Genomic DNA, 72089 nt, shown 5'->3' with positions numbered 1-72089 from the left:
CAAGAGGCCTTTCAGAAGAAGTCACTATGACTGCCTTATCAATGGGAACCTGCTCAGGAAGATCTTTAAGGGGATCCGTCTCAGCATTAGCAGATGTTGCATCTCCTGCATTCCTCCAGATGTCCACTTCACTATGAATGTTGATTTCCGTTACGGCCTCGTCTACAAGCTCACTAAGGTTACCACTTGGGGTGGCATTTCTTTCAATCGAGCTTGCACCATCTTTGTCATTATCTTGAAGAGGATCAGTATCACCAGACCTCTCCTTAAAAGCATCGTCAGATTTCTCATGAAGACCAGCATCGCCAGATTTCTCATGAAGACCAATATCGCCATACCTCTCGTTATGACTACGAGCCAGTCTTGCGAAAGCATTTTCTTTCGAGATTCCCTGATCGCCAACAAAGGATTACCTTTAGTGAAAGTTGCTCAGGAAGAACGAAACTAAGGGATCAAATATAAAGAAATTTAAATACCTGCATATTGGAGAAATTGAGGATCACCTAACCACATGCCTGCTTCTTAGACCTCACTCCTGCTTGGGGACTGAAATCATCGTCTCTGGTTCGTTTACCTGGGAGCGGTTTTTCAACCGAGGATGCTCCTTCAAAGTGTCAGGAGATGGTTCGCCGCGTGAATCTGTTACAATCTCCTCCGAAAACTCTTTGAAATCCAGCAAATGTGTCCTACAAAATTCCTTATACCTGTCGGTTACCACTGGTTTTCTTCCGATAGGAAAGAAAGGAAGGCTCTGCACTGATGAAAAGGTGTCAGCATTAAGAATATCCGGGAAAAGTTCTTTTGGAGCCTCCAACGGACGAAGGAATGGAACACCCTGGTCAAATCCCATTTGTCGAGCATCCCTGTCAATATTGTACGGAGTCACAGTAAATACTTCGTCAAATAAAGACGGGACATATCCCGGAGTGCAGCTTCGCAAGTAAATGAGTTCTCCAAGACTTGCGGTTTCAACATCAGTACGCAAAACGGCATCAGGAACAGTAGCAAAAGTCTTTGGCTGAACAATTGAAGGATGTTACGGCCCCCATGGACGAAAATCTATGGAGGACACATTGTCGAAGACATCCACGAGCTTCACACCGGTTTTGGGACGTCTCTTATGCCAACGGAGTATTCTCGAACCACCATACAAACTGCTGAGAGAAGTTGCAGGAACAGGAGCATAACTTTTGAAATGTTCCCACAAAAACGCCTGAAGAAAAGCGATGTGGATATGCGACTCTACCTTCTTGTACCCGTTGGAAACATGCATGTCTTTTGATAAGGCGTCCAGATGAGAATACAGTGATCCAAGGAACAAGGCGCCTAGGGGAAGCACCTCAACTTTTGCCACCTTATGGCAAACCTAACAAGGTCACCTCTTATGGTCTTCTTTCCCGAACCATCGCCAATATGTCTCTGGATATCCACAAAGACAGGAATGCAATTACGCTAAGCTCGTCTTCCAACTCCTGACCTGGTTTCGGATCTGCAGGAGACCACTACGACACCCACCAAGTGTAAAAGCATCTCGAATCTTTCTTCTCCTCCTTATCCAGATCATCGAATTCTGCCGCCTTTCGAAGTATAGCATCATAATTAAGACGTTCTGCATCAGAAAACTTGTAAAAGAAGCTTCCGGCGATAGGCAAGTTCATCAACACGGCTACGCTCTCCAAAGTACTAGTCAACTCTCCCCACCGACATATGGTTGTATGAGTAGAAGGGCGCCACCTAGAAATGAAAGTGATCAAGCCTGCAACATCTTTCTTAACTTCAAGAGTAACAGATGCCATGACTGCATTGAGGATTTGCGCTTTGATCAAATTAGCTTTAATACTCTTATTATTCAGCATGCGTCTCATCTATCCTTCGTAAGAACCCAGTGGAGTATGACAAATCTTAAAGTCAATAGGTGAAGGCGGATATTTATTTCTTCGAAGACAGATTCTCATCACAAGTGCTGAAGAAGAGGATGGATCAACTTCCATATTTTCTGAACCATAGAGCAGGACTATCTTGTGACTAGGATGTTTCCTAATGTTCGGAAAAGGCACAGTGAACAACTCATCATCTATGTTCGACATATATTTGAAGCTGTTAACACTCCCTGACTTGGCACCAGCGTTATCTTCAGAAGGCGTTTCAACAGAAGTCTTTTTGTTCATCCTACGAAAAGCAAACGTGGAGGTCAACACCTATACAAAACGCATGGGATATATAGTCACACATGACAGGACACACATTCGCGTTAAAGCACACAAAGCAGGGAAAGCAAGCAGGCTGGTATAAAGTCATAATAGCCAATTCAAGGTCACGAGACTAGTATGGGTTCACGTGAAGACAAGACTAATCACGCCAGTCCGGTATTGGTCAACGTCAAAGTCAGGCATCGGGCCACGTCAGCAAAGGAGGCTGGTATTCATCAAGTCACAAGTCTGGTATTGATCAATTTACAAGTCCGGCATTCAATAAGTCACAAGGATGGTATTGGATTCAAACGAGGCTGGCATTAAGCCATGACAATATACAAGACTGGTATTGCTCAAATCACAAAACCGGTGTTGGTCGAGGAAGCAAGGATGGTATAAGGTCGACTTTCGGTCAGGCATATGCGGTGGGACCCGCGTTCATTCAAACACACGATGGGACGCATTCATGTGCATGTATTATAGTACGGTTTTCTTACATTCATGGGAATCGTGTTTACGAAATTCAAGCCAAACTTCTTTCCAAGCTACAACCTAAAAAGCTAGGTTTTCATACAACGATGAAAATGAAGCAAAAACAACATATTCATGGATTCACAATTACTAAGCAATCCTAGCAAATATTGGCGGTTTTTATTATCAATTTCGGTGGAAAAACTAAGCATGATATGTCTTGCAAAAGGGTTTTACCTAAGAAATTAAGGTTTTTTCAAAAAAAAAAAAAACAAACTAGAAAGCTTACCTTGCTGCGGACGGACGGACGACGGCGGCGACGAGCTCCGACAGCGGCGACGGGCGGTGTGATCGGCGGCAGAAGCTGCGGACAGAGAAGGGAGCTCCAAAAAAAAAATCGTGAGAAAAGAAAAAAAAATGGGTCGGCTTTTTATAGACAAAAATTGGAAGAATCCAAATAGAAAAAGGATTCCTCTTTTTGGATTTTTCTTTTGGTTCAAACACCCAAGGAAGGAAACCGGTCCCACCAAAGGATTCCATGTTTGCACGGCGATGTTTACATGAACAATTGCTAGCGGTCGGTCAAAATTCTTCCGGGTAAGCTTCCTTTATCCTGTCTTTCTCACATATGTATGTCACCATCTCATACCTACCCCACAATAGTGTAACCATTATGTGCTCGGCAGGGGACTTAATGTTGATGGTGGATTTTCATTTAAGGATAAAATTTTAAAAGCCCAAAAACTATACGCTAACATCCTGCAAAGGATAAAGCCACTGATAAAGTGGAGAATACTTCTTCACTATAAACTTATAGCATTACCAATTAATGCATGACCAACCTTGTATTTCTTGTACTGCTCCACTCTTATTATTGGTGCGGCATGACGACTGAGTGTTGCTCTCAGCAGAACAACACGAATCTCCAAGCATTAAATAAGGAGGCACATACGAAATACCCGTACAGGCTATAACTCTCGGAGTGTTATACTAGCCCGATTGAGCATCTGGACTGTCCATATCAGTCTCAGAAACAATCACGACCATCCAACTTCACCAGCATGATTGGATGGCATAGATCGAATCCATAACCCTCAAGCAGGTATTGGAATGTTCAACACCGGACCAATGCGGACCCCGCATGGTCAGCCTCCCCAAAAGGGTAGCATGGCTTGCCAATTCGTCCAGCCAAAGCAGCGTGGACGAGAACCCCTAAATTAGGGTTTGCAGCACATTACATGTGTCGTAAATCAGTCTCAACCATCCATCTTCGCAGGCATAGATGGAGGGTGTAGATATAGATTCACAGGGTCCAGAGCATGTCAACACAAACACCGTGGGCCCGCCTACATACATGACCGATCGATCAGGACCAAACATGGATGGTCGTCCCAATTCGTGCGCCCAAACAAGGCATGACGCACGGCTGGCAAAACCCTAATTAGGGTTTTCGATCACGAGCGTCCATTTTCACCTGATCGAACGAAGGGTCAAGGATCGATTAAGCAGGTCCAGTGAGTATCAACATGATCACTGTGGGCCCACATATCTCCACACCCGATCGGCCAAGGCATATCATGACTGGTCGTCTCGATTCGCACGCCCAAACTAGGCGTGGTCACACCTCCCAATGCAAACTAATCTCGACCACTCAACTTTGCCGGACAAATTGAGTGGCTCAGATCACGTTTCTATGGGGTATTAAGGTATGGACGCGTACACCAGCCCGCCATCTGTATACCGGACTAATCGGCCAAGATCGACCAAGCTTGGTCGTCTCGAAACACGCGCCCGAAATAAGCTTGATGCGCGGCTTTTGCGGCACCGGATTTCTGTCGCAAATCGATCTCAACCACTCAACTTCGCCGAAAAAATTGAATGGCTTAGATCACACTTTCACGAGAAAATGAGGTATGGGCGCCTACACCGGCATGCCGTCTACACGCATGCACGATCGGCCCAGCCAAAATTGCGTCCCAAGCTTGGTTTCGACCAAGCTGAAGAGTGATGCTTACGGTCGCAGATGAGTGTCTCAAAGATCATCTCGTCCGTTCAACTTCACCTGCTTGGTTATACAACCCTGGTCAGGAGTAACTGGTCAATGAGGTGTCGTGGTGATTATCATCCGCCACTCTACCACACCATGTGGTCGGACAAGTCAGGACTTGCTTGTGCAGCCTCCAAACCATCACATGAAGTAGGCTGGACATGAAGCTATTTTAAGACGCTCAAACAACGATGCTTCATACATGCTGAGTATATTCGATGCATTAATTGCATAGAATACACACGATACTTCACAAGTATCGACTTCCTAAATAACTTAGTTATTTAATCTAGCATCACATGCTACCTTATGTGGGTCCCATGATCCACACACTCGAGACATCAATCATGTCATAAACTGGGGGATACATACTGGGGTATTGGTCTGGCGGTTTACAGCGTGCATCGCACAACGCGCCATCACAAGAACGTGTCAGGAAGTCATGGACGGTTAGTGATGATGGGAGAAGTGGGCAAGACTGATCGTGTAACACTAACACCCGCAACTCCACTAATCCATCACTCCACTTTCTCCACTTCCCACGAGATACGTGAGTAAGGCTCAATGACTTGTATAAATAGGTTCTCCTCCCTATTTCGACAAGACAAGACAACATAAGCAAGTGTTTATACAACCGTATTCAAACACCGGAACTGATAGCTTACATTCTGCAAGCCAGTTCATCTTTCTTGGCTCTATGCCTTCAAACTGTTTTTGAAAAATAAAAGCATGGACTTTTTCAATCAACAAAGTGTTCTTTCCAAACAATCTTTTTGGAAGATGTTTTATGGACCCCCTTCTTACGGGTACACGTACGGATTTTGGGTTCTCTCACAAACCAATCCTGTAAACCCTAAGTCTCTCGAAACTTGTTTATATACCTATCCTATTGAGTTGAATATTCTCACTCTAGGCTTCCTGTTATCAACGGCTTCTCCTTCCTGCTCTTGGGATTTACCTGAAGACTTTGTTGATAATGCGGTATATTTCGAATTCGATAAAGAGAAGGGAACCTTTGTTGAAGTTGAAGGATCTTTTCCTAAATCTCCTGATCCCTATTCGGATATTGAGGAGGTTGAAGAGATTTCGTCTGAAGTAGTTCTTGATTTCCTCAAAAAATTTGAGCATGCAAAGCAGTAACTTGTTGATACAATGAAGTATCTTGATGTGGTAAGAACTGAGTTGAAAAAGGTTAACCCTGAACTTGTTCTCATGAAGACCCGTGTTAAATAACTTTCCAATAAGGATATTCTATCCAAAGTTGCAGAGGATGTTGTCAATCACAAGCTCAAAGACCTCAAGACTCATGAGGAACCTGAACCGTCTATTTGACTTCAGTTCGTGTTCGGCTGTGGCATGGTTTTGTTTAGCTTGTTGATGCTTTTTGTCTAGTGAATCTTCTATTTTCTTGTTTTGTTTAAGAAGAATAACTAGAGTTTGGAATAGCCATTATTGTGATTACACATAGCTATGTCCAACGTTTTCATCTTCATGTTTTTAGATTTATTGGTTTAAATTCTAAAATTGTTTGGAAGATGATTTTTGCAGTATTAATCTTTATGGTTTTATATATTGCAATTTGTTATGGGATATGTGTGTTTGCGTCCGAACTGTGATTGTCCCATACCTTGTCGAAAGTTAAGTCCTTTATATGTCGATATGCATGTGTTGATAAAAGAAGGAATGAACTTTTGACAAATACAAAAGTTAAGCCTATTATGTCAATTATTGATGGAAGATAGGTTAAAATATTTTGTTCGCAAGGATTATGTCTATTGTATGTCATTGTGCAGATGGTGATGAAAAATAGAATGAATCCTTGATTATTCCACAGTATTTGGTCGACCTCCAGTCTACAATTTTTTGTGCATATACTGTGTTGTTCCATAACGTGTCTTATGTCGAGCACAATCAACTGAGTTATTCATAGCTTAGTTGTTGCTCCGTGAGGTACTTTATGTCGAGCATGACCAATTAAATTGATTACTCTTTGTGGTTAATTTGGTTGTGTATTCCAATTAGATTAATTATGGGTTCTCTTGTGATTAATCTAATTGAGTATTTTTGAGTCTCCATAAGTTTACTTATGTTGAGAATTTCCGATTAAATTGATCATGGGTTCTCTTATGGTTAATTTAATTGAGTATTTTGGATTCAAATTCATACTTGTATGTGATTTTTTATGTCCAAAGAAATCATTCTTTTCTTTTGAAATTAAGGTCGCTCTTGTTGTTCCTTTGGGAATGACATATTATGGGGGAGAGTTCTTAATTGAACTTGTGCTTAATTGCCAAATATTTGTGGGGAGTGCGGTTATGGAAATAATAGGGGTTATCTTGTATCTTTATAAACTCCATGATGAATGCATTTATCTTCGGCTATATGATTGCGTCTAAATATGATATGTGCTTTCTTTTGGTCATGAAGTGTCTCTTTTGGAAATTTCATTAGGATCCCGTTTTCGTACCTTTGCCAATTTTATTGAAAAAAAGGGGGAGAATTAATATGTAGTTTACACTACAAATACATATGGTTTTCGGATCATTATGTAAGGGGGAGTGGTTTCCATGTGAGATGGAGTATTGACTAAGGGGGAGTGATACATATCACCATAGTATTGTTGTAGAAGTTGTGATACAATTGAACTTTGATATTCTATAATGATACTATGACACTGTATAACAATGATTGAGAACTCTTGTTTTCTCGTTGTTATAGCTACGGATTTTCAACAACGATGATGCTGAACTTACAACCTTTGGGATCATTGGAGTACTTGGAAGTGACGAAGATTTCGAGTAATGTTGAAGATTAGGCATGTGGAATAGGAGCTACAAAATTTAATTCATTTATTTTTTGTATTTCATATGTATTGATAGTTTTGTCACTAAAATTGACAAAGGGGGAGATTGTTAGAGCATTGCTCGGTCGAACTCGCATGCGTTGCTATCTCAAGCATGTTTGTCAATATTAGTGATCAAAACTATAAGTCTTGATTTCTAGTATACTATAGCTAAGTCTCGGACTAGGATAGAAAGTGTAGTTGAGCTCAAGAACTCCATGGCAATCATCATACAAGACGAAGGACTACTCAAGGAACTGGTGGAACTTCATCGACTAAAAGGTATGTGGAGACTTGAACTTACCTATCACTCAAAAGTATATCTACTCTATCTCCTATCTTGAGACAAAAGTCGTTTTTCTAAATAGACTTTGATTATGCACATTTGCTATTTCGAGCCGAGTTTATCTCGCCTATTTATTTCTCGGAATATGTGTTGGTAAGCTTTCGCTTTGGCCAAGTTCATCTTTACCTAGTGACGAAAGTCATGTTATGTTTCAGTCACTTTGAAAATGGCTTTGACGAAAAATGGTTTGTGAATAACAACTATATAACGTCCTCTAAGAATGTTTCAATGATTGAAATGAGAGTTTAGATCATATAACCAATGATGGATATAAGCATTGTGTGGCAACACATATATGTATAAGTCCTTTTTTCCTTGAACCGAAGTTTGCGAACTTTGTTGGTCAAGAGAACCGGAACAAGAGCCGTGAACTCAATCCGCGAACCCAGTCCGCGAACTGGCGGAAGTTCTCGACCCGAGAAAATCTGCTGGAGTTTGAGAACTCCTTCCGGGAACTTAAGTCCGCGAACTAAGTCTGCGAACTTAAGCTGGTTATATCTAAAGACGATTGTTAGTGAACTCATCTATATTAACTAAGGAATGCAAATTGCAAACCGTGGCTATAAAGTTCATGAACCGATTCGAGTGAATCAAATCGTTTTTGCTTCGATTGTGTCTTGCGTAGTTACATAAGATTTCCTTGCAATTGAACAACTCTCTAACTAGTTCATTTGAGTCATTTGAACTAGTTATGGTGAAGAAGAATATGGTTGATATGAAAGTGCTCATATGGCTAACCATTTGGTTAACTATTGTTGAACCAACAAATGTACATGGTTGGGTACGGTTACCCAAACCTAAAATTATGCATTTCATTTGTGTATAACAAGATAAGTTTTCGATCTAACGGTTGAAAGATATTAGCTTGAATCTAATCAGGTTTTCATCTAACGGTGAATATTTAATGCTTTGTTACCAAGCTAACATTGATTGCAAACCATGATTTGAAAGACTATATAAAGGAGAACTCTAGAAACTGGGAAACCTAATCCCCACACCTCCTGTGTGATACTAGTTGTATTAGCTAGAGTCGATTCTCCTTTAACCTTTGGTTTCTTCTTAAAAACCAGGTTAACGACTTAAAGACTTCATTGGGATTATGAAGCCAGACCGATACTACTTTCTCATAGTTGGGTGATCTGATTTTGCTGATTTTATCGTTTTGAGTACAATCGTAATGATTGGCTTGATATTTATATCTCCGATAGGCAAGATAGAAAAGTAGTCACAAACATCTTCGTCTCATCGTTTATGATTCCACAATATGTTCTTTCGCCGCGTCAATTAAGATTATTGTGAGGTGATTGATAATACTAGGTTGTTCTTCGGGAATATAATTCCGGTTTATCAATTGGTTCCTGTTCACCTTGATTTATCAAAATACAGAACAAAACTTGTAGGTTTATCTGTGGGAGCCAGATTTATCTATTCTAGAGACTTTTTTGTGTGATACAGATTTGTTTATTAAAGTCTTCGACTTTGGGTCGTAGCAACTCTTAGTTGTGGGTGAGATCAACTAAGGGAATCAAGTGCGTAGTATCCTGCTGGGATCAGAGACGTAAGGAGCGTAACTGTACCTTGAATCGGTGTGAGATTAATTGTGGTTCAACTACAGTCCAGACTGAAGTTAGTTTGTAGTAGTCTAGTGTCTATAGCGGCTTAATACAGTGTGGTGTTCAATCTGGACTAGGTCCCGGGGTTTTTCTGCATTTGCGGTTTCCTCATTAACAAAATTTTGGTGTCTGTGTTATTTCTATTCCGCATTATATTTTGTTATATATTTGAAATATCACAGGTTATGCGTTTGAATCAATCAATTGGAAATCCGACCTTTGGTTGTTGATTGAAATTGATTGATCCTTGAACATTGGTATTTGGTACCGTTCAAGTGATTTCTCTTGTATTCAATTAGACTCGCAGATTTATATTTGCTTGAGAAAGAATTGAATCAAGAAAGAGAGATATAACTCTTTGATATACTTTATTAAGATTGAGTCTAGTTGATTCTCTTGAAAATATATTGGAGTTTTTCCATAGAGATTGATAATCGAAATATTGGGTGAGACCCCCGCTTTTTCAATATGGATAAACAAATTACAAGAATTCATTACACAGACGCTTGATTCCCGAATTTAACAGCACAATAACCTGTATACATTCAATCCTTAAATGTCGTTGTTGACATTATAATAATAAAGCTAATACTCCCCCTAAAGGTGACATAGGTAGATTTTATCAATCCACACGTCTTTGTTATACCAATTAATATGATATGCTACCCCCCCCCCCTAGTCTATGCTTTAACTCTTTCGTTAGATAAACGTTTAAGCACAATTTCCTTTCCCTTAGTGATACCAATCAATATAAAATCAATGCCAGTATCACTTATTTACTCCATATATTTCTCCCCCTTTTTGTCACAAAGTGACAAAGAAACGAAAAATAAAGGACAAACCGAAAAGAATCTTACAAATCTCAAAATAGACATGCAGACCTATAGAGTTAAGCACGAGGGTTCCACACACCATTTTTTATAACCAATATCAAAACCGAAACTACAAAGTAATTTGTTTTGATATGTTATCAAGGAAATAATTGCCCGAAGCAATTTTCCCAATTTAGTTTAGAAAACCAAAAATCAACTACGCACCTTAGTCCCTTTGTTAAACCGATTGTACAAATACAACCGCTTCGTTCGATAAGACCAAAATAAAGATAACTCTATTTTTCTCATCAGTCTCTAATTATCCATATAACTTAGACCTTTCACTTTTAAACAAGACAAGTGAAAAAGTGGGGGTCTAACAACCTCACCCAATATTTCGATTAGCAATCTGTATGGACTAACTCCAATATACTTTCTAGAGAATCAACTAGACAGTCAGACTCAATCTAGATAAAAGTATATCAAAGAGTTAATATCTCAATCTCTCGATTTGATCTATACTCAAGCAAATGGAAATCTGCGAGTCTTTATCAAATACTAGTGAGATAAACTTGGATGGTACCAAGGACCAATATCCAAGTGTCAATCAATTTAAATAAACAACCAAAGGTTGGATATTCTAATTGATTGATCTTAACGTACAGCCTGTGATATTTCAATTATATAACAAAATATAATGCGGAATAGAAATAACACAGACACCAGAAATTTTGTTAACGAGGAAACCGCAAATGCAGAAAAACCCCGGGACCTAGTCCAGATTGAACACAACACTGTATTAAGCCGCTACATACACTAGCCTACTACAAACTAACTTCAGTCTGTACTGTAGTTGAACCCTAATCAATATCACACTGATTCAAGGTACAATTGCGCTCCTTACGTCTCTGATCCCAGCATGATACTACGCACTTGATTCCCTTAGCTGATCTCACCCACAACCAAGAGTTGCTACGACCCAAAGTCGAAGACTTTAATAAACAAATCTGTATCACACAGAAAAGTCTACGATGATAGATAAGTCTGCCTCCCATAGATAAACCTACAAGTTTTGTTTCGTCTTTTGATAAAATCAAGTTGAACATAAACCAATTGATAACCCGGACTTATATTCCCGAAGAACATCCTAGAATTATCAATCACCTCACAATAATCTAAATCGTATGGTAGCGAAACTAGATATTGTGGAATCACAAACGATGAGACGAAGATGTTTGTGATTTGTTTTTATCTTGCCCTATCGGAGATATAATCTCAAGTCAATTATCCAATTGAAATCGTACGATAGAAAATGGCAAGATCAGATCGCTCAACTACAAGAGAAGTAGTTTCGTCTGGCTTCACAATCCCAATGAAGTCTTTCAGTCGTTAACCTACAGGTTCTCGATAAGAAACCTAAGGTTAAAGGAGAATCGACTCTAGCAAAACCAACTAGTATCACACATGAGGTGTGGGAATTAGTTTTTCCAGTTGCTAGATGTCTCCTTTATATAGTTTTCGAATCAGGGTTTGCAATCCAAGTTACCTTGGTAACAAAGCATTCAATATTCACCGTTAGATGAAAAACCTGATTTAACCAAGCTAATATCTTTCAACCGTTAGATCGAAACTTAGCTTGTCACACACAAATGAAATGTATTTCATTTAGGTTGAGTAACCGTACCTAAACGTGTATACTTAGTTGGTTCACAAATAGTTGACCAATGGTTAGCCATATGAGCACTTCCATATTAACCGTATTCATCTTCTTCACATAACTAGTTCAAATGACTCATAAGAACTAGTTGAAGAGTTGTTTAATTGCTTAGGTCTTTATGAATAGACACAATTGAAAAAAAATCGGTTTGATTAACTTGAATAAATTCATGAACAATATAGCCACGGTTTGCAAAGATTGCATTCCTTATTGATTTATTGTTTAAGTTCATGAACTTCCGATTTGAGAAATACAACCAGCTTGGGTACGCGTACGGGTACGTGTACCATAGCTACCGGATTTGAGTTTAGAAACTCAGCAGAAATTTTCGGTCGAAAACTTCCGTGGGTACGCGTACTTAAGGTGACTGGTTTAACAGTTTGCAAACTTACAAACTCAGCAGAAATTTTCGGTTCGAAAACTTCCGCTGGTACCCGTACCCAACCTGCCTCTTTCACCAATACCGTATGCACACATATGCACACACTTGGTTTCCGGCTGTTGATGGTGGATTTTATTTCATGGCTAAAATTGTAAAACCAAATTTATGCGCTGACATCCTGCAAAGGATAAAGCCACTGATAAGTAATGAATACTTCTTCACTTTACTAATTCACCTAGAATGGAGCATGTAGCAACAATCCCAGTATTCTGTGAATTAAATACACAAAAGTCATCCAGGTTGGAGCATGTAGCAATAATCCCATATACCCTGTGAATTTACAACATTATTAATTAATGCATGAATAGCCTTGTATTTCCTGTGTTGTTCCCGAAGAACTCTCATTATTAGTGCGGCATGACGACTGAGTGTTGCTCTCAGCAGAGTAACACGAATCTCCAAGTGTTAATAGTGAGTCATGCACGAAATACCCGTACAAGCCTCATCTCTAGGTGTGTTATACTAGCCCGATTGATCCCACATCTCTCGGTGTGCTATACTAGCCCGATTGATCCCACCTCTCTCGGTGTGTTATACTAGCCCGATTGAGCATACATCTCGCGGTGTGTTATACTATCCCGATTGAGCATATTTGAATCTGGACTGACAGTCTCAGAAACAATCACGACCACGCAAGTTGGCCGCATGATTTAACCAGCCTAGACGATCCTCAGCAAGAGCAGGCTACCATCTTAATGACCACCAGCGGGCCCGTTTATGCCCTGGTCGGTCGAATACATTCCACGCCTCCCAAACAACCACTGATCACCAACCTAGAGTAGGATGGTTGGGCTGGTATGGAGCAGCTTGGAAAACATGTACGCACAAGACTGCCAATGTCGGTCTCAAACAGATCGCGTCCGTCCAACTTCACCGGCATGGTTGGACGACATAGATCATCCCATGGCCGGTTGGACAAGCGTTGTCATGCACACCGGCGGGCCCCCTTCACGCCTGCATAATCGACCACCTCACGACCTAGCCAGGGAGAAGCAAACGCTCGCCCAAAGTTCGGCCGACGTGATGCTTTAAGGGTCGCAGGAAATTCCACTAAAGGTCTTAAATTGATCACGACCATCCAACCTCACCAGCATGTTTGGATGGCTTAGATCAGACCCATAGCCGTCAGGAAGGTATTGGCATGTTCACCACCGGCCCAATGTGGGCCCCACATGGTCGGCCTCCCCAAAAGAGGAGCGTAGCTTGCCAATTCTTCCAGCCAAAGTAGCGTGGACATGAAACCCTAATTAGGGTTTGCGGCATATCACATGTGTCGCAAATCAGTCGCGACCATCCATCTTCGCAGGCATAGATGGAGGGTGTAGATGTAGACTCAAAGGGTTCCAAGCATGTCAACACAATCGTTGTGGGCCCGTCTACATGCGTGACCAATCGACTAAGGCCGACCATGGCTAGATGCCTCGATTCGTGCGCCCTAACTAGGCATGGTCGCGCGGTTCCAACGATCTCGACCACTCAACTTTGCCGGACAAATCGACTGGCTTAGATCACATCTCCATGGGACAGTGAGGTACGGACGTGTACACTGGCAAGCCGTCTACACGCATTCCCGGTCGGTCTTGCCAAAAACATCTCCCATGCATTGGATTCGACCAAGCTAAAAGAAGGTACTTGCGCATCTCCTAAACCCTAATCTGACGGTCGCAGATGTGGGTCGCAAGTCATCTCGTCCGTCCAAATTCGCCAACTTGGACGGACAGCCTAAGACAGGAGTTAGGCAACCAGTGAGGCATCACCATGATCACCGTCCACCACTCTTCCACATGGGGTGATCGGCCAAATCAGGGCTTTCCTGTATATCCTTCAAACGATCACTCGAAGATGGCTGGACGTGATGCTATTTTAAGACGCTTAAATTCGTGACTTACTCCGTTAAGCCTTAAAACAACGATGCTTCATACATGCTGAATATATTCGATGCATTACCTGCATAGAATACACACGATATTTCATAAATATCGACTTCCTAAATAACTTAGTTATTTAATCTAGCATCACATGCTACTTTCTGTGGGTCCCACATCCATACATTCGAGACATCAAGCATGTCACAAACTGGGGGATACATACTGGGGTATTGGTCTGGCGGTTTACAGCGTGCAGCATGTAACGGGCCATCACAAGAACGTGTCAGGAAGACATGGACGGCTAGTGATGATGGGAGAAGTGGGCAAGACTGGTCGTGTGACACTAACACACAACTCCACTACTACATCACTCCACTTCCTCCACTTCCCATGAGAGACGTGGGTTAGGCTCAATGACTTGTATAAATAGGTTCTCCTCCTTATTTCCAAAAGACAGATAAGATAGAAAACAAGTGTTGGTACAATTGTATTCAAACATCAGAACTGATAGCTTACATCCTGCAAGCCAGTTCAGCTTTCTGATACAAGTCATAAAACAACCAACACCTTCACAATCTCAACACCTTCTTCGCTTCCCTCCCTAAGATCAACCCCATATCCTTCACTTTGTGACTGAAGCAAGTCTGGAACGACCATTTCTTGGTTTAGGCCAGAATTGTACAGATTGATTTCTCGAATCACAAGCACTCCCGTGCAGTGCATTTGTTTAAGGTTTAGATTCATTTCTCATTCACACACACCAAATTACCAAAACTGGCAGAAATAGTTTTCACCCATAAAAACCGGCACATGGATTTATACACTAATGTGCGAACACACTATATATGATTATATCCATAGTTGGTTACATAATCTCAACTCTACATTTCAATCATTGAAACATTCTTTTATAATGTTATAACAGTCGTTATTTACAACTATCGTCATCAAAGCTATTTTCAAGATGGAAACATCATCATGACTTTCATCATGGGTTAAGATGAAAAGTGGTTAAATCTAAAGCTTACCAACACATATTTCGAGAAAAATATAGGCGAGTGAACTCGGCTCGAAATAGAAAATGTGTATGTATGAAAACTATCATACTTATACGACTTTGTCTCAATATTAGGAGATAGAGTAGATAAACTTTTGAGTCATAGATAAGTTCAAGTCTCCACATACCTTTTGGTCGGATGAAGTTCCACTGGTTCCTTGAGTAGTTCTTCGTCTTCGTAAGATGATCTCCATGGAGTCTGGAGCTCAACTACACTAAACTTTCCTAAACCGAGACTTAGATATAAGTAGTCTACAAATCAAGACATATAGTTTTGACAACTAAACTTGACAAACATGCTTGAGATAGCAACGCATGCGAGTTCGACCGAGCAATGCTATAACAATCTCCCCCTTTGTCAATTTTAGTGGCAAAACTATCAATACGTATGGATTACAAAATAAATAAAACTTTGTAGCTTCTCGTCCACATGCTTGATCTCCTTGATGCTTCAACATTACTCGAAAACTTCATCTTTTCCAAGTACTCCCATGATTCCATAGAGATTCAATTCAACATCATAGTTGTTGAAGATCTGTAGCCATAACAATGACAAAACAAAAGCTCTCGATCATTGTTATACAATGTCATAGTATTATTACACAGTATCAAAGTTCTTATATCACAACTTCGACAATAATACTATGGTGATATGTATCTCTCCCCCTTAGTCAATACTTTCATCTCAACATGAAAACCACCCCCCTTACATAATGATCCATAAAACACGTAAATCATATGTATTTGTAGTGTGAACTACATATTCATTCTCCCCCTTTTTGTCAATAAAATTGGCAAATGTACGAAAATGGGATCCTAATGTTATTTCCACGGAGATGCTTCAATACCAAAGAAAAGTATATATCAACTTGTTTAGATGCAATCATAAAGCCGAAGCTAAATGCATTCATCAAGGAGTTTATAAAGATACAAGATAACCCCTAAAATATTCCACACCCGTACTCCCCACAAAGATATGGAAATTAAGCGCAAGTTCAAAAGAACTCTCCCCAATTTGATGTCATTCCCGAAAGAACAACAAGAGCGACCTTACTTTTACAAAAAAAGAAGGATTTCTTTGGACACCAAAAACCACAAAATGATTTTGTATCCAAAAATTCTCAATTAAACTAATCACAAGAGAACCCATGATTAATTTAATCGGAATACACAACCAAATTAATCACAAACAAATCTATGATTTGTTTAGTTGAAAATACTCACATAAGAAAACTTATGGAGACACACAGTATATACATAAAATATGGATCAGAGAAGATTAATAATGCGGAATATACAAAGATTCATTCTATCTTCATCACTATTTGCACAATGACATACACTAGACATAATCTTTGTAAACAAAAGATTTTAACCTATCTTCCATCAAAGAATTGACATAATAGGCTTAACTTTTGTTTGTCAAAACTTCATCGATCTTGTATCAATACATGCATATCGACATATGAAAGAGATAACTTTTGACATTGTATGGTACAATAATAGTTCACGGATGCAAACATACATATCCCATAACATATTGCAATATATAAAACCATAAAGATTAATACTGCACACATCATCTTCCAAATCACTTTAGAATTTAAATAAATAAATCTAAAAACATTGTAAGATGAAGACGTTGGACATAGCTATGTGTACTCACAATAATGGCTATTCCAAATCCTAGTTATCCTTCTTAAACAAAAACAAAGAAGTTTCCTAGAAAAATAAAAATAAAAATAAAAACAATGTCTTCTAGAAAACTGATCATAAGCTGCATTAAAGTTCACGTTCGACAACTTCATGGGTTTCGAGACCTTTGAGCTTGCGATTCATATTATCAACTGCATCTTCAGAGAAAATATCCTCATTGAGAATTCCTTTAACATGTGACTTTATGAGACCAAGGTCAGTGGTAACCTTTTTCAACTCAGTTCTAATCACATCAAGATCCTTCATAGTATCAACAAGTTGCAGCTTTGCTTTCTCAAAATATTTAAGAAAATCATGAACCACTTCAGCAGAAACCATATCCTCAGTCTCAACATCTTGATGTGAGCATGCATAGTAGCATGAGACATTAGGTGCACCATATTCTACCAGAGTTCTTTTCTTCCTCCCTTTTGATTCGAAATTGAAACCTTTCTCAAGAAATCCCTTTGCAAAATCACCATAGTGAGATGAAGAAGAAGACATTCTTGACAACCAAACCTATAGTGAGTACTTAAAGGTTTCTTAGGGAAGGAGTTTTTTAAGGTTTCCTTAATTGATTCGTGCCAGACACATGGGTAGCCCATACGAGATCAATCTAGACTTAAACGAATGACAAGAGTCGTTTGCACACGACCTTGCAGAAAACTCTTTGCACAAGAGGAAATCATAAAGACTCCAAAAAAATGTCTCATAAGAGAAGCAATTTTAGAATACAAGAGTAACACCAAGTTTAACCAAAAAAAAAAAAACTGATCACAGTAAAAACAAACACTTGTGCAAGCATTTTCGCAAAGATAATCATGCTAAAGACGATAAGAAAATAGCTTGAGAAACTGAAAATACTATTGCTAGCAAGTATACCTGAGTATATCTCTCAACCATGATTTTTTGCATGAGAGATTTCAACCTTGTGATTAAGTGGCACAAGTATGAGCTTTTAGCTCATTAAATGAATATTTGGTTAAATCTCTTCCTTATGTACTTTGGAGGAAGGATGTCATGATGTGAAAAATTATTATAAAACTTACTATCATCATAATACGATACATAGTGAGGATTCTTACTTGATGAGTGTTGTCTAGATGGAGCAGTCAGCATGTTGATGATTTCCTTATATCCTTCAATAATCAATTTAAGGTTGTCATCCGTCTTCTCATATCTGCATTCTTCACTTGATGCAAGTTTCACATCAGGGTTATCATTATCTCCATTTCTGATAGGAGAGAGAACATGAGTTCTTCTTGGACGATATTTGTCAATAGGTCTATTCTGTTTTTGTGCATTTGAGGAACTCATTGAACTGACTTTCCTAGTAGGAAACACATGACGTGTACAAAAACCAATTGGTTTAGACATCCGAATGTCAGTTACGCCTTTAAGAATCAAATCTAAGGTGTGTTGAAGTTGAATTAACGATTTGTTTTTCAACTTGGGTTTCCTCGTTTGCACTCTATCCCCTTTTGATTCACAAAAGAGACATACTTTCTGATCACATAAGTGATTAGAGATTGTAGACCTAACATTATCGTTTGGAGATTTAATTTCTCTCTTCCAATTGATGTGTGAATCCCTTGTGCATCAGTTTGAATGGGAAGAGAATCTGAAGTTACTTCTGAAACTTGAGCTCTTTCAGTTTGTGTAGAAGTAGATGGTATAGAGGACCTTTTTGAACATCCTTGAATGGAGAGTTTACTCAAGAGATGTTTAATTTCTAAACTATCCTTTTTAAGTTTTTCCTCAAGTAAGATACGAGTTGATCGAACTTCAGGTTTTTCCTTATAAGAAGCCTTTTCATGGGAGACACAGTCTTTTACTACACCAAGAAGGACATTGACATGTTTTTTTAACTGTTCGAATCTATCAGCTTGAATTCTAACAAGATTTAGAATTAGTTTACTCTCTCTAGTTGTTTCCTCTTGAGCAACAGAGTCAGATTCATCAGGATAACACATGTCAATACTGGTCTGTTTCATTTGAACACTAGGTTCGTCTATAATCGAGACTGATGAACGTTGTCGTATGCGTCAAAAATAATTTCACTTTCTCACTCTACTAATATAAATGAAGTACGTGGTAAGAAATATTTCGTTTCCGCAGAGAGGCAATTGTTGTTATGCAATTTTCAGATTCTTAAGTAACCAAAGGGGATTTTTTTTATCAAAGCAATAAAAATAAATGAAAGCAAAGTAAATAATTGGAATAATCAATAGAAGAAGATATTGGTCACGGGATAGTAGCATTCACAAACATGTATTTTCATCAATGACTAGAATTGATATTTTAATCTCTCATTTACTAAAAGTCCTAGGATACGATGATCGCAAGAATATCCCGCTAATTCCCTGATTTCATCACAACCACATTAAAAGATGTATATGTGAATTCTTCCTAGAAAGCAACCTAACGTGTAAAATCACAATCAAGTTTAACTCCCTAAGAGCAATAAGTTATATGGAATAAGACTAATCAATGCAAACGAATGTGTAAAAGCACAAATCCGTTTTAACAAAAGCTATGATTCACTTGTGACTAGTAGGATATATCACTACAAGCACTACCCACAATTATGCTACTTAGACTCAGGAATAAACAACTTTTTCGTATTGAAAACCCTAATCTAGCAATAAGGATGAAGGCAAACTCAATCGATTCCGGACTCGACTAAACAAGCATTCAAACTATATAACACTATTAATTGTGAACCATAAACAATAATTATTGAGACAAAACTAATTCATAGATGCAAATATCATTTGTGAAATCCACTTTATCCCATAACCAATAATATGAGTTTAGCTACTCATAGCTTTTGAGTTCATCATAATCAATAATAAAAATGAAGAAGATGAAACATAAACGAAAGCGAACCCTCGTTGCCGCTCTCCAAAACTCCAAGTAGAAAATACGTGATACTAAGAAAGTAGAAAACTTTCCTTTTTGTAGCTCTTCTTAGGTCAAGTCTTCAAAAGCCCATCACCAAGAAGTCCACCAAGCCCATGTGTGTGAAGAATCCATGTAAAAATCTTGCCAAAAGTGGTCGCCAGAAAACTGGTGAAAGTGCCGGAAGTTGGTCGGAAAAGAGCTCAGGTGACCGGCAAAGTCAAAACCGGTCAACGAGCAACTCGGTCAAAGTACCGAGTCAAGAGGAGTCAACTGAGTCAAGACCGAGTCAGCTACCTGACACGGCTGAATGATCTGACTTGCAATGGCCTAGGCCACTTGCAATGGCTGTGACCAGTGTTGCACAATGATTGTGCTTCACCAGCCTACACATGCAACTACACCTCCACTGCCAATCCAATATCTTTCTTTGTTGCTCAAACATGAACTCCAGCTGCTCCATAACATCACAAATACCAGCTGTGACCTACATTTCATACCAACTGCAACAATACAGCACTTCCTCCATGCAATGGTAACAACAACAACAACAACAACAACTGAATCTCCACCTTCACCATCTCAGTATCACCATTTACAATCCACTCTTGCATCATTCAACCCTTCACAGTTCACAAATTACCAGCATCTCAGGTCCTTGTTCTTGACAGAACTGATGGCAACAGTTAACACCACCAGCTCCAGTTCCGGATCTTCTTTAACAGAACCCTTGTACTCTTCAAACCATCAAACCCATCTTTCTTCTCGCCATCGATTTCAACAACACAACATCTCGCATGTAAACATAAACAGCTTCAATACACCATGAGTCCAACACCACAAATCCCATTTCAGTCCAACGACATTCACCAAATCCACCTACAAGTTATATCTCAGCTGCTCAGCACACACACATCACCTCCATTGCAGATCAACACCAATTGCACACAGTCACAGGCCACCTGACACATGGTTTAGCTGTTTTAGGACTTCAACTCAGCTTCAGTGACCGCAACCACCTATTACCACCTGCAACAACTTGAACTGCAGGTCAATAACTCCAGAGTACAACCTGTAGCTTCCTATTCTTCTTCTACTGCTCACAACAAGCACCAAAATCACCAGCTTGCAACTGTTCTTCACAGCAACTCAAATTCATTGAAGAACCATCATGTACTATGCTACTCAAATTCCTTCAGTTCTCTTTTCTTTGTCACCGAGCCAGTTCTCAGCTTATCCCATTTAACACCACACAACAACATCAGTTCCATTGCAGCTTCCCTTGCAGCTTCTTTCCTGAACCCATTACTCCATTTACAGCTTCTCTGCTTATGCAAACACCACCAGAACTGCATATTTACCAGCCTCCAATCTCTGAATCAAACCCCTCTCAAATTATCTGAGCTTCATTGCTTTGACCTCCAGCTCACACCTCAAGCAGCAATACCAATTCCCATTCTCTGTAGCTCTATTTCAAGCCATATCAGTACCACCTGCTGTTGCAGTCATACATTCATCTCCATTCTGCAACTCAAGCTTGAGCTAACACCACCAGACCTTCTCATATATCATCACAGCTCCAATTTCAACCACTTCGCAGCTTCAGTTCTGTACCACAAACAACTCATTTTTTCATCCTTGCTCTGAACCACCAACAACTGCTCCAATCAGAGCCACTGCCGCCTGCAATCTGTACCTGTCCTAGACATTCATCTATTTCAGCACTTGAGCAACATCAATTCCACCTGACCCATGAAAATCACCCAGCTTCTACCATCATTTTCAGTACCCACTGAGCAACAACATCTCAAATTCTCGATTATACCTTGTTTCTCCGTCTGCAGTTCCATTCAACCAACCCCATTCTTCAGATTCGAACACTTTCAGTCAATTTCAACCCAGATTCAAAACCCTGGTTCCATTAACACAACAACAACAATGGCAGCAGTTTCAACTTATCATCTTCAATTATCAATCCAAACTCAATCTGAGTTTAACCCCTTTGTAATTCATCCGCAATTAGTCTTTGAAACTCTGAATCAACTACCAAATCTTCATCTCCATGAAACCCTAAATATCAACAGCAGCAACTCATGTTCTCGCCTGATTTCTCTTCCATTTAAACTGAACATCAACAGATCCATCTTCTCCTCTCTCTGGTTCCTCAATTCTTCACAGTCATCAGCTGTAACAGCACACTCAAAACCCATACCAATTTCGTCTCTGAATCTCACATGGTGCCGCCCTCACATACAGGGTCGATAAAGAAGAAGACCTAATGATTTTCTTATCTGAAATTTAGGTATTTTATAGGAATTTGGAATTATCCACCCCAGCTGATAGGATAAGGGCAACCTGTTCAGAAATGGCTAGTCGGTTTCAGGAAACCGACGGCCTATTCGCTTCTTTGCTCAACTGTCAATTGCGAGGAATTGGCAGTTCATTCTTCACCTCCTTCTCGTGCACTTTAGCCCGCTCCAAAAAGCAATTGCTCATAAAACAATGCTTTCACCCTTTTACGCTCCAAATGGACGTTTTCTCCTTATTTTGCTCAAAATGACTCAATAACACCTAATAAACTCAAACTCACACATAAGATACATAATTTATATGAAAACTCGCAAATAAAGCATAAATACCAGATATAAAATTAGGTGTTTACAACACCTATCAAATTCCCCCACACTTAGACTTTGCTAGTTCTCGAGCAAATGAAACAAAACTTATTCTAAAATATACATACAACTCTCGTGAGGGTTTACTAGAGATATACCCACAAAACCTACATTTCCAACTTACTAGTTCTCCGTAAGGATAGCATCCAACGCGCGAAGAAGACATAGAGATTCTGCACACTAGTCATAAGAAGTTAGACACATATATGAACACAATCTCATCCTTAAAAGTTGAGAGAGAAATAACCATCCCTTCTCGAAAGAAATTCGGGTTCGGAGTGATCGAAAGTCTCGACTCTGCCTCACAAGAAAGGGTTTTATGAAGTTTCTCTCAATAATAAATAACTCTTTATGGGTCACACATGTGTCCAGGTAGGAGTGAAGAGAGAATCCTGCGACACCTTGAATGGTAGGAAGGCAAAAACCATCTGAATTGTTTTGAAACCCCACATCTTTTATTCATCTTGAAAAACCTTTTTTCTGACGATCTCTAAGAAAGGAAATCAACCACTTAACGAAGGTGGGAATATGCTTACTTACATCGTTATCCGTTCGGCGTGCAGTTAGCACCACTCTCACAACATCTGTAGAAGCGTCTTCGGTCTTCAATCCTTGTCTTCATCTTCGTCTTCGGTCTTCAACTAGTGATGATAAAATCTTGAACTTCGTAGAATCTTGACAATGTGATTCTTTCCTCTAATTCCTTGTTGTTTGAAACTTCATTACGTATATTTATTCTTCCGTTGGCTTTATTGAAAGAATACAAAACTAAAAATGAACTAAACAAACCAAAATATGATGCAATGAATTTTTATTTTTTCACTTTCACTTTATTTTTTCTCTTTCATAAGATGTAAAATAAATAAAGTAAATACAAAATGAAAACAAACAAAATATTAAAACTAATGATGAACCTAAAATTTTTTTCTTGTCTTTCTTTTTTTTTTCTTTTTTTTTAGACAAGAGAAAATAATACAAATACAAAATAAAGATAAAATAAAAATGCAAGTACAAAGGCCATGGTGTAAGTACTTTACCGCTCGATTCTTCACAACTTGTATGTCTCGATATCATAGACTTCTTGAACTCTCATCTTGATAATCTTCACTCTTGTACAATAGTCTTCAACTTGTAAAAAATTCTGTTCATATTGTCTTGTTGCTTTAGTTGAATATGAAATCTGCTCATTCTTGTACCGTTGCTTGTAAACCTTGAACGTCTTCAACTTTCCTTCGAATTTGTGATGCTCCTCTTGTTGATGATGATGGTGTTTCTATGTACCTGTTGGTGTAGAGAGAGATAAAGTGGATGGTGCTAACTGCGAACAAGATTACAAGTGGTATGTAAGTTAGCAATTCGATGTCACCACCATGATTGATAAAATAGCACTCAAGAGATCAAAATAGTGCTTCTATTGGTGGGAGGTTGGGTAGCTCACCATTCTACCCGGAGTTTACGTACGGTGACACACACTCTAAAAGCACATATTTAGACAGGTAAAAAGAAGTGAAGGTCGGTGCCTCTCATGATGTAACATGGGTAGTCTCCACTATAAGGGACCACTATTCTAATACCAAATTCAGTCTGCACCTCATTTGCCACTGGGATGGTTAAATCCAACTTTAACTCTCATACAAGTAAGAAATCCGATCATGTTCTCTGTCATCTCTAAGTTCAGTCACTCTTATGAGAATCTCTATGTAATCTTAGCGACATGTATACTATGTGACTCTAAACTAACCACAAGTTGGAGTTTTTTTATTCACTATTTTACACAAAAGTCGAAAAATTTGAAAATTTTACAACGCAAATGCTTAACCACTCCCCCACACTTAAACTTTACATTGTCCTCAATGTAAATTAAGTCATCCAAAGTAAGTCAAGGTGGGAAATTCTAACATGATAATGTGACAAGAAATCAGAAAAAATAAAAACAAAACAAGACAAGAAAAACTAAAAACAAGACAAGAAATAAATACAAAACAAGAAATACTCATCCTTTGGGTTGCCTCCCATTTAGCGCTTGGTTTAAAGTCGTCAGCCCGACTATCTCATTTCTTTCTGCGCCTTAGCCGGCATCCAACACATTATGGAAATCTGATTGAATGGTACTTGGGTGTTTCCTCGCCTCAAAGATGTTGAAGTGTATGACTTCTTCATCAAACTCCATAGTCAAGGTGTCATTGTGGACATCAATCTTCGTTCTAGCGGTACTTAAAAATGGTCTACCCAACAGTAAAGGTGTAGACGATGATGAATTCACATCACTCATGTCTAAAACATAGAAATACACTGGAAATATTAGTCATTTTACCTGCACCAAAACATCCTCAACAATCCCTTTCGGGTAAATATTAGATCTATAGGCAAGTTGAATAACTATGCCGGTTTTCTTAAGAGGGCCAAGGTTTAAAGCATCATAAATAGAAGTAGGCATAACATTATAGAAGCTACTAAATCTAACATAGCTTTTGTAAACCTTGTTTTACCAATAGTGCATGGAATAGTGAAACTACCGGGATCTTTCAATTTAGGTGGGAGTTTCTTTCGAAGATACGCCGAAGCATTCTCCCCCACACTCATTACCTCATTACCCGTTAGCTTGTGTTTGTTAGTGCACAATTCCTTTACACACTTTGCATAGCGAGGAGATTTCCTAATTACTTCAATGAGTGGTATATTCACTTGGACCTTCTTAAAAACATCTCAAATATCCCTATCTTGTTCCACCTTCCTATTAGATTTAGCGAACCTGCCAGGAAAAGGTAAAGGAGGAACGTAAGTAGAAACAAGAGATTTAGAGTTGGATTTAGTTACCTCGGGAGTTTGAGGGAAATCAGCATCCTTTTCCTCCAAAACTGGTTACTTTGGGGTTTCTTCTTTACCCGAATCAGTAATTTCATGTTGCACAAGTTGTGTACCACTTCTCAACGTAATAGCATTGGTACCCTCTTTTGGGTTGATAGGTTGTGAAGGGAGTTTCCCACTATTTTGTGCCTTCAACTTGTTTATATCAATCGCCATGGAGCCCATTTGTGTCTGCAACTCCTTGATAGCACTCTTAGTCTCCTGCTGACTTTCTTTAAACATAGTAGAAATGTCTTGCATAAAAGTTTGAAGCTTTGCATCGATATCGGAACCTTGATTTTGCATTGATTTTTGTGGTTGTGGTTGACCAACTTGTGCTTGCAACTCTCTAATTACATTATCCGTTTTATGTTGATTTAAGTTCGCTAGTTGTTGATTTTGTTGTACCACGGACATTAGAGCCTCCACCAAAGTAGTCATCTTTGCCAATTCTGTATTTTGGGCTTGTTCCGGTTGTTGCACTTGTTGTTGGAATCCACTTGAATGGTTGTAAACAGAACTTGTACTTGCAACTTGCTCGTAAATGTTGCAGTAGGTACCATATGGTTGAGTTGAGAAAATATCATTGACTTGCTCCACATTCTCATAAGCTTGGCATGACGGTTTTACAACCACGGCTGCAATTTGTTGCATCATTGCTGCCATATTGCTCATTTGTTGACGTAATTCAATAATCTCGTCAACTTGATTAACTCCCTTGGTAGGTCGCTCCGATCCATGACTTGAAAATTGTTAAGAATTTGCTGCCATACTCTCAATCAACTCTCTAGCTTGTGTCACCGTCTTGTTCATAAGTGCACCACCACTTGCAGCGTCAATAAGATTCCTATCACTTGCTTGGAGACCTTGATAGAAGTATTGGATAATCATTGCATCACTAAATTGGTGGTCAGGGCAGCTTGCTACCAATCTCTTGTATCGTTTCCAACATTCATACAATGATTCCCCCACACTTTGTTTCATCCCACAAATCTCCTTGCGAATTTGAGTCGCTTTCGACGCAGGAAAATATCTCTCCAAGAAAAGTCTCTTCAACCAATTCCATGTTGTAATACTACCAGGCGGTAAGTAATATAACCAATCTTTAGCTGCATCGAGTAAAGAGAAAGGAAAAGCACACAACATTCCTTCATCTGCATTAGCTCCATTAGGTATCATGTTTGTCATCAACCATTGAAACTCCATAAGATGCTTGTTCGGATCTTCCCATACACATACATGAAACTTTGGTATTTGACTGATCAACCCTGACTTCATATCAAAAGTGGAAGTTGCTTCAATACACCATTGTTGTTGATCCAACTTCTAAGAAGCTAGCTCCTTGAGTGTGCGGTTTGCATCACCCATTGCTTCTACCAATTTGTATTTCAGTAAGGTACCTGAAACACAATTCTCAAAAACAAGTGAGAAACAAGACAAGAAACAAAAAGCAAATATGAAAGCAGAAATGATGATAAGAAACTAAAAACTTAATAACAAGCTGTATGCCTCCCCGGCAGCGGCGACAAAATTTGATCGTTGTCGTATGCGTCAAAAATAATTTCACTTTCTCACTCTACTAATATAAATGAAGTACGTGGTAAGAAAGAGTTCGTTTCCACAGAGAGGCAATTGTTCTTATGCAATTTTCAGATTCTTAAGTAACCAAGGGGGATTTTGTTTATCAAAGCAATAAAAATAAATGAAAGCAAAGTAAATAATTTGAATAATCAATAGAAGAAGATATTGGTCACGGGATAGTATCATTCACAAACATGTATTTTCATCAATGATTAGAATTGATATTTTAATCTCTCATTTACTAAAAGTCCTAGGATACCTTGATCGCAAGAATATCCCGCTAATTCCCTGATTTCATCACAACCACAATAAAAGATGTATATGTGAATTCTTCTTAGAAAGCAACCTAACGTGTAAAAGCACAATCAAGTTTAACTCCCTAAGAGCAATAAGTTATATGGAATAAGACTAATCAATGTAAACGAACGTGTAAAAGCACTAATCTGTTTTAACAAAAGTTATGATTCACTTGTGACTAGTAGGATATATCACTACAAGCACTACCCACAACTATGCTACTTAGAATCAGGAATAAACAACCTTTATGTATTGAAAACCTTAATCTAACAATAAGGATGAAGGCAAACTCAATCAATTCCGGACTCGACTAAACAAGCATTCAAACTATACAACACTATTAATTGTGAACCATAAATAATAAATTATTGAGACAAAACTAATTCATAGATGCAAATATCATTTGTGAAATCCACTTTATCCCATAACCAATAATATGAGTTTAGCTACTCATATCTTTTGAGTTCATCATAATCAATAATAAAAATGGAGAAGATGAAAAATAAACGAAAGAAAACCCTCGTTGCCGCTCTTCAAAACTCCAAGTAGAAAATACGTGATACTAAGAAAGTAGAAAACTTTCCTTTTTGTAGCTCTTCTTAGGTCAAGTCTTCAAAATCCCATCACCAAGAAGTCCACCAAGCCCATGTGTGTGAAGAACCCATGTAAAAATCTTGCCAAAAGTAATCGCCGGAAAATGGGTGAAAGTGCCGGAAGTTGACCGTAAAAGTCGCCGGAAAAGAGCTCAGGTGACCGACAAAGTCAAAACCGGTCAACGATTCAACTCGGTCAAAGTACCGAGTCAAGAGGAGTCAACTGAGTCAAGACCGAGACAGCTACCTGACACGGCTGAATGATCTGACTTGCAATGTCCTAGGCCACTTGCACTGGCTCTGACCAGTGTTGCACAATGATTGTGCTTCACCAGCCTACACATGCAACTACACCTCCACTGCCAATCCAATCTCTTTCTTTGTTGCTCAAACATGAACTCCAGCTGCTCCATAACATCACAAATACCAGCTGTGACCTACATTTCATACCAACTGCAACAATACAGCACTTCCTCCATGCAATGGTAACAACAACAACAACTGAATCTCCACCTTCACCATCTCAGTATCACCATTTCCAATCCACTCTTGCATCATTCAACCCTTCACAGTTCACAAATTACCAGCATCTCAGGTCCTTGTTCTTGACAGAACTGATGGCAACAGTTAAGACGACCAGGTCCAGTTCCGGATCTTCTTTAACAGAACCCTTGTACTCTTCAAACCATCAAACCCATCTTTCTTCTCGCCATCGATTTCAACAACACAACATCTCGCCTGTAAGCATAAACAACTTCAATACACCATGAATCCAACACCACAAAGCCCATTTCAGTCCAACGGAATTCACCAAATCCACCTACAAGTTGTATCTCAGCTGCTCAGCACACACACATCACCTCCATTGCAGATCAACACCAATTGCAAACAGTCACAGGCCACCAGCAACATGGTTTAGCTGCTTTAGGACTTCAACTCAGCTTCAGTGACCGCAACCACCAATTACCACCTGCAACAACTTGAACTGCAGGTCAATAACTCCAGAGTACAACCTGTAGCTTCCTATTCTTCTTCTACTGCTCACAACAAGCACCAAAATCACCAGCTTGCAACTGTTCTTCACAGTACCTCAAAGTCATTGCAGAACCATCATGTACTATGCTGCTCAAATGCCTTCAGTTCTCTTTTCTTTGTCGTCGAGCCAGTTCTCAGCTTATCCCATTTAACATCGCACAATAACATCAGTTCCATTGCAGCTTCCCTTGCAGCTTCTTGTCTGAACCCATTACTCCATCTACAGCTTCTCTGCTTATGCAAACACCACCAGAACTGCATATTTACCAGCCTGCAATCTTTGAATCAAACCCCTCTAAAATTATCTGAGCTTCATTGCTTTGACCTCCAGCTCACACCTCAAGCAGCAATACCAATTCTCATTCTCTGTAGCTCTATTTCAAGCCATATCAGTACCACCTGCTGTTGCAGTCATACATTCATCTCCATTCTGCAACTCAAGCTTGAGCTAACACCACCAGACCTTCTCATATATCATCACAGCTCCAATTTCAACCACTTTGCAGCTTCAGTTCTGTACCACCAACAACTCCTTTTCTCCTCCTTGCCCTGAACCACCAACAACTGCTCCAATCAGAGCCACTGCCACCTGCAATTTGTACCTGTCCTAGACATTCATCTATTTCAGCACTTGAGAAACATCAATTACACCTGACCCATGAAAATCACCCTGCTTCTACCATCATTTTCAGTACCCACTGAGCAACAACATCTCAAATTCTCGATTATACCTTGTTTCTCCGTCTGCAGTTCCATTCAACCAACCCCATTCTTCAGATTCGAACACTTTCAGTCAATTCCAACCCAGATTCAAAACCCTGGTTCCATTAACACAACAGCAACAGTGGTAGCAGTTTCAACTTATCATCTTCAATTATCAATCCAAACTCAATCTGAGTTTAACCCCTTTGTAATTCATCCGCAATTAGTCTTTGAAACTCTGAATCAACTACCAAATCTTCATCTCCATGAAACCCTAAATATCAACAGCAGCAACTCATGTTCTCGCCTGATTTCTTTTCCACTTAAACTGAACATCAACAAATCCATCTTCTCCTCTCTCTGGTTCCTCAATTCTTCTCAGCCATCAGCTGTAACAGCACACTCAAAACCCATACCAATTTCGTCTCTGAATCTCACATAGTGCCGCCCTCACAGACAGGGTCGATAAAGAAGAAGAGCTAATGATTTTCTTCTCTGAAATTTAGGTATTTTGTAGGAATTTGGATTTATCCACCCCAGCTGATAGGATAAGGGCCACATGTTCAGAAATGGCTAGTCGGTTTCAGGAAACCGATGGCCTATTCGCTTCTTTGCTCAACTGTCAATTGCGAGGAACTGGCAGTTCATTCTTCACCTCCTTCTCGTGCACTTTAGCCCGCTCCAAATAGCAATTGCTCATAAAACAATGCTTTCACCCCTTTACGCTCCAAATGGACATTTTCTCCTTCTTTTGCTCATAATGACTCCATAACACCTAAGAAAGCATAAATACTAGATATAAAATTATGTGTTTTACAACAACTATCAACTGACGGATATTTCTCTTTGATAGACCTATTAGAGTCAGATCGCTACAAACACAGACTTTTGAGGTCTTGAACGTGTTTGCCTGCTCTGATACCAATTGAAAAAACGGGGGTCTAACAACCTCACCCAATATTTCGACTAGCAATCCGTATGGACTAACTCCAATATACTTTCTATAGAATCAACTAGACAGTCAGACTCAATCTAGATAAAAGTATATCAAAGAGTTAATATCTCAATCTCTCGATTTGATCTATACTCAAGCAAATGAAAATCAGCGAGTCTTTATCAAATACTAGAGATATAAACTTGGATGGTACCAAAGACCAATATCCAAGTGTCAATCAATTGAAATCAACAACCAAATGTTGGATATTCTAATTGATTGATCTTAACGCACAACCTGTGATATTTCAATTATATAACAAAATATAATGCAGAATAGAAATAACACAGACACCAGAAAATTTGTTAACGAGGAACCGCAAATGCAGATAAACCACGGGACCTAGTCCAGATTGAACACCACATTGTATTAAGCCGCTACATACACTAGCCTACTACAAACTAACTTCGGTCTGGACTGTAGTTGAACCCTAATCAATTTCAAGGTACAGTTGCGCTCCTTACGTCTCTGATCCCAGCAGGATACTATGCACTTGATTCCCTTAGCTGATCTCACCCACAACCAAGAGTTGCTACGACCCAAAGTCTAAGACTTTAAGAAACAAATATATATCACACAGAAAAGTCAACGATGATAGATAAATCTGTCTCCCACAGATAAACCTACAATTTTTGTTTCGTTTTTTGATAAAATCAAGGTGATCAAAAACCAATTGATAACCCAGACTTATATTCTCGAAGAACAGCCTAGAATTATCAATCACCTCATAATAATCTAAATCGTATGGTAGCGAAACTAGATATTGTGGAATCACAAACGATGAGACGAAGATGTTTGTGATTTCTTTTTATCTTGCCCTATCGGAGATATAATCTCAAGTCAATTATTCAATTGAACTCATACGATAGAAAATGGCAAGATCATATCGCTCAACTACAAGAGAAGTAGTTTCGTCTGGCTTCACAATCCCAATGAAGTATTTCAGTCGTTAACCTACAGGGTCTCGAGAAGAAACCTAAGTTTAAAGGAGAATCGACTCTAGCAAAACCAACTAGTATCACACAGGAGGTGTGGGGATTAGTTTTTTTAGTTGCTAGATGTCTCCTTTATATAGTTTTCAAATCAGGGTTTGCAATCCAAGTTACCTTGGTAACAAAGCATTCAATATTCACCGTTAGATGACAAACCTGATTTAACCAAGCTAATATCTTTCAACCGTTAGATCGAAACTTAGCTTGTCACACACAAATGAAATGTATTTCATTAAGGTTTGAGTAACCGTACCTAAACGTGTACACTTAGTTGGTTCAAAAATAGTTAACCAATGGTTAGCCATATGAACACTTCCATATTAATCGTATTCATCTTCTTCACATAACTAGTTCAAATGACTCATAAGAACTAGTTGAAGAGTTGTTCAATTGCTTAGGTATTTATGAATAGACACAATTGAAACAAAATCGGTTTGATTCACTTGAATCAATTCATGAACAATATAGCCACGGTTTGCAAATATTGCATTCCTTATTGATTTATTGTTTAAGTTCATGAACTTACGATTTGAGAAATATAACCAGCTTGGGTACGCGTACGGGTACGTGTACCATAGCTACCGGATTTGAGCTTAGAAACTCAGCAAAAAATTTCGGTCGAAAACTTCCGTGGGTACGAGTACGGGTACGCGTACCTAAGGTGACTGGTTTAACAGTTTGCAAACTTATAAACTCAACAGAAATTTTCGGTTTGAAAACTTCCGCCGGTACGCGTACCCAACCTGTCTCCTTCACCAATACCGTATATACACATATGCACACACTTGGTTTCCGACACATGGATTTATACACTAATATGCGAACACACTATATATGCTTATATCCATAGTTAATTACGTAATCTCAACTCTACATTTCAATCATTGAAACATTCTTCTGTAATGTTATAACAGTCGTTATTCACAACTATCGTCATCAAAGCTATTTTCAAGATTGAAACGTCATCATGACTTTCGTCACGGGTTAAGATGAAAAGTGATTAAAGCGAAAGCTTACCAACACATATTTCGAGAAAAAAATAGGCGAGTAAACTCGGCTCGAAATAGCAAATGTGTATGTATGAAAATTATCATACTTATACGACTTTGTCTCAAGAGTAGGAGATAGAGTAGATAGAATTTTGAGTGATAGATAAGTTCAAGTCTCCACATACCTTTTGGTCGGATGAAGTTCCACTGGTTCCTTGAGTAGTTCTTCGTCTTCGTAAGATGATCGCCATGGAGTCTGGAGCTCAACTACACCAAACTGTCCTAAACCGAGACTTGGCTATAAGTAGTCTGGAAATCAAGACATATATTTTTGACAACTAAACTTGACAAACATGCTTGAGATATCAACGCATGCGAGTTCGACCGAGCAATGCTCTAACAATAAGTACTAGGTTAGTTAACTAATATTTCTTGTTAAGGCATTCGATTAGACTTGAATAACCGAAACCTCCACTTTAATAAGTCTAACTAAGATAAACTTAGTTTCTCTTATCCAGAATCGAATTGGACTAAACAATCCATCCCGTAAACTTTTTATTTCGTTAAGCTATAAACAATTCATACAAACCAAATAAATCAACTTGCATAATTATTTACCTCAACCGGAAGCAATTGAAACAACATAGACATTATAGCACCGCAATTGCACCGAAATTTTGTAAGCCTAAATAATTGATACCACATAATAAAGCAAGATAACAATAGTTTTTCTTAACCGGAACCAATTGAATCACACACACATCCATACACACATAATGGAATAAAACATCAATTTTACCGAAATTTTGTTAAGCAAAAGCAATAAATATATGAAATAAAAATCAGGATTTTCTTAAACAAGAAAACAATTAACTAACAAAATTGTTACCTCAAATTTCGCATCCACTTCTCCAATATGTTTGCATATTCTTTCAGGGAGAATTGATGTCGAAATATCATTATGTTGTCATCCTTATGCAAAACAGAAGAATAACAGCAACCAACTTTTACCAGAGAAAGGTTCAAAACCGGTTTTTAACTATTGCAAGCAAAAGTTGAAAACCATCGAAACACATATGCTTTTATGCTAAACCAAAACCGATTCAACATATTGTGATTTTTTCACATATTGTTTCTACCAGAACCCCTCATGATCCTTTGATAAAGCCTACCAACATGGGCTAGAACTTAATCCTGCTAAATCAAAAAGTCACCCAAACCATAAGGGTTCACAACATTATGAGATTGAATATCAAGGTAATAAAACCGAAATCAAACATCCCATAAACATCCATAACAATAATAAAGCATTCAAGCACAAGCTATGTAAATCAAAAACCATCACAAGAAAAATTATAAATCAAATAATTTTATTCATAATAGTTTTATTCATAATAGACTTAATACAATAAACTACTGTCTATTTTTGTTTTCTTGAAGACAAATCAGACTTCATTTGTTTGCTCATCAGATTCTTTCTCAGAGTCTTCTTCCTGTTCTCCTTTTAGGAACTCATTATTGATCTTTAGGATTCTTTCAAGGGTTTCCGGATCATTTATATAGGCAAATGCCAACTGTTTTTGAATACAGCCCAATTGTCTCCCAAGACGTAAAATGTGGAACATGAGATCTCCGTTACTATAGGTTTGATCATATGAGATACTCGATCTCTTTTGAGTTCCATTCATCCAATTGATAATTCCCTGAGAGACAGTTTTAGTATTTTTCTCATCTTCAAATTTGTTCCTTATTGCACTTTCACACAACTTGGTGATGAGACAGGGATATCCAAGATTTCTATGGAAACCTGTGACATTGAGAGATTCAATGATTTTAATCATTTGATTGATAATTATTCCACAAATACCAATTCGTTTCTTCTCTTCAAGAAGGCAGTATACCAATTCAGCAAATTCTCTATTGCATTGAGAAGAATCTCTTGTACATGCAAACATGGTTGCTTTGTTTCTTTACTGCTTATACCCTTCGTTTCTGCAGGTCTCCAGGAACAGCTATTGGGTGCAAATGCTAAGATTACCCGTCTTGAAGGCCAGATATCCTCGTTGGAGATTTCTCGCCAATCTGATGTTGATGCTAAGTTTAAGGCTGAGGCGCTTCAGAAAGCTAACGATCAGCTCCGCGCTCAGATGATGGAGCTTCGCCAGAAGTCGGCTTCGGATCTAGAAGCTCAGGCTTCTCAGATTAAGGTGCAATTCGAGCGTTCGGCCATTGATTATATTAACAATGCCTTTGTAGAGGCCGATCTCCAAGCCGAAGGAGTTGTCTTTCCTCGTCTTCCTTACCCTTGATGTGTCTCGTTTCTCTTTAACTGAACTCTTTGTTGTGTTATGCCCCCCAGTTGAGGGGTCTTTGTTGTCTCATTTCTTTGAAACAATGCTTCGTTATGTTCTGAACCTTTGTCATCTGCAACTTTTAAGACGTGTTAGTCGTATTTTGGTAACATTATTATGGTAACATTATTATGGTAACCTTAGTATTGCATGAATATATGTAGACGTGTTGTATCTAGTTATTTGCACATTCGAGTTATCACAAGGTGCTAAGGTATTTTTAACCTTTGGTGGAACATTCATCATCCTACCCAAGTATCCTTTGGCCAGAAGGTACCGTGGTGGCGAGGGCTCCTACGTGGGAAATAATTTTCCTGTAACCCTACGCGTTCAGCGCGAAGGCTGCTTTACTTCGACAAAGTATCTCTATAGGGTATGTCTTACTTTTTATTATTGCCTCATGAACGGAGCTATCACTCCGAGGATCCGAGTATTGACACATGCGCAGTTGTGCCTTGCCTTGTCTCATCGTCAATTCTGACGGAGGGTGTCTATTCTAACCCAGTTTGTATTTAATCAAAATAGGCTTTTTTCTTAGCAAAAAGTTTCTTTCATTGATTAGTAAGGTTTATAATTCCTTTGATCAGGGATAGAACATGGTGGGTCGTTGCCCCTTCCCTTCTTCTCCTGAGTAATAACCATTCTCTTACGGGTAGTACTTCTTTAGGTACATTACATTCAAGGGGTGTTGTAATACTTCACCTTTGAGGTTCCTTAGGTAGTATGATCCTTTCCAGGCAACGTCGTGTATGATGTAGGACCCGTCTCATGTTGGAGCTAGTTTTCCCCACTTCTTCTTCCTCTGATATGGTGGTATCTTTCGTAGCACGTATTCTTCGACCACGAAGCTCCTTGGGATAACCCTTTTGTTGCATTCACGTGCTAGCCTTCGTTGATAGTTTACCATCTTTTGCAAAGCCACTTCTCGTCTTTCTTCGAGATCATCAAGCTTTTCCAGCATCAGGTCCGTCGTCGGGTTCTTTTCCCACGCCTCTGTTTTTGTTGTTGGCGGTATTATCTCCATTGGGATGATTGCTTCGACTCCGTAGGTTAGCAAAAACGGAGTTTCTCCCGTAGCCGCTCTTCTTGTAGTTCGGTAGTCCCATAGGACATTATGTAGTTGTTCACACCATCTTTTCTTGTATGCCCCCAGCTTCTTTTTTAAGTTCATCGTTATCGTCTTGTTAGTTGCCTCCGTTTGTCCATTGTTCTTAGGGTATGTCGGAGTGGACTTATTTTTCTGAATGTTGAAAGTGTTGAACAACATGTCTATGTTCTTTCCCTCCAACTTCTTTCCATTGTCAGAGACTATGGCGGATGGTATCCCGAACCTGCAGATGATTTGCTCAAACAAAAATTTAAAGACTTCTGTGTCTCTAATTCTTGCCAAAGCCCTTGCTTCCACCCACTTGGTGAAGTAGTACGAAGCCACGATAAGGTATTTTTTTTTTGATGTCCCCTCTATCAAAGGTCCAACAATATCAACCCCCCATTTGACGAACGACCATGGGCTGATAACTGAGTTGAGCTCCGTTGCTGGTGCTTTAATCTTCCTTGCAAAGCGTTGGCATCTTTCGCAGCGCTTAGCCATGTTCTTTGAGTCTTCGTCCATGTTTAGCCAATAATATACTTGCATCTTGGATTTGATCGCCAATGACCTTCTTCCGCTATGGTTGCCAGCTTCTTCGTTGTGTATATCATGTAGTATTTTTCTGCCTTAGGTTTGTGAGAGGCACCGCATCAGAGGTCCGAGAAATGACCTTCTGTACAGTATTCCATCACGTAGGTTGTACATTGCTGCCTTTGACTCAAGTTTCCGAGATTCTTTGACATCTGATGGTGAGGTACCTTTGTCAAGGTACTGGTGAATTGGGACTCTCCAATCATCTTCCGATTCGTCTTCGTTGCTTTCGGCCGACATGGACTGGTCTTCGTCAGCTTCGTTATCTGGTTCTTTTACCCCTTCGTCTTCTTTTTCCTTTTCTGCTTCCTTCATGGCCCGAGTTTGGACGACCAAGGTTTCCTCAACACCTGAGATTGGTCCTTCTATCGAAGGTTCATATATCCTCCCAATTTGCACGGAGGTGGTATTTTTGTCCCTCAACATTGATGATATGAATGCTAAGGCGTTTGCGTGCCTGTTGTCTTTCCGACAAACGTGTATGAATGTGACTTTGTTGATCTTTGACGCATGCTCCTGTGTTAATCTTAGGTACAAAGACAGTATTGGATCCATTGTTTGATATTTGAGTTCGATTTGTCTAATGACCAACTGTGAGTCACTAGTTAAGCGATCATCTGATAAGCCTATCTCATGTGCCAAGCGTAGGCCATGTATGACCCCCTCATACTCTGTGATGTTATTAGTGTATTGTTCGAATTCTAACTTGAATGCATAGATGAGTTGGTCTCCGGTAGGGGTTGTTATACAATCCCTATGCCTGCGCCTTCTCTGTTGGAGGAGCCATCTACGAATATCTCCCACCTTCGTGAATTCTGTGGTTCCAAGAGATCTTCTGGTTCCGTCTTATCTTCCTCCATTCATGGGATGTCGTCTATCTCTGCTTCGTTGTTGAGAGGTAGTTCCTTTAGGAAGTCTGCTAAGATTTGTGATTTCTCAGCTTTCCTTGTTTCGAAAATTGTGTGAAACTGTTTGATTATGGCGTTCCATTTCGCCACCCTTCCAATTTTCTCCGTGTTGTCGAGGATTTGACTTATATGAGCTTTTGTGAAGACTCGGATGGTATGTGCATCGAGATATATCATTAGCTTCTGTGTTGCCACTACTAAGGCGTATATGACTTGCTCCACCTTGGTATAGTTACGCTCCGCTGAACTGAGTGTCTTGCTGATGAAGTATACAGGCTTTTATCCTTGCCCCTGGCCTCGCACCAATACTGCGCTCACAGCGTAGCTTTTTGCTGCTAAGTATAAGGTGAGTATCTCACCTGGCTCCGGTTTCTACAGGATGGGTACTGATGCTAAGTACTCTTTGATCTTGTGAAAGGCTTGTTCACATTCTGTGGTCCATGTAAACATGTTTCCTTTCCTTAGCGTATCGAAAAATCCTTTGCATTTATTCGATGACCTTGCTATGAATCTTCCCATGAAAGCTAATATTTCATTTAGCTTTTGTACTCCTTTTAAAGTTTGTGGAGATGGCATCTTCATTATTTCTCTGACCCTTTCGGGGTATACTTCTATTCCTCGCTTAGTTACCAAGTATCCCAAGAATTTTCCTGAGGTTACTCCGAATGCGCATTTCTACGGGTTCACCTTCATGTGGAAATTTCTCATGGCATCGAATATTTCCCTTAGGTCTGACAGGTGGTTTTTTGCTTCTTTGCTCTTGACGAGCATATCGTCCACGTAAACCTCCAGTATCTTGCTTATCCATGGCTTAAAGATTTTGTCTACTAATCGTTGGTATGTTTCCCCGCGTTCTTTAGTCCAAAAGGCATCCTTGTATAGAAATACAATCCTCATGGGGTAAAGAACGCAGTATTCTCCTAATCTTCTTCTGCAAGGGCTATTTGGTTGTAGCCTGAGTATCCATCCATGAAGGATAGCCTCTGGTGGCCTTCGGTTGCATTGACCAGTTGGTCGATGTTTGGCAGTGGGTAGCTGTCCTTGGGGAACGCTTTGTTGAGATTGCTAAAGTCAATGCAAATGCGCACGCCTCTGTTCTTTTTTGGTACGATAACCATTTTAGATATCCACGTAGGATATTTGACTTCTCGTATGAATCCTGCTGCAAGTAGATTTTGCAACTCCTTTTCTACCGCTTCATGATAGATGTCTGCCACTCTGCGGATGCGTTGCTTGAATAGTGGCATTTCCGGTTTGAGCCGAAGGTGGTGTGAGACCAAATTCGGGTCATATCCTGGTATATCTTACATTGACCATGCGAAGACGTCTGCGTATTCTCTTAGTAACCTTTGTAGTTGCATCTCCTCTTCCTATTTAAGCAAGGTTCCAATGTTGAACACTTTCGGTTTTGTCTCCGTTCCGATGTTGATTTTCTTCGTTGGTTCCACCGGTGAGCAGGTTTGTTGTTGAGGTCGTTGAGGAGTGCTTTTCTGTAATTTTCATTTGGCGGAGACGTCTGCCCTTGAAGTGGCGGAGGTGCTTGTCTCTGGAACTGAGATGGCTTCGGGTACTGAGATGGCTCCGTCCTTCACCTCCTTAGTGTTTGCTTTGCGTCTTTTTCTTTCGTGTTGCTGGGTAGCGGCTTTTTCTTCATTGAGTCTGACCTCTGCTAGGTTGCATAGCCTTGCGTCTTGCTGGTCACCTTTGATTTCCATTTCACCCATGGGTGTAGGAAATCATAGGTATTGATGATATGTCGAAGTTGTTCCTCGTAATCTATGGACCCATAGCCTGCCCATGATTATATTGTAGGGCGAAGGTGCTTCCATCACGCAGAACCGTGTATTGGTTACTAAGGGCTCTGCATGTACTTGCAAGACAATTTCTCCCTTTGGTCTAGAGACTGCTCCATTGAAACCGTATATTGTGCAAGTAGAAGAATCCATCTTCTTCGTTGTCAAACACCCATGCGTAAGTAGGGTTCGTAAAACAGTACATTTAAAGAACTTTCCCCGTCAATAAGGACCTTCATAACGTTCCATCCGTGTATTGGAAGAGTTATCACTAGTGGATCGTTGTGCATTTCGACCTCCTGGTTGACGTCTTTTGTTGAGAATGTTAATGGCGTGGTTATCCATTGTTCCCAAGTGCTAGTAGGTGGTCCACTTAGCTTGAACACCTCATGGGATTCTAGCTTTTTTCTGTTTCGAGCTAACTCGAGGATATCTCCGAGCAGTTCTTCTTGACCTCCGGTGGAAAAGGTGATCATGTTGATGTATTTTCCATCCTGAGGTAATTCTACCCTTTTCTTCGGGGCCTCCTCAGTTTCGGCTGGCTGTAGCTGTACGTACTCCATGAATTTTCCTTCGTCTATGAATCTCTGGATCACGTTTCGTAAGTGGTAGCATGCATCAGTTGTATGCCTGTAGTATTGGTGGTAAGCACAATACTCCTTGGCCTCCTTCGTTTTGTCTGGCTGCTTTCCCCTAGTATTAGGGTAAGGAAAGCCCGGCTTTGCTCCCTCCTTATTGAGAATGTGAGAGAATGTTGTATTCAGCTTTGTGTAGATTTTATATACGAATTCTTATCTTCCTTTGCATGTTTTGCCATATCCGTATTTGGATCGTTCGTCTCGAGAGCTGGTCCTTCCCCCGGCTTCGTTTTGTCGCTTAGGTATCTCCGGAATTGGTTCCAGAGAGTTGGTACGTTGTGGAGTTGTTGTCTCTTTTGCTTGTGCCATGGGGTTGTCCTTCTGGATTTCTTTGAGTCTGATGTAGCGGTCTTGGACAACCCTGAGCTCTCCTTCGGAATCGAGGGCTCTGTTGTGAATCTCCACAAATATGGCTGAGGTTCTATCAAGTCCATACTTATAGCAGTTAATGCTAATTTCTGGATTGACCTTTCCAATTGCTTTGCACGTCTTTTGCCACCTGTCTGTGTACTGCATCAATGTTTCCCGGGGTCTGATAGCTAAAGAAAATAGCCTATCTAACCCTTCCTATGTTGATTTGTTGTACATGTTTGTCTCCAAAAATACCGTAGACAATTGCTCAAAAGAGTCAATTGAGTTTGCTGGTAAATTGTCATACCAGGTTAGTGCGGATCCCATTAAGCTTGCAAGGAAGTACCTACAAAGTACTACCTCATCTCTTTCCCAATGGGCAAGGACACGAGTGTAGTACCGTAGGTGGGATGCGGGATCTGAGGTACCATTGTATGCTTGGAACGTAGGTACCGGGCATTTCGGAGGGATGGGTTCCCTCAAAATACGAAAAGACAATGGGGATGTGGTTGCCTTTTGAAGCACTTCTTCTAACCTTGTACCTGCGTGGCCAGTTTTTATTCCTTTTATTTCCTTCCTCATTTTCTCCATCTGCTTCATAACCATGTTTAAATTGTGAGCGTCTCTGGAAAATGCTTCGTCGTAGTAGGATTGAGAGGGCTTGTATGTTGAATCCGTCTCGTCTGGATCGTGGTGCGCTCTCCTGGATCCCCTAGGTTGATTGGACTTTAGTGGGTTGAGATCCACCCTGCGTCTTCCTGAGATAGCTTCGTTTTCACGCCTCTTTGGTGAAGGGTGAGCTTAGGAGCCTTCGATCTGTATGTCCAGCATATCTTTGAGGTTCTGGTTCTCTTGGGCCATCTCATGCCTTGCATCCTCATGTTCCTTGTTAGGGAGTAGCAAGGCCGCTATTTGTGCCACCATTTGGTCTTCGTTGTGGATTCCACCACCCTGAGGAGTGCTATCAGCCGGATCCTCAGAGTTATCCGCTCCTTCTTCTATAAATGGTGCGTCTAGATCTATCTGGATTGGAGTTAGGTTTCCTAACCCTTGTCCCGCTGAACTAAGGTTCTGGGTAACCCTGCGTTGGACGCAGGTGGCTGCGTTGTGGTGGGATGCTCTGGTAATGGCATGTCGTAAAGCGGTTGAGCTCCTGATGTTTTCCCCATCCCTTCAGCAGGAACAGGTGATTTATTTGCAACCGTTCTTCTTGTTATTTCGCTTTGTCCGTCTTCTACTTCGGTTCTTTGATTCGCTTGAGACGGGTTTTGAGATCTCCCTCTGGTAAGTGCTGGTCGTGAGCTTGTTGGTACATCATTTGGTTTCTGCATGCCTTCGGCTTTTGCTATCCTGCGGTTACAGAAAGTTGACAAAATCTGCTACTTGGGTGCCTCCGTTAAAAGTAGCAATTAGTGCTCTGACACAGAAGACGGCTAAGCAGCTTTTTCAGAAAAAGGACTGAAATAATGTCTTTGAAAGACAGGTATTAAATGCTTATGACACCCTTGGAAAAAACAACCTTAAACGTTGAAAACCAATTAAAAAGGGGTGTCAGATCTTCGCAAAAAACAAGGTTATTAAATTCTTGAGAAGATCTTTCTTCCTCAAAATCTTCACTGAGATTCCTCTGTCAGTCAAAGGTTCTCAGATCTAAAAGATGCTTTGTTAGAAAAGGTTGTTTTAGTATAAAACAAAGATTTTAACGTTTTTTGAGTAGGTTTTTGTGAAAATTTTTGTAGATCTGTAACAAGGTACGTATTTAGAGGCTATGAACTCAAAGAACATACACCAATAACGGATGAACAAATCACTAGAAAGTGAGATTCATCGTTTTGGAACACAGATCCCTTCGTTTCAGAAGATACATAAGTTAAAGATAAAATTATGTCTAAACTCAAGCTTGTGAGCAAAACACGGTGGGCGTCAAACTGTGACTACTCGTTTTCCCGTAGTCTACGTAATGTATACATCTCAGAGAATCATATACTACGCAGTATTGATACCTCTGTTGAACTGATAATGCTAAGTAATAAAAGGTATTCAAGATCACAATAATAACAAAGAACACAAATATAATGTAAGAGCTTCTAAGTTATCATGAGACATGAAAGATTACGTGGTTCGACTTTCGTCTACGTCCACAGGGTAATGAGTGATTGTTTTGTATTAAGTATGGTGGTTACAAAGATCTTAAATGCTTCCCAAAGTAATAGAGAGAACTCAAGTTGAAGAATACTTAAGTTCTAAACATTAAAGAGGTATAAGCTTAAGACTAGATCTTCTCTCCTAGATATTGAATTCCCTTAGTTTGTTGGTGGGGCTTGGTATTTATAGCCCCTTCTGCTCCAGGTATATCTTTGCTGTCTTTGGGTCCATCGTCTGCTGATATACCTTTCGTACAAATTGTACCTTCGTTCGTCACTTGCCTTGTCTAGTCGAACCTTGTCATCTCAGCTGACCCACGTTCCTTCGGGAACTCCCCAACCTTAATATAGGTTGTACCTTCGTTCACCGCCAGCTTCTGCCAATCGGGTTCTGCCACATAGTTTATCTCCACGTGATCTGATTATGCGTGTAGATAAGAGATTTGTGCATTTAATGCCGATTAGATATCCCATCTACCTTTGTCCCTTTGCCAGTTGCCTCCTTGTAGACTAGGCTTTTACTCTTCTCATCTCGACCTTCGAGGCATCCTTTCTTGGGACGGGATAAAGTATATCTCCGAAGGTATCCTTTGTTACTCAGGATTCTCTGTATAGCGATGGCTACACAGTTAATCTTGTATGCGGCCACTAAGATCGTGACACGTGCTCCGCAGAATATTGGTATTCACAACATGTATGGTTAGGTTCCATTTGTATATTTGGTGGAATCTGGCATATCTTAACCAAACCCTTTGCATGGGCCTGTCGCGCCCTTGTATGGTCTGAGGAGGCTTATTTGTCTTATAGTTTAGCTGCTTTATCTGTCTTGTTGTTTTGTCTCGTACTATAAGCTAAAAGAAGATGTGACTGTCGAGCTTTGGCCAACCATAGAACCAAGAACGAAATTTAATATAATTTTTGGCATTTAAATTTTTATTTAATGAGGAATGATCCATTCACACTTTAAATCTCACACTATCTCACACTTTGGCAGCGACGGAAACAGGAATGAAGATCTAGGTAGGCTAAAACAATACATTGGGCTGAATATCAAATGTTAACGGTTTATATTTTCCCAGAAAAATTACCTTTGAAAAACTGGATTTTGGGTTGTACTTAGAATTTTGGGGGTGGCTGGACCCCCAATCCACCCCCTAATTACATCACTGCACTTTGGTTGCCGTTTTTTCTATAAAATTAAACGGTAACGGAATTGAAGTTAATATTTTAGGGATATGTTCTTCTCTCTTTCTTATTAAAAAAAGTGTTCCTCTCTCAAAGTTCTATGTTCCTGCCACAAAATGAGCACATTCTGAAACCTATAACACTACCATATACTACTACTTTGAAATCGGCGTTGATAATCAATGAATTTTCAACGGTTGAAATTAAGATTGGTTATAATGAAGTTTGGTATTTCAAAATGCCTTCATTTTTTATATGTATGTAGGACATTGTAAGACGAACGTAGCCCTAAATATTAACTTCAAATCATTACCGTTTAGTTTTATGGAAGAAAATGGTATCCAAAGTGTAAAATAGTGTGAGATAAGAAAGTGTGAGTGGATCTTTCTCTTATTTAATTCAATTTTGTTTAGTATACGCCAAATAAATTAGTTTAATTAAAACTACCTTAACATTCAAATGGAACTACCCATCCTTTTGCAAATCCATTTTGCATTACCTATATATTAGGAATTGCATCAACCTTGTAACAACTAATGATTCTCACAGTTTTGAGACTCAAGCAAATCAATAATCGATATATCATTTGAGGACTTATTCTCTTTTCCGGAAAAAAAAAAAAAAAAAAAAAACTACCCATCATCACCAAGGTTAAAAGAATGCTTCTTTTTCTTGGGTCCTGGTTTCCATTATCCGGTAAAATCCTCCTAGTTGTGATTGGTTTATTATCAGAGTGTCGATTGATAAAATCCTTGCAATGTGGTTTCTATGTAACTGTAGAATAACATCGCCCCGACGTAATGATTTAACATTGTCGTTTCCATCACTGATTGACCCATTAGATTTTAGGAGTTGAACCATCCAGAATCTCATACAACTAGATTTTGTGCCCGTGCTACGCACCGGGCGGCTCCGCAAACCATCCATCATCACTTTTTGATTTGGTGTCGCAGGGCTTTTTCCCTCCACGTCGTTTAAGATTTTTGATTTGGTGTGACTCGGCTTTGCCTCGCCCCGTCGCTTAGATTTTTTAATTTGATGTGGCTTTGTCTCGCCCCGTCCCATCTCGAAAGTTGCTTTTCCTTGCATCGGGCATGCTTAGGATTTTTTATTGGGTGAGCTCGGCTTCGCCTCACCCTGTCCCAATATTTTCTTAGGATTTTTTATTTGGCGTGGCTCGGCTTTGCCTCGCCTTGTCACTTAGAAAATAACACGGTAGAAATCTTTTTCAAAAGTAATTGTCGAGATTTGGTCGGAAACCTGACGGTGAACAGTTTCAGGTACCGGAAAGTCAAACAATCATGTGAGTGCAGTTTCAAGCTCTTCCGCAGTAATCTCAATAGTAATGTTCAGTAGCGGCCTAAACACCTGCACACAAACCAAACAAATTAGCACCCCAACCTACAAAAAAAAAACGGTCCGCGAGTTATAACCCCAGAGGTGTCACCATCCTTCCACAAAAAACCCATCAAAATAAAAGTAACACAAAAATCCCATCAAAACAAAATTAACACAAAAACCCCAAATTTAAATGTTGGTTTCATCAAATTTTATTTTGGTTTCATCAAATTTTGAGCTTAAAATCTGAAGGTTTTACTACTTACATGTAGAAAGTTAAGAAGAGAAGCTAATTCCCACATAGACCGAATATTTCATCTAGGTATTTGTGAAGGTGATGGTGAATTAACTAATGGGGTAATAATTTTACTACATTCTCGTTGCTCTTGTTGTTGTTGAATTCTTTTTTTCTCTGTTTGAGCAATAGCTTTTTTATCTACTACTGGTGGTGCAGTTGAATATCGTCTTGAGGAACTTTTTGCAAAAAAAACGGATTCATAATCAACATTTACAAAACATATATGATAGTATGATACATGAGGTACAAAACAGCCAAAGTGACCAGAGTATAATAACGCTCGCTACGTACATGAGCATTAGCATTGACGATGGAGGTAGTGTTGTTCGAATACTCAGCAGAACATACCTTTCTGCACCTCTCTATGGTTGATTTGATGCACATAGCCTGAAATTGAAATTCTTCCCGATGACACCCCCTTTTGTGCCCTACCAGCTCTGCGTGGATTCAGAGCAAAGAAGAAGTAATGAGCTGATTAATACCTAGAATATGAAGCCCCAAGGATTCTTCCCATGAAGAATAATTTAAGATAGTAAAACCAATAACAGCTCTTTTAATAATGCTGTAACAATAATTTAAGGATTCTTCCCATGAGAAAAAACTTTTAGTGGAGCAACTGCAGAAACAACCTCACTGCAATCTTAAATTCTCAGACCTAACCACCACTGCAAACAAATATTACCAGTCTCAGTTTCACATTCTCTGCAATACAGCCACTGCACCTTTACAATTCAGTTCCTACAGCTTCTAACCAAGCCACTTCTGCCTAGCACCAAATCCGCATCAACCATCCAACACCACAAACCCCTATAACACAGCCTTATTCCTCTAGACGCAACTGCAACTCTGTTGCTTCACAGATCAAAACAACAGCACCAACACCATCCACTTCGGGTCATTCAGGCATATTAACAAACAGTTTATATGCATTTGGATTTTTGATAGTCTTCGTGTTCCTTATTTGTTCTCATTCCCTGCAATGACGAATTCGCACACAATCCACATTCAATCAATCAAATTCAAACAAAAACCCTAATCCATTGCTCAGTTCAATCAAACATTCTAAATCTCAAACACATGACAACTTCAAACCCTAACTTTCTGAATCACCATCTCTATCAAATTAGAAAACTGAATCATACCCATCTTAAATCCTTCGTTCTTGAACCCAAATTCATAGCACAAACATCACTACCAACAATTCCTTGATTATCAAATCTCAGATCGAATCCATCTGCTTCATCTATAACTTAATTTCTCAATTATCTTCCCGCAAATTCGAAACAGACAACCACCATTGAATCTATCTTCTAATTCTTCGTAGACCCTTTGAAACACGCCCTACTATCCATGACCGCAGTCCCCTGTTTCTCTCGACCACTGGGAAGAAGAGATGTCTCCCTTTCTCTCGACCTAAGAGATGTTTCCCTTTCCCTTTCTAACAGATGTATTGTATACTTAACGGACGTCAATAACGTCCAGTTAAGTATTTGGTGTAAACAAAATGTAAGCAATTAGTTAGGTGTAATTCTACACGTAAGTGTTGCATACCCATGTTTTCGTTAACGGCATTACTAACGGCTAGTTAAATATAGAGTGTAAACAGAGTGTAATTCATGTTTTGATGTCTCGTCACTTGTCACGCTCACCGTGCAACGTGGGTGAAAGCTTTTATCTAATTTAATTTGAGATGGGCTCACCGTGCGACGTGGGTGAAAGCTTTTATCTAATTTAATTTGAGATGGGTGTCACGCTCACCGTGCGACGTGGGAGCTCATATGACTTAGTGTTTTAAAGGAGGGGAGATGTTTTAACCGATCAAATATAGTTTATGTACAGTAAGTAATTAAAAAGCTCGAGTTTGATATGGTATATCCTCGACTGGCTTGATTCTGTAAGTACTTTAAGGCGTCTGTGATATGTATATGATCCATTCCCTGTGAACTAGTTTATAATCTTTATAGAGGCTTCAAGAGTGGGTAATCTTCCAGCAACTCACGTTCCGTCAGTGTCTCATTTTCAAGCTGGAGTGTCCACAACACCTGGACCGCCTTCATACAAAAAAAGAAAAAGAAAAACCAAGTGACATGAGAAATGACATTCAGAAAGAACAAAACAAGCGCGTCACTTTCTTTCCATTGTACCTTGATATTGTTGGTGGGGATGGAGCCAAGCTTCTGCAATGCTACCTTCAAATTTCCACTGCAATCGACCTTTGGTAGTTTGTTAAGTCCCTCAGCTGCCACCAGGATGGTTACCTGAATATAATATGAAGATCAGAATTATAAGTCTGAGACTAGGCAGAAAGGACTAAAACTCCTGATCAATGTGTTTATCATGTTGTAGAAGCGTAAATAAAAATAGAAAACTCCGCTAAGCTCGTACCACTATGTACTCATTGCTGAGTGAGCTCTTGCTTGAGGTAGTTTGCCTCTTGATGCTGTTCACACTTACAAGTGGCTCTCTATCAAGATTTTCTTGCTCATTAAAGTTTTTTTCTCCATCATCCATACCACCCATATTATCCACCTACAAAGAGATTCCTTCAAGTTACAGTTACATGCCAAACTAAACAGGATCAGCATGTAATTCATTGCGATAAAATGAGTAGGAAAAGAGCTCATTGAGTTACCGTGATGCTGTGGAAGGTTTGCCTCTTGATGTTGTTCAAGTTCAAAAGTGTCTCTTCATCAAACTTTTCCCGCTCTTCTTTAGAAAGCTGCTTGAAGCGTTTTTCTCCATCCTCTATACCTAGCTCAGCATCCACCTAGAAAAACACATGCAGGCAGGGGAAACAACGGAAGCTCTTTAACAACCTTGATTATATTGAGATCAGCATTTCCTCTTGTTTTGCTTGAGTTTAACAGAGTTTACTCAGGGCCAACTCTGACTGCTTTTTAGTTCAGGTATTACATGGGTGTCCTTTCAAATGTCATGCTCCAACAGGCCAAGGACATTTATGGTTTGGGTATTCTCAAGGTAGTTAATCAAGTACTACTATTCTTTGATTGAAAATGGTTTATGTTCTTTTGCAACCGTTAAGCTTAGAGATCAGAAAGCCTAATAGCACCTAATAATCTATCATTCAAATACGCAATATACAAATATACAATATGTATAAAGTCTCAGCTCTTACATGGACTGTTTGGAGATAAACAGCAAATCTGTCGTGCACTCGCTTTCAAACCTACCAAAGGATAATTTTCTTTCAAATGGTTCACAAACTCACTTTCAGTAAGAATTCTCAATTACAAGTTCAACCTTAAATTTGTTGTTCTCCTGGGTGTCAGTACTGTGAGAGGCTGGGACCCTAATACACTATGTTGAAGGGACCTGCTTTATGTTATTTCATTCAGGTTTGAAGTGAAGTTTGTTTACTCAATCAAGCAGGAAAAGAAGACACCTTTAAGGGAAAATTTTAACTTACAGATGAGTAACCCGAGATGCAATAATTAGGATGTCGAAGCAAAGCTAAGGTTGACTCTGCCACAAGAACAAAAGGATAAGATAAAAAAGATGCATGATAATGGAATAGACAAGAAGAGGTAACCCCTCATATACGAGGGGCAAACCTCATGATCAAGCTCCATGATTCTCTAAAATTAACTGTTGAACATTACTCCGAACACAGCCTTGCATCATCAAAATCAGTTGTAGTAACTGTCTAATAACCTCGGAACAGTACGAAAAGATAAATCGAAAGCAATTTCTTATTAAAAAGCATAAACAATAGAAGCCACTGATTTGGAGCTTCACCTTGCAAAACATAACTCAAACCCTTCCGCGTTGACGTATCTGCAACTTGAGCAATCTTATCTAGTTCCTTTTGAATTGCCTTCGCCGTACCCAGCAATCCAACCTAATCAACAAGACAAGTGCACCGTATGCAAGAAAAACAATTTAATAATCTCCCAAATTTATTTAAAATAAAAATTATGCAAATCAATTTATCTATAGCATAAAGTGGAAAAGCCATCATGATACCTGAAGTTTGATGACAGTGATAAAACTTCCCCGATTAGAATTAGACCTAATAATAACCCAAACGATAAATGCCACAAATAGAACCATAATCACACCACCAACAAGACTCCCGCCACCATCTCCAGATTCTCCACCACCACCACCACGACCACCACCAGAACCAGAACCAGCAACATTAGCATCATTATAACGGAAATAAGGCACCGAATCAGTCAACGTTGAAAAGGAATGTGAATGATCGTTTGAAGAAGAAAAGGAACGTGAATCATCGTTTGAAGAAGAATGTGAAGAAAAGGTATCACCACCAATCACACCGCCTGAAGCAGCTACAGACGAATGCGGAACATATATAACCAGTAATAACCCTAACAAAAGAACAGTAATTGCAGGCTTCAATTTCATATCCATTTGATGGGAAAATTAGGTGACTCCAAGGGGTCAAAATTAGGAGATTGCAGCTTCAGTTTCTATAGAATTGAAAACTTGAAGTTTAGGGACATGTTCTCACTTCGCAGTAATTTCTTCTTTATTGTTCTAAAGTGGATTCATCATCCTCGCTAATCAACTTCCGACACGTGTTTATCAAACACCGACCTTCGGTTTCCAGGTGTTGTGACCCCTAGGTGAGTTTTCACACCGCATCCAATGTGGCGTGTTTGGAGTACAGCACCAGGATTCCCACAGGTGACAGGCCCATGCGGTAGTGCGGTTAATGGTGAAAACGTTTTTTTTTTTAGTGATGCACGACTTAGAATGCTCTCCCATAGTGATCGTAGCGAGTCATGAACTCTCGAAGAATCCATTCACCATCATGAAGAAAATTTAAGGTATTGAGACGATCGCTATCACTGATGCGAGCGGTAGGGTGCACCTCAAGCGCAAGTGGCATGCACCCTATCAAGGGGATAAATTTTTGATGGGGGAATGGGGGACGGATCATATCTTGACATGTATCTTTCCTATTAATTGTTTTATTGTTTTGCAGGAAACTTTTGCAGACAGTATTGGTTAAAGTATGTCCAGCATCGGCAACCATTAGCAACCCCTGGACCATGCCCGTTTCTCTTCCAGTGTCTTTTTTAGTACAACACTTGAGGTTAAGGTTACAATGTAAATATTCCATATACAACCAGTGCAAAAAGGGGAGCAGTTTGCAGCTAATTCATGCGTATTATGTACAATATTATGCTATATATCTCGTAACTATTACAGACAAACAGTTGGCCAACAGTGATCCTAACCTCTGAGCTCATTCCTTGAAGACTAAAGCATTTTAAAAAAGAACATAATCCAGCTTATAGAGGCCTCAAGAGTGGGTAATCCTCAAGCAACTCGCGTTCTGTCAGCGTGTCATTTTCATTTTGAGGAGTCCATAACACCTCAACCGCCTGTATAGAGATAATGAGTTGATAGATTTGATAACTGTCAGTTACTAAAAGTATAAAACTGAATAACATGTTTCATTCACTTTGCACTGTATTCCATATCAAATGAGAAATAAGCAAACTCTTTTTACCATAATTTTGCTGGTGGGGATGGAACCAAGCTTCTGCAATGCTTCCTTCAAGTTAGCACTGCCGTTGACGGCAGGTAGTTTGTGCACACCCTCGGCAGCCACAAGGATGGTTATCTGAAAATGTAAATGTTGAAAATTATGCAATGTAGGCCTAGTCAGAATCTGAGAGAACTAAAAAGAAACTGAAACTGCTAACCGATAACTTTACTAATTATAAACGTCATCGAAGCGAACATAAAACAAACAGCAACCCCCTTACCACTATGTACTCGTTACTGAACCCACTGGCTCTCTTGCTTGTGGTGCTTTGCCTCTTGATGTTGTTTACGTTGACAAGTGTTTCTTCGTCAAACTTTCCTCGCTCTTCTATAGAAAGTTGATTGAAACGTTTCTCTCCATCCTCTATACCTCGCTTAACATCCACCTATATAGGATCATTCAAACTGAAGTTACATGGACAGATATAAAGGTGAATAATTTCCAAATAAATCTATGAAAAGAAGTCAAGAAGACTACTGCTAGACTTCCGTTTACTTTTCTCATCAGAATTAATTCCGCACGTGATTTACTTGGGCATAGAGAAAGAGAAGGACCCTATGTGATCCATGTAAGCAAAGAGAACACTAGCTCTTAACAATCTTGAAGATACTGATATGGACCCTATGTGATCCATGTAAGCAAAGAGAATACTAGCTCTTAACAATCTTGGAGATGCTGATATTTGCTGATGACGCTGTTTGACGGAAATCTTTAAATTCCAATTAAGCATATGGTATATGTTCTAAGAAGTTATAGTGTCAATTAAACTGCTTTAGTCAATCATACGGTTTAGAAAGAACATTTGCGACATCATTTAACTTGTAAATGAGGAACCAAAGATGCAATAATGTTGTTTACAGTCAAACTGCTTGAGTCAATCACACAGTTTAACAGATGGCCTTTGCGGTAAAATTTAACTTACAGATGAGTAACCTGAGATGCAATAATCAGGATGCCGTAGCATAGCTAATGTGGACTCTGCATTCAGAAGGAAAGGAAAAGAAAGTGCATAAGCAAATATTATCAAATAGACAAACAGAACTGATCCAGCCATTTTGCTTAAGTACGTCCTTAGCAAATCATAATCATGCAAGTAAATCGAGGCCCGTGTATCAAATCTTCCTAGCCAAACAACCGATTTTGCATATTAATCCAGTAGTGTGATTCGATAATGTAAATCAAACATTGTTGAATTTGATTTTCTACCTGAAACGAGAACTCTTTCTATTTGTCTATACAGAACGAAATACTGCACCCGTTCTGTAAAAGCATTTCATAACTCCAAAACCAGCTTTGTAAAAGCAAATATAATCTCTCGGTTGTCTAAAGACTCACCCTCCAATGTTGTGATTCATATATGTCATCCATATGGAAAGCTAATAATCATACAAGTGGTTTTCTGGAACAGAAAATGAGCATTTCTGCTGAAGACAACCGTGAATCATCAATGAGGGGATTATTTGTGCCAACAATCCATAATTCCTCTTTAAACAACTAGAATTGCAGAACCGTGCATCGTGCGGAAAGGTACGAACAGATCAAAATTTCCATGTATTTTTAGTGTCAAATCACAAACATAAACAACACAAAATCAAATTGGATCTTCACCTTGCAAAATATAACTCAACCCCGACGGAGTTGACGTATCCGCAACTTCAGCAATCTTATCAAGATCCTTTTGAAGTGACCTCGCCATACCCAACAGTCCAACCTAAATTAAAAAGCAATTTATCCAAGAAAACCATTCACAAATTTATGTAGAAAAAAAACATAATTCATCAACTATAGTCTATACATTAAACATAAGGCTCGATATAAGACTTTTTATACCTGAAGCTTGATAACAGTAGTTTTCTGTGTATCCGTTAAAACACTTCCATCTGACTGATCAGAAAGAAAACCAGAAACCAAAACGAACGCGGCGAAACCCGCCAATATCAAAAAGAAACCTGAACCTGCACCAAATCCAATAGCAGGACCAACATACAATCCACCACCACCAAAACCAAGCAATGAAGGAGATGAATATGGCACAGAGTAAGCAAACCCCCGCGAAGACGTAGACGGTGAATAACTACGCGACGAAGAAGATGATGATGAAGAATGTGAAGAAAAAGCTCTACCACCAACTCTACCACCAGAAGCAGCCAAAGCTGAATGCGGATCATATGTAAGCAATAGCCCCAGTATAATAGCAGCAATAGCCGGCTTTTGAATTACTTTCTTAAAGGCTTTTGAAATTACTTCTATAATTCCATCAATTGAATTCCCTTTCCTCTCTTTTTCCTCCTCCTTTTCCCCTGATTTCAGTAAGCATTTCACCTTAAAATTGTTAATTTCGGATCTCTTGAGAAACAAATTCCTATTCTTTCTAATTGATTGGAAATGAATTTGTGCAGTTGGGAAAGTCTTTTTTAGTAATGGATTCCAATTTAGAGATGATTTTGATGATTCTCCTCTTACTACAAATGAAGTTATTTCTAGTAATGAAGCAGTTGCCATTGATGGAATTGAAATTTCGAGAGTTGGATTGAGTTCGAGTCCCCCTCGGCAAGAGAATTGACAGTTCAAGGAAACGCAAACCTGGAAAGGAAAATCTGGATATCTAATTGTGGACCCTTGAAATCGAACTTGAGAGAGTTTGAACCGCCCGTATGTCCAATCATTTCAAAACCTAATCTATTGCGGTAAAGATTTTCTGGGGAAATGTTTCGAAGGACTTGTACAGTGTACTGCCTCTAAGAGCATCACCAGTGTGCATAGGATCAATATCATCATGTGTGGAGGTTTTATTAACACATTCTTATATGTGGGTCATTGCTAAATGATAAAAAAAAATTAATGTAAATCTTTTTACTTCAAGTTGATCTCCAACCCCCAAAGTATTATTTAACGAACATTATTTGAAAACTAGACCTTTATGGCATGAATTCATAGGAATCACAAGTAATGCCTCGGAAATTTTAGAAGAGGCTAACTCTCGTAGTTGTGAGTCGACTTGTGAATGAAAAAAAAAAAAAAAGAACAACAACAACGTGACTATTACTAGGATTCATCATGGCATTGATATTCGTGCAGATATTTTGGAAAACATCGTTCACCTTAGCGACATGCGCAAACTTCACTATCTCCATATCCATTTTCTTAATTTATTCATGTGATTGTGGTTTGTTAAATTCTGAATATCATGGTCCATTGTACGACTATCTGAGTAGAGTTTTGAACTCTTACATATGAATTTTAGTACGCAGAGTGCAAACTTGTGTACGGCAATTGGATTTATGCAGGGTAATTCCTCCCATAGCTAAAGAATAAGTGGCCAACTATAGAGATTATTTAGTGATGTTCCTAGATGCTTTACAAATAACTATGATTTGGAGTATAGGTTCTGCGTGTATACCTCTTGTAAACCCTCATGAGATTATAACTCGTCCACTAAGGACACTTAGGGGTTTAAAGGCTTGTTATACTCACTAAGTGTAATTGTATCCTCAACAAAAGGGATTTGTATATTTTAGAATTAGTTTAGATAAGTTTGCTCGAGGACTAGCGAAGTCTAAGTGTAAGAGAATTTGATAGGTGTCTTAAACACCTTGATTTACCATCTATTGTTCATACTTTCTTTGTTATTTTTCATGTGAATTATATATTTTACGTTCATTTTGAGTTTTTGTATGTGTTTTGGAGTCATTTGGAGTAAAAGAAGAAGAAATAAGCGCAAAGGGTGTGGGTCGTATGGCCATTTCACGAGAAAGTGATATTGGGAACCTCGCCAATGTTAAGGGGCAACCAGTTGGGGTCCAAGAAGGATAGATAAAGGCATGCCACTTTTGTTTGAAGGCTGCCAAGGGAAAGAATTATCATTTCAAATTAGGGTTTCCTCGTATCTAGGCGCCTTTATCTTATCCTATTTATAACCTCAAATCCAGGACGAGGAAGTTATTTCCTCTCTTCTCTTGAACAACGACCAAGGCAACTGCAAGTCAAGCCATGGTTCTCGTAGGAGATTGCCAAGGGTTGACAAGGATAGAAGCTAACAAGGATACGGATGACTTTGTGCCCGATCTATTATATAGGTTTGGACAGACTTTTGAAGTCGAGCACATAGATAAACAAAGTGAATGTGTCATTGATGTGAGGGTGTTGAGCTCTTAAATGAATAAGGAAAGATGGGTTTCTTTTCAGTGTCATTCTAGACAGAGTTCTGCACGAGAATACATACAGTTGAGCAAGAAATGTTGCATCCATTGTTGTCAAAGGTTTTAGGAAATTAATAGAGTCGTGACGGTTCTCTCGAGATTAAAGAGTGGGTTATGTTAGAGTGTGAACGTCAGCAAGAGAGAAACCCAAATAAGGGATGTAAAGCAGTGTTTGTTCTCCTCTCTTATCTGACCGTACAGTCAAAGAAATTAGCTTGATGTCGTCGTTCTATGTGTTGAAATGAGTGATTCAGAGTTCTTGTGAATGATTAGCGGATATGGGTTATGAATGAGTTCGTATTTGCATTGAAGGAATTGATGTGTGGTCTTCAATATACAACCAGTGCATAACCATCGTCAATTTGCATGTCGCGTACTAGGTGTTTGTAGAAATGCCCGAACCACGGGTCCTGTCTTGCAGTATCCCTTCAAATCTTTTCTTTGCTATCGGCTAGCCATGAGCTTGAGGGTTATTTGCCAAGGGTTAAGTCAGTTCGTGAATCGGGTTTTCCAACTGCTAGCCTATTCAATCAACATTAAAAATTCAATTCACCACGGTTCGTGAATTGTCCCCAACTGAACTTACGGTTTGCGAACTGGATTCACCAACCTTCCTTGTATTTCTGAAACTCAGATATCCATGGTTTGCGAACTGGTTCGCCAACCTACCCCGAGCAGAATCATCAGAAGTTCTGAAAACTCTCTTTGAACAAATTGAAACTTTCCAATAGTCATAGATAATAAATATCATTGTTTGGGCAAATTGATCAACTTGAAACAAAAATAGTTCATGAGCAATATAATGTTCTTAACCAAGATTGCTAAGGATTTATGAACATCCATTTCTTGAATAATATTTCGAGAGTTTAAAACAAGAGAAGCTTGAACTCGAAATTTCTTCTTTCTAATTCACCAAAAACACAAGTTAGACTTTGTTTGTTTCTTATAACATGTATATTTAAGAACTAAAAAACAAATCAAGTGAGGTAAAAACGAATCATACAGAAGAACACAGATCATTAGCCGCATTGGTTTGTCATCATGAGTACTTCATCTTTAATCCATTATCTCTTAATTAATGGTGAATGATGTACCCGTAATTTGTATGATTATCATATCTTGAGAGTCCTACCCAGAGATCGTACTTAAGTTTAAATATCAACATTATGATTAAATAGATTATCTAGTGCATATCCTTCTTAGCTTTTCATATAGAAATTCTCATGGATCATGTTCTCCTCTCTTTCTTAGGAGTCAGAGTAGGCATGGAGAACTCTACAAAAAACATAAGAAGTGTTGGTACCCACATCGAGTCATTATAATTTGGACTCACAAGCGACGTGGTACACCTTGAGTTGTATAAAAATGTATTGACTCTTATATGTGCATATAAAACAACTATGAAAAAACCACTGGGGAAATTTACAGTCGTAATCATTCAATTAAAAGGTTGTGTAACCTCTTAAACATGGACTTATCTCTTTGGAGCATTGACTCAACAAGTTAGAGATAAAAATTATTGTCTTCAGAAACATTAGGTTTTAACTTCAAGAATGTGTTTGAACAATAATCAAGATGATACACGGATTCCCACCAAATCACTTAGCGAAACATAAGAGTACCAATAACAAAAACAAAAATATTTTTGATATTAATGGATCATGGCATCAAGCATATAATAATAGAATCATAAAGCTTGCTCAATTTTCTAGATATACCTTTTAGAAGAATCCAATCATGAATCCTATGGCTTCACCAAATATTCAACATATTACCCAACATAATATGTGCGCCCTAGTTTTTGTGCCTTCCTCACCATGTTTCATACTAGCTAGAGTCTTATTTGGTGAAGAAGCCCTTTCAACACAATCAGGATGTGTTGGGGTGTGTTAGAGCACTGCTCGGTCGAACTCGCAAGCATTGCTATCTCAAGCTTGTTGTCAAGTTTAGTTGCCAAAACTATAAGTCTTGATTTCTAGTCTACTTATAGCTAAGTCTCGGATCAGGATAGAAAGTGTAGTTGAGTATTAGACTTCACAGCATTCATCGATCAAAGACGAAGAACTACTAAGGGGAGCTTGTGGAACTTCGTCTAGAAAAGGTATGTGGAGACTTGAACTCATCTATCACTCAAAAGTCTATCTACTATATCTCATATTTGAGACAAAAGTCGTATAGCTATATAGACTTCGATTATACACATTTGATATTTCGAGCTGAATTTAACTCCGAAATATGTGTTGGTAATATTTCTCTTTAACCAAGTTCATCTTATGTTTTTGACGAAAGTCAAAAGATGATCATGTGAAAATCACCTGGTCAAATCTTACATGATTTGTGTGAGACAGTCATTTGATTTTGACTCAGAATGTTTCGTATTGATCATTTGATCTGCTTCGAAGCTAATAGTTTGTGTGAGACAGCTGTTGTCGTCTTCTAAGAATGTTTCAATGATTGAAATGGGAGTTTAGAACACTTAACCATAATTGGATTATGTGCACGGTATGCGTACTTGCATATGTGTTGATTCAAGATCGGAATGTAGTGTGCATACTCGTATGCGTACTGGCGAGGTCAGGTAAAGTCCGAGAGCTAGAGTATGTGTACCTGTAGTACGTGTACTGGCGAAGTCAGTTGAAGTCCGGGTACTATAGTATGCGTACCTGGAATGAACTAAAGTTTGGAAGTGTACGACAATATGCGTATCCGTTTGCATAATGGCGAACACAGTCCAAGTCCGGCTACTTAGGTATGCGTACCCGTTTGCATACTTGAGTGGGTTATGTTCTAAAATCGGTTTGTTCATGAACTAATACATTTATATAATAAGGAATGCAATCTTTTGCAAACCGTGGCTATAATGTTCATGAATTGATTCGAGTGAATCAAAATCGATTTTGCTTCAATTGTGTCTTGTATACTTCTATGAGAATATAAACAATTTAACAACTCTAGAACTAGTTTTATTTGAGTCATTTGAACTAGATATGGTTAAGATGAATAAGGTTGATATGAAAGTGTTCATATGGATAACTTCGGTTAACTATTGTTGAGCCAAAAAAAGGAGTACATGTTTAGGTACGGTTACTCATATCTAAATGAAGTCACTTTTCATTTGTGTGTAACAAGCTAAGTTCGATCTAACAGTTGGAAGATATTAGCTTGAGTCTAATCAGGTTTTCATATAACGGTGAATATTGAATGCTTTATTACCAAGGTAACATTGATTGCAAACCCTGATTTGAAGACTATATAAAAGAGAACTCTAGCAACTGGGAAACCTAATCACTACACCTCATGTGTGATACTAGTTGCGACTAGAGTCGATTCTACTTTAACCTTAGGTTTTTTTAAAACCCTGTAGGTTAACGACTTGAAGACTTCATTGGGATTGTGAAGCCAGACCCCAACAATTTTCTCTGTAGTTGCGTGTTCTGATCTTGCTGTTTTCTATCATGAGTGAGTACTATCTTCTCTAAGATATGCTCGATATTTAATCTCCGATGAGCAAGATAAAAAGTAGTCACAAACATCTTCGTCTCATCGTTTGTGATTCCACAATATCTTGTTTCGCTACCATGCGATTAAGATTATTGTAAGGTGATTGATATTTCTAGGATGCTCTTTGTGAATATAAGTCCGGTATATCAATTGGTTCATGTTCACCTTGATTTATCAAAAGACAAAAAAAAAAAACTCGTAGGTATTTCTGTGGGAGACAGATTTATCTATTCTTATGGACTTTTCTGTGTGAGTTAGATTTGTTTATCAAGTCTTCGACTTTGGCTCGTAGCAACTCTTGGTTGTGGGTGAGATCAGCTAAGGGAATCAAGTGCGTAGTATCTTGTTGGGATCAGAGACGTAAGGATCGCAACTATACCTTGAATCATTGTGAGATTGATTAGGGTTCAACTACAGTCCAGTCTGAAGTTCATTGGTAGTATGCTAGTGTCTGTAGCTGCTTAATACAGTGTGGTGTTCAAATATGGACTTGGTCCCGGGGTTTTTCTGCATTTGCAGTTTCCTCGTTAACAAAAATTTTGGTGCCTGTGTTATTTCTTTTCCGAATTATATTTTGTCATATAACTGAAATATCACAGGTTGTGCATTGAATCGATCGATTGGGAAATCTAACCGTTGGTTGTTGATTGAAATTTATTGATCCTTGAACATTGGTCTTTGGTACCGTTCGAGTTACTTCTCATATATTCAATTGGGCTCACAAATTTCTACTTGTTGATTGCAGATTGAATTGAGAGATAGAGATATAAACTCTTTGATATATACTTTTCTAAAGATTGGCTCAACAGTAGTTAACCGAAGTTGGCTCACCGTTAGATGAAAACCTCATATGAATAAGGTTGAATAAGGTTGATATGAGAGTGTTCATATAACTAACTTTGGTTAACTACTATTGAGCCAACCTAGTGTACACGTTTAAGTACGGTTACTTAAACCTAAATGAAAGTACATTTCATTTGTGTATAACAAGCTAAGTTCGATCTAATGGTTGAAAGATATTATCTTGAATTTAATCAGGTTTTAATCTAACGGTGAATATTGAATGCTTTATTACCAAGATAACTTAGATTGCAAACCCTGATTGAAAACTATATAAGGGAGAACTCTAGCAAATGGGAAACCTAATCCCCACACCTTCTGTGTGATAATAGTTGCGACTAGAGTCGATTCTTTTTTAACCTTAGGTTTTTCACGAAACCCTGTAGGTTAACGACTTGAAGACTTCATTGGGATTGTGAATACAGACCCAACTATTTTCTCTGTAGTTGTGTGTTCTGATCTTACTTCTACTATCGTGATTGAGTATTATCTTTGCTAAGATTTGCTTGAGATTTATCTCCGATAGGTAAGATTAAAAGAAGTCACAAACATCTTCGTATCATCGTTTGTGATTCCAAAATATCTTGTTTCGCATCCGTACGATTAAGATTATTGTGAGGTGATCGATAATACTAGGTTGTTTTTCGGGAATATAAGTCTGGTTTATCAATTGGTTCATGTGCACCTTGATTATCAAAAGACGAAACAAAAATCATAGGTATTTCTGTGGGAGACAGATTTTTCTATTCCAATAGACTTTTCTGTGTGAGACAGATTTGTTTATCAAGTCTTCGAGTTTGGGTCATAACAACTCTTGGTTGTGGGTAAGATCATCTAAGGGAATCAAATGCGTAGAATCCTGCTGGGGTTTAGAGACGTAAGAAGCGCAATTGTACCTTGATCAATGTGAGATTGAGTAGGGCTCAACTACATTCCAATCTGAAGTTCATTGGTGGTAGGCTAGTGTCTGTAGCGGCTTAATACAGTGTAGTGTTCAAAGCTGGACTAGGTCCCGGGATTTTTCTGCATTTGCGGTTTTCTCGTAAACAAAATTTTTGGTGTATGTGTTATTTCTTTTCCGCATTATATTTTGTTATATAATAGAAATATCACAGGTTGGCGTTAAGTTCAATAAGTTCTTGAACCTTTAGGTTGTTCATTGAATTGATTGACACTTGGATATTGGTTTTTGATACCGTCCAAGTTATTTCTTATATTAAATCGCACTTGCAAATTCCTATTTTTTTGATTGAAGATTGAATTGAGAAATAGAGATATAACTCTTTGATATACTTTTCTAAAGATTGAGTCTAACTATATAGTTGATTCTCTTGAAAGTATATTGGAGTTAGTCCATACAGATTGCTAAGAGAAATATTGGGTGTGGTTGTTAGACCCCCGCTTTATCATGGTGAACATCATTTAGTTCACCACAGGTAGTTGAAACAAAGTCACGCATGATCTCTAGGAATTGTATAACTTCCTTAAAGCTCTCAACAACTTTTCCATACCTCATTAATATGTTATCCTTTGTCGTTCCCTTTTATGGGAGATTCTTCTTAGTGATATTTGCTGCTTTATTGGTTTTCTTTTGTACCCATTTCTGAGTGACTTTAGGAGCAACATGTTTTTTTCTCCCTAGTGTTATTAAGAACTACCTTGGGGAATTCTAGAAGAACTGATACTATCCAACTCAGTTTTTTCTCCAGTTAGAAGCATTTGATCTTGTCATCTTATAAACATAAGCACATCTGGTTTTATCTGTTTTACGGAATCTGCATCCCATTTGCAAGTGACCTGGTTTTCCACAATAAAACCAATTTTTAGTAGAATGAAAAAAGTGATGCTTATTGTTAACAAAATGTGTATGTGCTTGCATTGGAGCTTGATAGAATTACTTCTTTCTGTCATTAGTGTATGGTGGAGATACTTCACTCTTGTTGTCAGTGGGGTCTTTTGGTTGATAAGAATCTTTAGCCTTGACAAATTTACCTCGTTGCAAATTAATTAGGAGTGTTTATTTCTTCATATCACAATCCTCACGTATCACGATGACTTCTACATGCTCCCAATAACGAGGTTAATTTATCTCAGCTACTATTGAGAAACAAGCTTTCTTTTAAGCTCATATTTTCTTCTTCCAACCTTTGTTCTTTCAAGATCATTAACTAGATCATTCTTGGATAATTCAAATTGAACTTTGAGATCTTCTCGTTCTGAATCAAATAGTAAGTTCATCTCAATGTTCTCCAAATTATCTAGTTTTACTCGAAGTACCTTCTCTCGACACATCCTTCGTTGATTTCTTCTTTAAGACCTCTTAATTGTTTGAGATAATCCCTTGCACCAATACACTCAAGTTAGTCTCGCAAGTCTTTATTCTCACTACAAAGTTTGTCATTTTGAACTTTCTCACTGAATAAAGAGCTTTCAGTTTCAGAAAGTTTTTGATGACATTCCTTAAGAAGTTTATTAGCAACTGGATCTTCATCGAACTCTTCTTCGTCGGAGTCAAAATTTGTGTCTGAAATCTATAAGCTAATGAAAACTCGCATGTGTCCTCTAGATAATCATCAGGCATATCATCAAGAGTTGAGAGAGTTGCAGTGTATGCTGGATGTCTACGGTCCCTGCTAGGGCATACAGATGATAAATACCCGATCCCACGACAGGTGAAGCATTGAATAGCATCATTAACACAAGTTCAAGGCTTATGATCAGGATATGTTGTATCTTTAGAAAATATTTTTTTCATGTTTCTCAAGATTTTCTGAATTATCGCGGAGTATCATTCTTAGTCCTTGGCACAATATTTTACCCTCAAAGGGACTGGAATTGTTTACAGCTTTAAGAGAAATACCTATCTCTTTTTCAGACAGGTGTGCATTATCAAAAAATCTTTAATTCACCAACTATATCGCTCTTTGCTAGTGTAGAAAAATCATTTTCTTATGTGATGGCATGTTTTTTAGACTCGTATCATGATGGTAGAGACCTGAGAATTTTATACATAATATCTTTCTTTGGAATAGTTCTTCCTAACGAATGTGAGGAGTTAACTATCTGATAGAGTTCATGGTTAAATTCATCAAAGGTTTCATCATCATACATACGAAGGTTTTCCCAGTCATGTGTTAGGTTTTGCAGTATTGTTTCTTTCTCTGTGGTATTTCCTTCGAATATAGTCTGCAAGATATCACAAGCTTCTTTCGAAGATTCATATATAGTCACATGATGTTGGAGATCTTGGATTACGGCATGTATAATAGCACTCAATCCATCGGAATTATGTTTTGCAACACTGATTTCAGTTTCGTTATATGTAGTTATGTCCTTAGTAATAGTATTCTCGCCTTCACAAACTGTCGGAAGAATATACCCCTTTACCACAAGTATCCATGTCCAAAAGTCGCGGGCTTGTCAGAAGGAGCGCATAGAAATTATCCACCATAAGTAATTTGTGTTATGAAATTGAACTTGGTTGACACAAGCTAAAATTCATTTCTATAGGTTCGAATCGCCACAAACACAAATTTATTAGGTCTTTACGGTGTTTTCCTGCTCTGATACCAATAGAAAAGGAGAGGGTAACTAGTACACCACCAACTTTTTCGTTCGGCAACCTATATGGCCAATCCTTGTACAGTCTATACATTTACAAAATTGTATTTAAGATTGTTTTGACAAGGTAAACCTAGTATGTACCGGGACTGTTCATGAACCAAATTCCAACAAGAAAAAGTCTTGTAATCTATATTTCAAGATATGAATTCAACAAGAACGAGTTAGATACGTACAACCTCTGATATTTAAATTATAAAGATAAAATAATATAATGCGGGAAAAAAATAACCTTGTGCAACACACACACAATTTTTCAAGGGATAGATTATGTGGTTATATGAAACCCCTATTTATAGTGAATGATCAAGGTTGGGTTTCTTGGAAACAAGGCAACCTTGTATGGGAAAGGAAACACCCAAATACTTAACCAAAATAGGCTTTTATCACGTATTCACGGTTTTGGTTCGCAAACTGTTACCAAAAGTTCGTCTACAATTTCTATTCATGAAATCAACCTTAGACACACTTATAAATTAATGTTGCTTTAATAAATCACTCATAATGTCTTCATTATACTCGGAATTGAGTGATTTTTGGGTCGTTGCATTCGTATTCTCATTCTCTACAACATGAGGACCTTTCTAGTGATAAAGTTTATTCTCACAAAAGTCATGGCTCAAATATCCTCAAGTGTATATATAATATGTATTTACTGTCATATGAATTGTTTCATAGAGTGAGCACTTGGATAATAGATAGGCAGAGTAAACAAGAGAATCAAGAGTTTGCTTCTAACCTTTAATAAAGTTCTACTAGATGTCTTCATGCAGTCTTCAATATCCATTCTTCAAGGTTAACTTTGATTTTATATTTTACTTCTTAAACCTAATCTAGTATGAAATTGACTTTTAGGAGACTAAATCAAGAACGCATTTTGTCATCTAAATTTGACAATTAACTTGAACGCTAATGGGTTCGACCGAGCAATGTTCTAACAGATTTGGGCTGCAAAACTGAGAAACTTCCTATGAAGTACTTAGGACTACCTATTGGTGCTAGTTCTAGAAGTAAAACATTGTGGAATTCAGTTTTAAAAACAATGTAGAAAAGATTACACCACAAGAAACTTAACCTATTGTAGCACCCAATGGTTATGGCGTAAACCCCTACTAGTGTCGCGATAACCTATGTAGAAAGAAGTCAATTGATGTACCCACTCTCTATCACTGCAACAAGATATTATACTTTTTTGCCACACTCTTTTCATACTGTTGCTACATTTTTATGGCAACATTTTCATTTTGTAGCAGTAAATTATAGCTTTTAGCTGCACTTGAGAATTATTGCGGATAATTTTTTTCTTTTGCAACATATATATTGAAGATGTGGCAATATATAGTGTAGCAATAGGTAGATTTTCTTGTAGTGTTAACTTATTGGAAAAAAAAATTTTAACAAAATTAGTAGACTAGTGCTCATTAAGAGTTGTTTGTCTAGTTTCCCAATTTATTATCTCTCCCTTTTTATCTTCAAGTCAGTGTTGAAAACAGTTGCTTGTATTGTTTTTTGGTTGGCTTGGACAAAATTGTGTTTGTCTAAGAAGAGTGGAGGACTTGGGGTTGAAAGTCTTAGATTAATAAATAAGGCTTTGCTTGTTAGATGGGTCTGGCGATATGCTAGAAACAAAGGTGCACTTTGGAGGAGAATTTTCCAACAAAAATGCAAGGTGATGGATGAAATAGCGCTGCGAGGGAATGATATTTCCGCTTAAATGATGAGCTTAAGGAGAATTGTTACTCGAATGGTTCCAGAAGTGCACGGATTTGCTTCTTTTAAGATAAGAAATGGGGAAAACATTAGATTCTGGTTCAATAAATGGGTCGACAAGGGTTGTCTTAAAGATTTATTTCCGATTATATTCAATGCCCGCAAAGACAAACATATTTCAGTTGCAGGGATGATCATTGGAGGGCGATGTGAAGGAAATTTTTTTTAAAAAAATATGAATGCCAACGAACAATTTGAGGGGATCTTCTTAACACAAATTTATGAGATGTGCATGTGCTTGTTGAAGGTGAAGATGAAGTTAACATCTTGGAGAAATTCAGTACCAAAGATTGTTACAAAGCGTTTGAAGGGGATAGTGCTATGTGTATCTTCGAGAAGTTCCTGCGGAGAAGCGACATTCCAAGTAAAGTTAACTTTTTGGTCTGGGTTATTTTCAACAGGTCATTATCAACTAGAACAATGCTAATTCACAGAGGTGTTCATCTTGCAAGTGATGTGTGTGTGCTTTGTAATATGGACAGAGAAACAGATGATCATCTATTTATACATTGCCATTTTTCTTCCAAAGTGTGGTACTATTTTATAAAGGCTTTTTTGCATCTATTGGCCTCTTCCGCCTACTGTACTACAGCTTTTTCAAGCTTGAGATTCGAATGCGCTGAGAGGACGTTGCAAGGTTGTTTGGGAAGTCGTTCATTATGCGATTTTATGGGTTGTTTGGAAGGAGCGAAAACGGAAGAGTTTTTGGTGCAAGACATAAATCTGTGGAGGAGCTGATTGTTCGCACAAAACAGACTTTGGTTATCTGGTTTTGCGACAATGAGACTTTTAAATATATTACTTACTGAGAAAACCTTATTTGTTATTAGAACATAAACTGTTAATCTTACAAGAGTTATTACAGGGGTTTATATATGAAAACAGACAGAATACAAAAGCTATAATAGCTAGACACAGGTCAAGTCATCATTGACTAGTTGACTTGACACACACTTGACTCACACATACACATATATCTAATACCCCCTGCAAACTGATACTGGTAAAGAAAGAACAGACTCAGTTTGAAAAGAACACAAACAAGAAACTAAAACTGAGAAAGAAAATAATAACAAGAAAAACCAAACTCAGTTTGATATTGCAGCACCACAATGTACAGAAGTACCCATCAATTGTTGTAAAAGTCTTGAGAAGATAGGATAACATAACCCCTTTGTGAATACATCTGCTAACTGATCTTCACTTGGAATATGTTGAAGTTGAAGAAAGCCATCCTCCACCAATTCTCTAACAATGTGATACTGAATCTCTATATGCTTTGTCCTAGCGTGAAAAATATGATTAGATGCTAAGCCCAAAGCACTTGTATTATCACATAGAAGCAAAGCATGAGACATAAAATTAATATGTAATTCAGATAACAATGCAACTAGCCATTTCAACTCAGCATCAGCAACGGACAAACACTTATACTTTGCTTCTGCTGAGGACTTGGAGACAGTTGGCTACTTTTTAGAAGACCAAGATACCAAATTTGAACCTAAGAACACTGCATAACCGGAAGTAGACCTTCTGGTGTCTGGACACCCTGCCTAATCTGAATCTGTGAAAGCTCTCAAGCTAAAAACATTGTCTTTCCTTAAAGTAATTCCCAGGCCAATAATACTCTTCAAGTATCTTAAAATTCTTTTAATTAATAGCAGATGAATGTCTGTTGGAGAATGCATAAATTGTGAAACATAATTCACGGCAAAACATATATGAGGTCTTGTTACTTTTAAACATTGAAAACTACCTACAATAGTCCTATACTCACTTGGATTATCTAAAACATTTTCATCATGAACTGAGACTGTAGGAGCTTTTGCAACAAGAGTATCACATGATTTGCAGTCAATCATGTTGGCCTTTTCCAACAATTCTAAGGTATATTTCTTTTGTGTCAATACAATAGAAGTGGAATCCCTAACAGCTTCAATACCAAGAAAATAACTTAGCTGTCCCAACTCCTTCATAGCAAATTCTTTCTTTAAAGAAGCAATAAGACCATCAATCATAATAGTGGAAGAACCAGTTAATAAAATATCATCCACATACAGAAGTAGAATAAGAATACCCTTTGAAGAAGTAAAAACAAACACATAATTATCTGAAACTGTCTTTTTAAAGCCAGGAGAAATAAGAAATGAACTGAACCTTTGAAACCAAGCCCTGGGAGCTTGTTTCAAACCATACAAACTTTTCTTAAGTTTACAAACATAGTTAGAAGGATAATCTGGATAAATAAAACCTTGTGGCTGTGTATACATCTTCATTTAAAAACCCATGGAGAAAAGCATTGATTACGTCTAATTGTCTTATTTGCCAATCATAAGTTATAGCTAAGCAAAGAACAACCCTAACAATAGTAGACTTAACTACTGGACTGAATGTTTCATTAAAGTCAATGTCATCTTGTTGATTATATCCTTTGGCAACTAATCTAGATTTTAACCTATCAATAGTACCATCATATTTCTGTTTGACTTTATACACCCATTTTGAACCTAAAACATTCATGTAAGGTTCAGGAGCCACATATTCCCATGTACCATTTTTCATCAAAGTTGTGTATTCATCTTTCATAGAGAACTACCAGTCAGGATTTTTCATAGCCTCTTTAAAGGTCTTAGGCTCATAAACTGTAGTCAGCAAAGAAGTATAAGATGAGGAGATATGATGTTTTACAGAAAGATTAGTGACATAATCAGGAAAATGTTTTGGTCTAGAAATTCCTCTTTAAGCTCTAGTCACAACAGTACTAGTAGGAACAGAAGTAGAAGACAAATCAGTATTTTCAATAGGCAGAGAATCTGAAGTTGAATCAGATACAGAATTTGAAAAATAAAAATTCGACTCATCAAACACTACATGCCTGGAAATATAAGACATTTTAAAAAGAGGATTGTAGCATTTATATCCCTTATGAAGAGGGTTATAACCAAGAAAAACACACTTGACTGACTTGGGTGAAAGTTTGTCAGTTCTAGATTGAGCAAGATGAGGATAACATATAGAACGAAAAACTTTTAAAAACGAATAATCTGGAGCAAAACCAAACAAAAATTCAAAAGGATATTTATATTTCAGAATCCTAGAAGGAGTTCTATTTATGAGATATAAAGCAGTAAGATAAGCATCATACCAGTACTCTTTTGGACAAGAAGCATTAAACAACAAAGCATTCCCCATTTCAGTAATGTGTCTATGCTTTCTCTCAGCAAGACCATTCTGCTCTGGGGTTTTTGGACAAGAAATTCGAATATGAATATCACTCGACTCAAGAAGAACCTTAAAAGGTCCTTTAACTAACTCAACAACACCATCAACTTGAAAGGCCAAATTTTTTGAAGAAAACTGTTTTTCCATATGAGTTTTGAAATGACTAAAACATTGGACTGCATATGACTTCAATTCCATAGGATAAATCCCTACTAAAATCATCAATAAAAATAATATAATATCGATATCCATGTATGGAAGGAATTGTAGGACCCCACACATCACAATGAATTAGTGATAGTGGTTTCTCTTCATGTGAATTAGACAAATGAAAAGGTAACTTTTTGCTTTTGGCAAGTTGACATGGATGACAAAGAGTAGTTTTCTTAACAGAAGTGCAAACAATTTGTTTTGAAGAATGTAATTTTTGAAGAATCTCACTAGAAGGATGACCTAACCTATTATTCCAAACTTGAGAAGAAGCAGATACAGAGGTAGACAAAGACATTTGTGGAGTAAAATTGGCAAAAGAATTTGAAATAGGATACAAGTTGTTGACTATTGTTCCATGAGCAAGTAAAGAGTCTATAAGTAAATCCCTGATTTCATAACCATATGGATCTAATTTGAAGTAACATGAATTTTCCCTTGTAAAATTAGCCACTGAAAGTAAATTATTTTTTATGTCTGGAACTAACAAAACAATGTTGAGCCTAAAACTAGTTTTAGGTGTCTGAATTGTAGAAGTACCAATGGAAGTAAACATAAGAGACTTACCATTGCCAACTTGTACTTGCTCTTTTCCTCTGTAGTTAGAAGTATGGTGTAGAAGATCCTCATTCCCAGTCATATGTGCAGTAGCACCAGAATCAGCAAGCCATTGTGGAACTTGAGCAGAAGTTGAAGGCTGAGAAAAATCAACATTCTCACTAACAGAAGTAAAAGCTGACTGTTGTTGATGTACAATTGAATTACCATTCCCTGAAGATGAAGTATAAGTTGGTGGAGGATAATATCTGAAATGGCACCTGTTAGCAAAATGACCCTTTTTACGGCAAATTTAACACTCCACCTGAGAGAAATCGCTTCTTCCATTACCAACACCCTCATAAGAACCATTGTAATTACCACTATTGTTGGACTTTGAATATGAAGAATCCTTAGTATTGTTGTAGTTACCACTATTGTAATTATTATTTCCTGAATTCTTGTAATCATTGTTATAACTACCACTTCCTGAAGATTTGTTATTATGATTAATACTCTTCCCTTTACCATTCCCATTACCAGGAAAATTACCATTTCTTGAATAAAATGCAGAAGGTTGTTGTGCATCAAATACCATAGTAGAATCTTGTTGCTGATCAACAAGCCACTATTCATGATTGAGCAACCTAGGTTTTAATTCAGCAAAAGTAAAGGGCATTTCCCTATTTTGAGCAGCAATGACAAAATTGTCATATTCTCTTCCTAACCCACTTAGTACATGCATTATTAGATCTGATTCACTCACTTTCTCTCCAATAACAGCCAAAGAATCGGCAATTGTTTTTAAACGTTGTAGATAAACAAGGATTGTTGAATTACCTTTCCTGCAGCCATATAACTGATTCCTTAACATGCTCTTTCTTGCCATAAACTGATTCTTGAAACTGACTTCAAGAAAAGACCAAATTTGGTGTGCAATCGACAGACCCAACACATCACCGGAAACATATGGTGTAAATATAGCTTTCAAACAACTCATCACAAAAGAATCTGCCTTCTTCCAATACACCCACTTAGGATTAAGAGAAAGAACTCCATTAATGAAAATTTGTTTCTGTGGTTCCACCTCTTCTCCATTTACATACCCATGCAAAGAAGCAGAATACAAGATTGATTCGAATTGATCACGCCATAAAAGAAAATTTGTAGAATCCAATGTGAAACAAAATTTCCAATATTTGAGAAAAGGATTGCAAAATTACCATCATCAGCAGCGGAATTATTTGCCATATTTCTTCTTCTTGTATAAACAACAACGGACATCAAAGATTCTCAGAAAGAATTGTTGATTTGAAACAAAAATTGATGAACCCTAAATTTGTTGTTGAACTTGTTGATAGAAAATTGTAAAAACCTGTTTGAATGATTCACAAATATGATTAAAAGGTATTGAAGAAACGTTGTTGCAGAGGGGGAAAAAAATAGGGTCTCTGGATCGTACCGATAGATACCATGAGGAAACCTTATTTGTTATTAGAACATAAACTGTTAATCTTTACAAGAGTTATGACAGGAGTTTATATATGAAAACAGACAAAATACAAAAGCTATAATAACTAGACACAGGTCAAGTCAACATTGACTAGTTGACTTGACACACACTTGACTCACACAAACACATATGTCTAATACTTACAGCCAAATTCTTTATAATTGGGAGCTTACGTATATGTAATGTTTTATTGGTATTAGAAAATGGTCAGTCTTTGCAACTTAGATATGTGGATATCTTTTCAGCCCTGGTTTGCTGATCACTGCATTCCAATCTTTTGAAGTTTTGATTTGCTTTGGTGCGGTCCGCATCCAACGTGTTGCAGACTTTGGTTTATACTTTGTTCTTTGTAGTCTCGTAATTTTGCAGTCTCCTTGAAATGTCCTGTCTTTGGTCTTGTTTACAGTCTCTTTGTAAGTATTAGAGTGTCAAATGTATCGTAGTCTTGCGAATTGTACTGCGGCTTAAGATGTTTGCAGTCTCAGTCGACGTATTAGGATGAATTTTGCAAAATCAACTGTGTAAGGTAGTCTTTGCGACTACGGTTTTGTAACTCTTGAAATTTCATTCTTGGATTGTTTTTTCTTTTCCTCGTTAGTATAACCTTTTAACTTTGAGAAAAAAATTACTGAAATCCTGGACACACGGTGGGTACACATACCATACCTAGTATGTGTATCCTACCGATCTGAGTTCCAGAATAGGATAGGTACGTGTACCCTAAGGTTCTGAGTTCTTGGAAGGGAGGGAGGTATGTATACCAAGTGGGCATATCCCTAGGATATGAGTTCGTGAATGGATAAAGGTACACATACCCGGTACGCATATCCCGATAGCCTAAGTGCACAGACCGATCGATAAGTATGTGTACCCCTACCCAGTACAAAACTAAGTTGTTAGAGCACTGCTCGTTCGAATACAAAAGTTTTGCTATCTCGAACTTGGTGTCAATGTTAGATGCACAAAACTATATCTTGATTTCTAGTCTACTCAAGACAAGTCCCCGACTATGGTTAGAGTATGCATGGCAGTTGAGTATCAGACATCATTAAACAACCCTTGAAGATTGAAGACTGAAGATCAAATGAAGACATTTTGAAAACTTCATCGACAAAGAGGTATTGAAGACTGAACCATTCTATTTAGCAATTACCATCCTATTTATACGAGACTATATCGTATGACTTCTAGTAGATTTAACATTGCAAAGAATAAGTTTCGAGTCAAGCTTGTTTTGCAAAACATATCGAAATATAATGCAATCAACGGATGCTCATAGATATTTAGTAATTTTAGTTCAAAACAATTTATTGTTCAAGACTATCTTTGTTTCAAATGGGTCATTTGGAAATTGTCCAAGCAATGGTATTTTGTATCCATGGCGATTGAGAATGTTTCAAAATATAGAAAGTGAGTTTATAGAACTACTGAAATCTGGACACGGGGTAGATACTAGTACGCGCCCCCTAGATATCTGAAGTTCCGGAACGCATGTAGGTACGCGTATCAGGAGTTCTGAATCTTGAATGGGCCGGGGAGGTGCGCATACCCAATACGCGAACCTCAAAGGCCTGAGATCGGAAAGAGAAAAAACAATCGAAGAACGAGATTATGTGCGGTATCATTGGCTTCTCTAGGAATGTGATTACATTTCTAAGAGTCGGACCAAGAAAGTATAAACTTAAGCGATTCCTAATGATAGAACTTGTTGTCCATCTCACATCTGAAACACTTGCATTGAG

The 72089-nt window shown here is 38.4% G+C and overlaps 2 protein-coding genes across 2 annotated transcripts; both read right to left on the bottom strand.

The window, feature by feature from the left end:
- Positions 1–45572: 45572 nt before the first annotated feature.
- Positions 45573–49862, bottom strand: LOC113318927. The gene is made up of 7 exons (XM_026567211.1): positions 49380–49862; positions 49152–49254; positions 48823–48878; positions 48028–48162; positions 47781–47924; positions 47540–47653; positions 45573–47446 (listed from the first exon to the last, which is right to left on the bottom strand). Exons 1-7 carry the CDS (start codon positions 49785–49787, stop codon positions 47354–47356), a joined length of 1053 nt encoding a protein of 350 aa, XP_026422996.1. The 5' UTR covers positions 49788–49862; the 3' UTR covers positions 45573–47353.
- A 521-nt stretch (positions 49863–50383) lies between these two features.
- On the bottom strand, positions 50384–53553 carry LOC113318681. The gene is made up of 6 exons (XM_026566894.1): positions 52765–53553; positions 52543–52645; positions 51857–51912; positions 51155–51319; positions 50896–51009; positions 50384–50767 (listed from the first exon to the last, which is right to left on the bottom strand). The coding sequence occupies exons 1-6, from the start codon at positions 53434–53436 to the stop codon at positions 50675–50677; spliced, it is 1203 nt and encodes a 400-aa protein (XP_026422679.1). The 5' UTR covers positions 53437–53553; the 3' UTR covers positions 50384–50674.
- Positions 53554–72089: the final 18536 nt, after the last annotated feature.

Source organism: Papaver somniferum, chromosome 10, assembly GCF_003573695.1.
Source record: "Papaver somniferum cultivar HN1 chromosome 10, ASM357369v1, whole genome shotgun sequence".
Lineage (NCBI taxonomy): Eukaryota > Viridiplantae > Streptophyta > Magnoliopsida > Ranunculales > Papaveraceae > Papaver > Papaver somniferum.
Note: the sequence above shows the minus strand (reverse complement) of the source record. Positions and strands in the feature narration are given on the sequence as shown.

Coding starts and splice junctions, on each gene's coding strand:
- LOC113318927 (XM_026567211.1), bottom strand. CDS start 49,787: ATGGATATGAAATTGAAGCCTGCAATTACTGTTCTTTTGTTAGGGTTA. Junction 49,255..49,379: donor TCACTGTCATCAAACTTCAG/GTATCATGATGG, acceptor CTTGTTGATTAG/GTTGGATTGCTGGGTACGGC. Junction 47,654..47,780: donor TCAGCAATGAGTACATAGTG/GTACGAGCTTAG, acceptor TATTATATTCAG/GTAACCATCCTGGTGGCAGC.
- LOC113318681 (XM_026566894.1), bottom strand. CDS start 53,436: ATGGCAACTGCTTCATTACTAGAAATAACTTCATTTGTAGTAAGAGGA. Junction 51,010..51,154: donor TCAGTAACGAGTACATAGTG/GTAAGGGGGTTG, acceptor TTACATTTTCAG/ATAACCATCCTTGTGGCTGC. Junction 50,768..50,895: donor TCCCCACCAGCAAAATTATG/GTAAAAAGAGTT, acceptor ATCTCTATACAG/GCGGTTGAGGTGTTATGGAC.